The sequence below is a fragment of the Lactuca saligna genome, chromosome 6, assembly GCF_052625555.1.
Source record: "Lactuca saligna cultivar CGN05327 chromosome 6, ASM5262555v1, whole genome shotgun sequence".
Taxonomy (NCBI): Eukaryota; Viridiplantae; Streptophyta; class Magnoliopsida; order Asterales; family Asteraceae; genus Lactuca; species Lactuca saligna.
In genome coordinates, this window is record NC_136422.1 from 50,307,702 (window position 1) to 50,379,790 (window position 72,089).

General features: G+C 35.1%; 3 protein-coding genes and 1 long non-coding RNA gene across 6 annotated transcripts; 2 read left to right on the forward strand and 2 right to left on the reverse strand.

The window, feature by feature from the left end:
- Nucleotides 1-12,884: 12,884 nt before the first annotated feature.
- LOC145000642 (ABC transporter G family member 28-like) lies at nucleotides 12,885-20,106 on the reverse strand. Its single transcript, XM_078959903.1, has 14 exons — nucleotides 19,874-20,106; nucleotides 19,520-19,596; nucleotides 19,171-19,455; nucleotides 19,009-19,072; nucleotides 18,784-18,930; nucleotides 18,655-18,689; nucleotides 18,369-18,442; nucleotides 17,446-18,281; nucleotides 16,224-16,520; nucleotides 15,696-16,157; nucleotides 14,887-15,035; nucleotides 14,500-14,789; nucleotides 14,274-14,410; nucleotides 12,885-13,417 (listed from the first exon to the last, which is right to left on the reverse strand). Exons 1-14 carry the CDS (start codon nucleotides 20,104-20,106, stop codon nucleotides 13,261-13,263), a joined length of 3,243 nt encoding a protein of 1,080 aa, XP_078816029.1. The 3' UTR covers nucleotides 12,885-13,260.
- On the forward strand, nucleotides 17,962-20,445 carry LOC145000643 (uncharacterized). Of its 2 annotated transcripts, none has more exons than XR_013661324.1 (3): nucleotides 17,962-18,102; nucleotides 18,188-19,305; nucleotides 19,889-20,445. It is a non-coding gene; the product is annotated as an uncharacterized LOC145000643 (long non-coding RNA). The 2 variants fall into 2 exon arrangements; XR_013661325.1 differs by having other exon boundaries at nucleotides 17,962-18,087.
- A 2,536-nt stretch (nucleotides 20,446-22,981) lies between these two features.
- On the reverse strand, nucleotides 22,982-43,288 carry LOC145000079 (lysM domain receptor-like kinase 3). Of its 2 annotated transcripts, XR_013661107.1 has the most exons (4): nucleotides 41,788-43,288; nucleotides 23,287-23,376; nucleotides 23,149-23,183; nucleotides 22,982-23,041 (listed from the first exon to the last, which is right to left on the reverse strand). XR_013661107.1 is itself a non-coding variant. In XM_078959227.1 (2 exons), the coding sequence occupies exon 1, from the start codon at nucleotides 43,157-43,159 to the stop codon at nucleotides 41,792-41,794; it is 1,368 nt and encodes a 455-aa protein (XP_078815353.1). In that variant the 5' UTR covers nucleotides 43,160-43,288; the 3' UTR covers nucleotides 39,795-39,877; nucleotides 41,788-41,791. The 2 variants fall into 2 exon arrangements, 1 of the variants encoding a protein (XP_078815353.1); XM_078959227.1 differs by lacking the exons at nucleotides 22,982-23,041; nucleotides 23,149-23,183; nucleotides 23,287-23,376 and adding an exon at nucleotides 39,795-39,877.
- LOC145000080 (uncharacterized) lies at nucleotides 39,681-41,678 on the forward strand. Its single transcript, XM_078959228.1, has 5 exons — nucleotides 39,681-39,841; nucleotides 39,930-40,077; nucleotides 40,174-40,679; nucleotides 40,749-40,805; nucleotides 41,320-41,678. The coding sequence occupies exons 1-5, from the start codon at nucleotides 39,704-39,706 to the stop codon at nucleotides 41,437-41,439; spliced, it is 969 nt and encodes a 322-aa protein (XP_078815354.1). The 5' UTR covers nucleotides 39,681-39,703; the 3' UTR covers nucleotides 41,440-41,678.
- Nucleotides 43,289-72,089: the final 28,801 nt, after the last annotated feature.

Here is a 72,089-nt window from a genome sequence, read left to right on the forward strand (position 1 = left end):
TATGTGCTATATGTGTTATATGTGTAAAGTTAATTGTTACGCGTGCTGTGTATGTTTATATGGGCCGGAAGGCAATATGTTATGGGCCGGAAGGCAATGTGCTATGGGCCGGAAGGCAACACGTTATGGGCCGGAAGGCGATTATCTCATGGGCCGGAAGGCATTGTGCTGTGGACCGGAAGGTCGGGGCCTGGAAAGGCGTATCTGCGTAAGGTGTATATTGGGGAACTCACTAAGCTTCGTGCTTACAGTGTTTTATGTTATGTTGTTTCAGGTTCTTTCAGTAACACGGGATGGCACCGGCTCGATTGTACACACCAAAGAAAGAGTTGTACTTGGAGGATCCTGGTTTTCTATTCAAGTGAAAATGGAACTATGTTTTGTAATTCAATTATGAATGAGATTTTAAACAAGCGTTTTAGTATTAAATTGATTATTTAAATGAAAATTTTGCCTTGAAAATCACGGTGTTACACGAGATTCAAAAGCTCGAACAGGAACTGTGGGACCTTACGATGGTAGGCTCGGACATCGCAGGCTATACCAATAGATTCAACAATTTGGTAATACTCTGCCCAGGAATGATGATCCTGGAAAGCCAAAAGGTGGAAAGGTATATTTGGGGACTATCACCCCAACTTCGAGGGAGTGGGTTAGCCTCCAAACCCAAGACATTCGACAGCGCCAAGGAACTGGCACAATCTCTCGTCAATCATGGTGTCTATCAGAGTGTCACGACCGTCGTCGCCGAACCAACCAAAGGAAGCAACAACAATGTCAACAACAACAGTAAGAAGAAGTTCTGGAACAAGAGGAAAGGTCAAACTTCACAAGAACCTTCAAAGAAACAAATGGTGGTGGTTCATGCCGCTACTACCCCCACTGCAACCCATGCTACCCCTACGCCAGCAAAGCAATATGTTGGGAACCTGACAAAGTGCAACAAATGCAATTACCACCACCACAATAATTGCTGTGAAATGCACTGTAAAAATTGCGACAGGAAAGGGCACACTGCCCGTTTCTGTAAGGCACCGGTGCGACCAATCACTCAAGTTCCTGGTACTGGAGTAAGGCAGGCATGTTATGGGTGTGGAGAAACTGGGCACTTCAAGAGGGATTACCCCAGGGTAAGGAACGCTGGCGGTGTTGGAAGAGTGTTGGTAATAGGACAAAATGAAGCAATAACGGACCCCACGTTAGTTACGGGTACGTTTCTCCTCGACAACATTTATGCATGCATACTCTTTGACTGCGGTGCGGAGAGAAGTTTTGTGAGTCATAAATTTAAACACCTACTTAATCAAAAATCCCAACCACTCAATAAAATATTCACTGTAGAAATGGAAAATGGTAAAACGGAAAGCGCAACGATATGTACGTAGGATGCACATTAAATTTAAACGAGCACTTATTTCAAATTGAACTTATTCCCATTTCAATAAGAAGTTTCGATGTCATCATCGGTATGGACTGATTAAGTCTTCACCATGCCGATATACTTTGTCACGAAAGGGTCGTTCGCCTTAATCTACCAAACGGCGAAACTCTTGTCATTTATGGTGACAAACCTAGTTCAAATTTACAAATCATCTCCTGTGTTAAAGCATGAAAATATCTTCGCAAAGAATATCATGCCTTTCTAGCCCACGTAGTAGACAAGAAACGAGAATCGAAGAACATTAAAGACATTCCAGAAGTCTGCAACTTCCCAGACATCTTTCCAGAAGATCTTCCAAGAATCCCACCAGAACGCCAAGTCGAGTTCAGAATCGACTTAATTCCCGAAGCTACTCCAGTAGCAAAATCGCTGTACCGTCTAGCCCCGGCCGAAATGCAGGAACTGTCCAGCCAACTAAACGAGCTGCTGAGCAAAGGCTTCATCAGACCAAGCTTCTTACCCTGGGGACCACCAGTCCTATTCGTGAAAAAGAATGACGGATCCTTTCGCATGTACATCGATTACCGAGAACTGAACAAACTCACGATCAAGAATCGATATCCCCTACCGCGCATAGACGATTTGTTCGATCAACTACAAGGAGCAAGCTACTTCTCAAAGATCGACCTAAGATATGATTATCACCAACTTCGACTACTAGAAGCAGACATCCCCAAAACGGCATTCCGAACACGCTATGGTCACTACGAGTTTGTAGTGATGCCCTTCGGATTGACAAATGCACCAGCGGTGTTCATGGACTTGATGAACCGAGTATGTCGTCCCTTCCTGGATAAATTTGTAATTGTATTCATAGATGATATACTTATCTATTCAAGAAGTCAGGAAGAACACAGCCAACACCTCCGCTAAGTTTTGGAAACATAGAGTACAGAGAAGCTATACGCAAAATTTTCAAAATGCGAGTTTTAGATTCGGGAAGTAGATTTACTAGGTCACGTTGTAAGCAAAGAGGGAATACACATGGACCCTTCCAAGATCAAGGCAATTGAGAGTTGGACGACTCTAAGAACCAAAACAGAAATCCGACAATTTTTGGGACTCATCGGATATTACCGAAGGTTCATATAAAACTTTTCGAAGATTGCCAAGCCACTTACCACCCTAACTCAGAAGAGTGTGACCTTTGACTGGGGAGAAAAACAAGACATCTCGTTTTAGACACTAAAGCGAGCCTTATGTAGTGCGCCCATCCTAACCTTGCCAGAAGGAACATAGGACTTCGTAGTCTATTGTGATGGGTCAAACCAAGGACTTGGGTGTGTCCTGATGTAACGAGGGAAGGTCATCGCCTATGCCTCAAGGTAACTAAAGACGCACGAAGTAAACTACACGACGCACGATCTTGAACTAGGAGTGGTCATTTTCGCTCTAAAGATATGGAGGCACTATCTCTACGGCACGAAATGTTCAATCTTCACCGATCATAAAAGCCTCCAGCATATCCTCAACCAAAAAGAACTTAACATGAGACAGATACGATGGGTAGAACTAGTAAGTGATTACGAATGCGAAATTCGGTATCATCCCGGAAAGGCTAACGTAGTGGCTAATGCACTCAGTTGAAAGGAATACTCGGACCGCAGAGTGAAGTCTCTAACTATGACAATCCATTCACACCTGTCCACGCAAATCAAGGAAGCCCAAATAGAATCCCTAAAATCTGAAAATGTGACAGGAGAAGCCTTAAGGGGAATGGATAAGAAGCTTGAAGTCAAGAATGATGGAGTTCGTTACTTCATGGATCGGATCTGGACACCGAAGTTTGGTGGATTCAGAGAAGTCGTCATGAACGAAGCCCATAAGACACGATACTCCATACATCCCGGCTCTGATAAGATGTATTTGGACCTCAAGAAATTGTACTGGTGGCCGAACATGAAAGCCGAAATTGCTACCTACGTGAGCAAATGTTTGACGTGCGCCAAAGTCAAGGTGGAATACCAAAAGCCCTCGGGATTGTTACAACAACCAGAAATACCTGAATGGAAGTGGGATCGGATAACCATGGATTTCATAACCAAATTACCCAAAACGGCAAGTGGAATGGACACCATCTGGGTGATTGTCGACAGGTTAACTAAATCCGCGCACTTCCTACCGATCAAAGAAACGGATAAAATTGGAGAAACTAACTAGATCATACCTCAAAGAGATTGTACGATTGCATGGTGTACCAATATCCATTATCTCGGACCGAGACAACAGATTAACCTCAAGGTTCTGGCAGTCGCTACAAAGATCCCTATGCACGAGACTTGACATGAGTACTGCGTATCACCCACAAACCGACGGCAAAAGTGAGAAAACCATACAAGACCTAGAAGATATGCTGAGAGCTTGCGTCATCGATTTTGGAAAGGCATGGGACACCCATTTACCCCTGGTCGAGTTTTCATACCACAATAGCTACCACACTAGCATCAAGGTTGCCCTATTCGAAGTCCTCTATGGCCGTAAGTGCAGATCACCTCTGTGCTGGGCTAAAGTAGGTGACACTCAGCTAGCAAGAGGACAAGCAACAGACAACACGCTCACTGGGCCAGAAATCATAAGGGAAACTACGGAGAAGATTGTTCAGATCCGAGGACAACTGAAAGCATCAAGGGACAGACAAAAGAGTTACACGGATAAAAGACGGAAACCCTTGGAATTCCAGATTGGAGACCGTATCCTACTAAAAGTCTCGCCCTGGAAAGGATTAATACATTTTGGAAAGCATGGGAAACTGAACCCAAGGTACATCTGACCATTCAAGATCCTTGCCAGGATCGGTACGGTGGCTTACAAACTTCGATTACCTCAGGAACTCCACAACGTACACCCTACCTTCCATGTGTCAAACCTAAAGAAGTGCTTGTCCGATGAGACCCTCGTCGTCCCTTTCGACGAAATTGCAATAAATGAAAATCTCCAATTCTTAGAAGAACCAGTAGAGATCATGGATCGGGAAATCAAAAGAACCAAACAAAGCCGCATACCTATTGTGAAGGTCCACTGGAATGCCAAGCGGGGACCTGAATACACCTGAGAACGCGAGGATCAGATGAAACAAAAGTACCTTCATCTTTTTCCTAACCTGTAAACTCTATCTTAGATTAAATTTCTAGATGAAATTCCCTCTAACGGGGGATGATTTGGCAACTCGATATTCTTCCAAAGCAATGAAACACTTAAAAGTCTAATACAACGAAACTATTTGGAATTAACGGGATTAGCCTCAAAAATAAAATGTTCAAAATCTAAAGTTGGGATGCATCAAAGGATAGATATCGTGCCAAGGTTTCCAAAAACATAAAGATCATTCAAAACCGAGTTGTAATGAAAAGATTTCGACTACTCAAATATTCACGACACACCAGGTGAAACATTTTTAAAACGTAAAATAAGAAATTTAAATAAAATGCATTTTAGCCTTAAGTATCTAGACGAAAGTCGTAGATTTCGTTAAAAGGTGAATGTGCATAAAAATATCGCTCAAATTGGACCTCGTATGAAGAAGTTACAAATTTTCAAAGTTTCATAACGGTAGTAGAGATCTAAAAACGCGAATTGAAGATCGAACAATATTTAGCTAACGCAACCTAAACGAGAGTTGAAGGTCTCCACAATAGGAGTAAGATGACAAAAAGACAAACGAAAACAGACGTCGGATAAAGAAACTACAAATTTTTAACGGACTTTAGCAGTCCCGGCCTATTAAAAACATAATATTAAAAATAAATTCAAAACTAGCCGACGGAGTCTAAACGAAAGTTGTAGAGCATAGTCTCACCTACGCGTGGATATAAAGAACGCGAAAAACGGAGCTCGTACGCAAAAGTTACGGAATTTAGAAGATTGAAGCTGGCATTACGCCCAACGTAATTCAGGGGTACGCCCAACGTACTCAAGTGCAGGGTCGAGTCCCATTGGCTGCAGCTCTACGCCTAGTTAGACTCGAGTCGTAAGCCATGACGGAAAGTTACGCCCAACGTAACCGAAGTACGCCCAGCGTAACGCGTACGCCAAGCGTACCCCGGTGGTACGTCCAGCGTACTCGCATTTTCAACCCTATAAATAGAGGGCATAAGCTCCGGATTGTAGCACACATTTCTCAAACTCACACTTACTCTCACACACTTTCAAGCACCAGAGGCCGTCCCGACACCCTCGATTACCGCACCCGAGCCCCGACGAAGGTTCTACACTACCGAGATCCCCGAGAAGCTCGAAGATGCAACTTTCCGCAGTCGAAGTTCTTCCCGACTCTAGCCCCACTCTCTCCAAACTGAACAAGTGAGTTCATACCCCTACTTTTCAAGTCTTTTCATGTTTTAGGGGGGGAAATACAAGTACAATACAAGAAAACATATAGATATAAATACAACATCTATCCTACTTTACGTATAAAGTTTAGTATTTTACCAAGTTATTTTCATCAAATGGAACATACTTTCTGAAAACTATAATGGGTATAGTTTGCAAGTTACTCATACATTCTTACGTATACATATTGAAAAACGAAATACTTTCATCTAAAGTAAAACAAAGACTTTCTTATCGTGAATCTGTTTATACTAAGTGATGTGAGATATTCAACTTCAACGTGCTTTCTAGTATGCACTTCAAGTCATGTATTATAAACCATAATCTTTTGGAGGGAGAGTGTGATACTTGTGTATGGATCTATACGGGATTGACAATCCCGCACCTAAACTGTTAGCTACAGTTAGACCAACAGGTCTGGGGTGACAAATGTCATAACACTACAACACCTGAAGAATGTTGTTACAGGCAGTCAGTGTCGATAGTATGGTTATAAAACTCACACGAAAGTATAAAAACAAACTTGATTTACGAGACTCATAAATGCATTCAGTATTTACTTTATTTTGAGAATAAGATTTATCTTTATCATTTAAGTGTGAAAGATACTAACGCCCTCCAACTTCTGGAACTATTCGAGAACTATATGTGGAAAATATTGGATTTTCTGGAAACTACATTCATCTACTTTCTTCCAAAATGACATACTTTTCTATACAAAAACTCTTATGAACTCACCAACTTTATTTTTGACATTTTTTCGAAACCACTTGTATTTCTCAGGGAATCGGTAATACAGGTAACGACCAGCTTTTGAAGAAAGGAACGCTACGGCATTTATTATCAAACATTTTAAACCATCTTATTGTAATATTCTTTTGGAAACATGTATAACGCAACAACGAACGTTTTTATTATATATATGATGGTTGTGTTACTTTCTTTACGATATTCAATTGTTATGGTACTACATGAAGTCATCCACCCCGACTGTTTCTGCCATTCTGGTTTGGGGGTGTGACATATAGGGGTGCTTACTGATGGACTCGCCGAGTAGGAGGACCTACTCACCGAGTTAGGGCATGTGGCAGCCTTCTGGTGGTGCCACGTGTCCAATTCTGGTGGTGTCACGTCACCCCCTATCGCGTATCAGCCTTCAAACTTAGAAAAATCATAACTCTCGCATATGAGCTCCGTTTTCGACGTTATTTTTCTCAACGTGTAGGTAAAATCAAGATCTACAACTTTAATTTAGACTCCATCGGCTAATTCTCAACCGATCTTAAATTTAATAGTAGGAGACGTTTAGACTGTTAAATGACTGCGAAGAATTCGTAACTTCTTCATACGGACTCCGTTTTCGTCTATCTTTTTACCATTGAGTTCCTATTAATGAGATCTTCAACTATCATTTAGGTCGCATAAGCCAAAAACCGCTTGAACTAAAATTCGAGTTTCGGGTCGTGCACTGCTAAGCCAAATCTTAGAAAATTCATAACTTCCTCATACGAAGTCAGATTTGGGTGTTCTTTTTTTGTATGTTCTCGGTTTAACATATACTACAACTTTCGTTTAGATTGCTAAGGCTAAAAGTTGCTCCATTGTAAATTTACAATTTACGCTTCCCGGTGTCGTGCCGGTTTTGCCGTAAAACTTCGACGGGCTATAACTTCTTCATTATAACTCGGATTTTGGCGTTCTTTATGTGTACGGAAATTTTGAGATATATTCTACAACTTGGTTAAGATTATTTATTCTAAATAATATTTTGTCGAAAAGTCGTTTTCGACCGCTATTCTCCCTAAATTAACTAGTCCGGATCTACGGGCGTTACAGCTCAAGAGGGATACAGACCTGTTGGATTAGTGTCTAAGTCCATAACTATTTTGGTATGTACTTGACCCGATGGTGCATGGTCCTTTTAGGTTGCCTTCACCAAAGCAACTTGATATGATAAATTATGGAGAGAAATGATTAAATATGATTTATTAATATATTATAAGAATAATATATTAAAGGAGAAATCATATTATTTAAATTAATATTAGTCAATAATTAATTGGTAATTAGTTTTGTGATTAAAAGAGATTAATTAAACTTAAGGGACTGGAATTGTAATTATAAGATAATTGCAATTTGGGCTATGGATTGCCTTATATTAAGGAGTGGACGAATTCTATGGGAAACCTCATGAGGAAATCGTCTAAGGCCTTAAGGAAAGGAATCTATGGGTTGATTAGGGCTTAGGCATCCAAATTAGGGTTTCCTTGTTAGATAACCCTAATAGCCTAACTATATATACATCCCTTATGACCTAAAAACGTGGCTAAGCATCCTTCTAGGGTTTCACACGTTTTAGGGCAGCCTCCATCCTCTCTCCTCTTCATCCTCTTGCTCTTGGTGTTTGTAAACCATTAGAGGAGTGACATTTGTGACTCTAAGCTTTCTAAAGTAAATACAAGGAGGAATTGAGATTGTTATTGCTACATAACAATCAAGGTATGATCTTAAACCTATTCTCATGTTAATATGATTACTTGAATGCTAGAATTAGGGTTTATAGTCTTGGATAACTTGCATGTACAATAGAGAAACCTAGATCCAAGCATTAGGGTTTGTATGAGCACATAGGATGTTCTTATGACCAAAACCCATCAAGACCAAGGTTTCGGAAAAGGTGATTGGTTGTTGTGAGGCCTAGGATTAGGCCGGGATCTGAGTAGATGGAATGGAGTTAGAGTTCAGAACCCCTAGAGGGCTAGGACAATATGTACGAGAAAGATTCCCATGAAGGATAGTTCGGGATGATGTATGATAGTTTGAGCGGTCCGGGGAGACTGAAGGCCGATAAGCGTACCAGTCATGCCGAAGGCTCGGAGAACGGTCCAGACAAGATGAAGGCCCTGGAGGGCGGTCCACACATGCTGAAGGTTCTGAGAGTGGTCCAGATTGGATGAAGGCCTGGTAAGGCGGTCCAGTCATGTTGAAGACTCTGTATGTGTTGATAGATCTATATGAGGAGATGGACTGAGTATGTTGCTATGCAATAGCAAATAGTAGGTCTGGCCCCGAGTATTGATCATGTTAGTGAAAGGTGGTGTATGGACTTCGATAGTCCTTATGATCCGATTCAGAGTATATGTGATGCATAAAATAGCAGTTACTCTACAAGGGATAGTGTAGAGTGGGGTGTGAGCACAGTAGCACTTGTTGATATGGCAAGGTTGTTGAGTAGGCTTCCTTGGATAAGGAAAAGGAAAGGTATGTAGCTCCGAGAAGGAGTGTTGGTTCACTGCAGTGAAAACAGTAGTGTGGATGGATGATTAAAAGTATTCCAATTATGGTTATTGAACATTGTGTTTCTGCCAGTGGTATGGAAGCACATCCGGGTTGGGTGTCCGTTAAGGTCGCGGAAGGATTTCTGGTGGTGTAGAACCAGAGGAGTTCGGAATGGATGCAAGGATGGAGTCTTGGATTTTCATTAGGGTTGTGATCAGGAGGTTATGTATGTAGTTGTAATTCATCCTGGGGATGTCTGGAGGTATCGTCAGTGTATCGGGTTTTTCCAGCCCGAGGATGTTGGATCAGGTTCAATATGTGTATATGTTTGTAGATGGGAGCTCATAGGAGTTGCTCAGGAGCTGTAGGATTTATCATCTTGTTAGCATGGAAAGAAAGAGTCGTTTCAAGAAGAAATCAGGATAAGTTCCCAGCAGTGCAATTCTATGGAAGTAGTGCTAGTTTGGGCAAGGGGTGACAGATTGGTACCGGGTCAGGACCGGTGGTTTGTAATGATATCTAGTTTCGCACGAGGCGAATGAGTGAGCAAATTCGGAAATAAGAATGTATCCTTTGGGTGATCCTGAGTTGATAAGTGTTGTTATCAGTAGGAGAAAGTCGGTAGCCGGCTTGGAGCAATTGTCAGAACTCTATAGAGAAAGAGTTGGATTCTATGGGATTTGATAGTAGTGTTTGGAGGAATCTGAGTCAGTTGAGATCCGAAGTTGCATTGTGGGATTATTATTTTGAATTTTGTGCTGCGGCAGGCTTCGAGGACGAAGCCTAATTTAAGTGGGGGAGAATTGTAACATCCCAAGTCAGAATCAAGAGTTCAAGGGACTAAAGTGTAAATTAAATCAGGGACTCGACGAGTAGGTCCTTTTACTCACCGAGTTGGAGCGGGATTTTGTCACGGGTTAAGTGGCCAACTCGCCGAGTCGGAAGATGGACTCGACGAGTTGGTGCTAAAGGGAGAAAACCCTAATCCCGGGAGTTGTGCCCTATATAAAGCACATTATAGCCACCCTCAGCCACTTTACTACCTATTTGAGTTCCAGAAACCCTAATTAGTGTGTATGAGCCTCCATTGTTAAAGTTTGAGCTTGAAAGAAGAATTTAAGAGGAGGAAGTTAGAAGATCAAGAGGCTAGCATCGGGAGATCATTGTAGATCTGGAATCTACTCCTTCTTGGGCACATTTATGAGGTAACAAGTCGTTACCTTGAGTTTTCTCCTTATAGATCCATTCTTGGTGGTTGTTTTGGGAATTTTAGCTTGATTGGAATCCATTTCGGGTTTATAGGTTAGATCTGAAGTAGCAACTTCAGATCTAGGTTAATAGTGAGCCATGGAAGCTTAAAGCATCAACCATGGGGCTTGATTTAGAGTATCTTTGTCCCAAAACCTTCTTATACCTTGGTTGGAGCTTGTTGAGCCTTGCATGCACGTAAAGTTGGAAACTTTACATGTGAATCTGGCCCTAGGAGTCCAGATCTATGTATTGGAAGCAATGATATGGCCTAAAATCGTCTGAATGAAGATGTCACGTTTGGACTCGGCGAGTTGGAAGAACAACTCGGCGAGTCTGTTGAAGATTGCCTTGGACTCGATGAGTCTGTTCTTGGACTCGGCGAGTCTGGTCGTGGAACCCTAACCTTTTCTTGTTAAGCCTCGAATCGGTGAGTCAAGGGACGACTCGGTAAGTTAAGCAGGATGGGACTCTGAGATTGTTGAACTCGACGAGTCTTGGGGAGACTCGGCGAGTTAAGTCGTATTATGGGAGTTTCTGAGTAAAGGAACTCGACGAGTCGACAGATTGACTCGGCGAGTAGGGTCAACCAGGAAGGTTGACTTTGACTGAGGACTTTGACTTTGACCAAGGGTTGACCAGTTTGACTTCCAAGGGTATTTTGGTAATAGTGGTATTTATTGGATTTGGTTATTGGTGGTGTTCAACAGTGGAGCTCGAGTCAGTTATCGGAGCAACGTGATCTTATCTGTTCAGTCAGCAGTTGCAGGTGAGTTATCCTCACTATATCAACATGGTCTAAGGCACCAAGGTTAGTCCTTTATCAGATGGAAATCCGGGTAGTTGTTGTTATGTTATTGCTTTTCTATGTCTGCATCCTGGTAGTTAGGATGGTATATGTTAGAGACCTGGTTAAGGTCGGCATCCTGGTATATAGGATGATGTTATGCTAGTGACCGGTTAGGTCAGTATCCTGGTTAGGATGTTGCTATGTTATGTGATATGCTGGATCAGTTTGATTAGTTGTGAGATGTTATATGATTATATGTTTATGTGCACATGGTTGTTGGAAAGGGGTTGGGTTGAGGCGGCTCCTGCTTTGTGCTATAGGCCAACATACCCAGGACGGACCGGTTAGACCGAAGGCCCATCGAGTGGTCCGGATAGGCTGAAGGCCCCAAGAGGGCGGACCAGACGTGCCGAGGCTCGGAGAGTGGACCAGACAGACTGAAGGCCGGTGCGGGCGGATCAGTCATACTGTAGACTCGGAGAGTGGACCAGGTGGACTAAAGGTCCGGTGCGGGCGGACCAGTCATATTGTAGACTCGGAGAGAGAGTGGACCGGGTGGACTGAAGGCCTGGTGTAGGCGGACCAGTTACACTCTAGACTCGATATGCATGGCTGTTCTGTTTATGATATGATATGATATGTGTATGGTATTGTGGTTGGTATTTTTGGGGTAACTCACTAAGCTTTCGGGCTTAGAGTTTCAGTGTATTGTTTCAGGTACTTCAGGAGATCGTGGCAAGGCGAAGGCGTGATCGTACCGCTCCTCATGTTTTATGATTTACTTGATATGGTTCTGGGGAACACTCTGATGTTTAAACTATTTTGAAAAACGAATGTATGAACTTAATGGTTTTTGAATGAATTAAAATGTTTTAATTTAGCTCGAATTTTAAGGTCATTACAGTTATATAAGAGTGTTTACATGAGTTTTTGGCTAGTTTTTCTAGTGAAATCTCCTCTTTCTCTTTATGGCCGAAACTCTCTTCCTCTACCTCTTCTTGTTGTCTTTTGAAGATTGTTTCAAGATTAAAAGTCATCTTTAATTGTCTCCTTTAGTGCTTATTTGAGTTAAGCACTTAAATGCTTAAGACACTCAGGAATACAAGAAGAAACTAGCATTCCAAGTGTCTTACTCTTAATGGTGAATACACATAGAGATAATAATACTCTTAGATTTTTTGTTATCTTCATCAACACTCCAAAACCAAGTGGATTCAAAGGCTTCAAAGGTTGTCAATCTAAATACTATTTGGTTGTTTTTATTTCCTTCTAACATCTATAAATGGATCATTGATGGTTTGATTTTGTTATAAACTAAAAATAAACTTCTTACTTTTTTAAGTCTTCTGTTGCGATTTTTATGAAAAACAAACTTATATTTTGTATCAAAACCCATCACGATTGTGAATAAAAAAAAGAAATTGCGTAGATGTGAACAAAACGATGCCTAGATATGAACAAAACCAATATTTCATTACCCTCGTGGATATTTATCTTTGTCACGTATATGACACGTATACATCACATAAGTTGTAACTTGCTATAACCCGTAATAATGGTCATATGTAAACATCATACATAAATACAAAAAAAATTACCTAAATATTAATATTACATGATAAGTCAATTTCCTTTTATTTTAAATTTTCCATTTTTCTTTTGAACCAAAAACCGAACAAAAAACAGTACATAAACTGAATTTGTACTTTTGATTTGATTTAATATCTAGTACTTATAGAACTAAAATGTTATATAACACCCATAGTTCTTATACAACAAAACTATAAGAACGCCCTGATAAAATTATTTACATGTAACTCACAATTTACAACTCATTTACACGATATGAGTTTTGCAATAAATACAACACAAATGACTTCTATATGTATATAAGTAATATACTCCTTACCATATTTTTTTCACATTATATACACAATCTATTCATGAATCCATCTTTGTACAAACAGTCTATTCACATTAAAATTTACAGATAGATACAATAATCACTTGTTGATCTTATCCATCCATCACTGCTTCATCGTATCACATGACTCTTGAGAAACTTGAAAAATGTCGAGCTGGCAAAGATCATTGTTCCAAGATTCTTGCATTTAAGGTTACCGTATTCTTATGATTTCATGTTTTTTTATTATTTTTGCCAGCCTGGATTTACTCACTTCTTCTGGAATGCTACTAATAAAAATAAAGCTAAAATACGAAAAGCTAAACCAGCCACCATTAATCGTATTAAGCAAAATTTCCAATCCCTCAGATCATAACCTCTCTTCGCAATTGCTGCACATCTTGTCAGCAACCACACTGCCCGATACCTAATTTAGCAATCACAAAGAAAAATATTTAATAAAATTTGTTTTTTTTTACTTAATGAACTTAATGAGTTAAGCACTTAATGTGGACAACTATATATCGTTATTTCTTTATTAACTTAATCTAGATAGAATGACTTGATGGTTTAAGCAAAATAATATAGCTTAGTGTGTCTAGACACCAACCCTTTTAACTATTTTTCTTTTTTTGAAAATGGTTTTTTGGAATGTAAGGATAAAATAGTCATTTAGTCTCGTTAAGATTGTGAAAAATGGTTTGTTGTAATGTAAAGGTAAAATAGTTTGTTGGAATGAAAATGGTGTTGGAATGTAAAGGTAAAATAGTTTGTTGGAATGAAAATGGTTTGTTGGAATGTAAAGTTAACATAATCATTTAGTCTTATTAAGATTGTGAAAATGGTTTGTTGGAATGTAAGGGTAAAATAATCATTTAGCCTTATTAAGATTGTGAAAATGGTTTGTTGGAATGTAAAGGGTATAATAGTTAGTTGAAAATGGTTTGTTGGAATATAAGGTAAAATAGCCATTAAGTCTCGTCAAGATTGTGAAAATGGTTTATTGGAACGTAAGGATAAAATAGTTTGTTAGAATGAAAATAGTTTGTTGGAATGTAAGGGTAAAATAATAATTTAGTCTCATTAAGATTGTTTAAGACGTAATGGAAAAAAGGGGAGTTCTAATTCGAATGTGGCCGTTTGGCTCTTATGTCAACCAGCTAGCAGACTGTTGTATACCTTATGATGCTAGAGAGTTGTAGTGGGTGTTGTGATTTTATTTTTACAATAAAAAAAAAAAGAAAAAAAGAATCAAAAAGGGTAAAAATAAAATGATGACAAACCTTTCGGCATTAGCTACCAAGAATGCTTCCAAAGCCCACGCAGGGTAACAAAACTTTTTTATAAAAGGTATAATCGATCCCTTCTCATCATCTTGAGTCGCAATAAGTGTCAACACAACAGGAAGCAACACCGACCACTATAAGCCCCCAAAAAAAAATTATTAAATCAATGTCACTGATATTTTCTAACAATCGGTAAAAGGGCAAACAAGTAATTTTGACTCACTAATTGGGCAGAACCAGCTTCGAGGTAGATGGCAAGGGCATAAGCGAACCCAGACACACAATACAACAAGCAAAGTAAGATGATGTAATTATCGACGATGGAGGATCTTGGAGGGTTAAAATAGTAAAATGTGCAAAGGTAAACCGCGGGCTTTATTACTGTGTTGAATTGGTCGATTGTATCTTTTGAAAAAAAGTATGCAAAGCAACTCATTCCAGAAGAGCGTTCTCTCCAGAATTGTAATTTATCTAATGTAAATGATCTCATAGCCGCAATCTTGCTGAGTAAAGCTGAAATTCAGCAAAAATATATATATACAAAATTAGATTTTTTTTTTTATAATTATAATAAGCTATTAAAAAAAAAACATTGAGTTTTTAAACTTACAAAAAGCAATGATGGTGTAAGTATATCCAACTGCCCCAAAGTTTTCATCACTCACTTTAGCGAGTGTTCCTAAAGAAATTCCAGCTATCAACAAAAGCAAATAATCCACAGCTTGTAGCCTAGCTTCTCGTATTCTTTGTTTCGCCACCCTGGAAAAAAAATATATATTTAAAATAAATGAGCCAAAAAAATGTAAAATAAAAAGATACCTTAATGCAAATTGAACAAACTTTTAAGCTAAAACTTTATCACATGCCAGTAGAATTTTAATTTGCATATGAAATCACCAGCATCTCCAACCAATAACAAATTTGGTGTTAAAAATTATTTGTACAATTTGGTCCTTTAACTTTAACAAAATTTTCTGTTGCAACCCTGATATGACAGTTTAAAGTGGCCGATATAAAAAAAAATTCATCAAACTTGGGTGGGTTTTATTGAACAAATTGAAATATAGTGGCTTTCCTGTGTTTTGCCCAAAATTAATGGTTAAACCACAAAAATTAACAAAATATATGGGCTTTTGTTATTTTGCCCTAAATTAAAGTGACATTAGTTTATGATAGACTATATGTTACACTTAATTTATACGTTTCAAACTTATTTAAAAAGATAATAAATACTCTTTAATATCTTAAAGCACACTACATATTTAAATAAAACACACGGAATTAATTCGAAAGAAATAAATTATCTAGAAATGCTTTATTTTGGCTATACGAGGCAAAAGGTTCAGACAAAACGAATATAGTACTTGGTATCAAAAACGGTGTAACGGATTAAAAAAAGACAAAGTATTTATAAATTACCTCCCTAGAAAATATCGATATTGTCGCAATACACCCGGGGTAACACGATTAGACAAATCCTTCCTCCTTTTAAAATAACTTAAAAAATCATCATTTTTCATTTGAAGAAAAAGCTTAAACTCCTGCCATAATTCAGCTGCATAAGATTGGTGGGCAGCTGAGGTGGATGAACCTCCAACAGAATCCTGACCGGATACGGATGAATCTGAATCTCTCATGTCTGGGGGTATAGGGTAACCGTTATGATGCATCCATTTGACCGGAAGCTCTTTGTAGTTGACCGAACATTTGACCATTCCTTCCAATATATCAATATAATGATCCGGTGGATTTACACGTTCTGGAACATCGATCCCAATTCCTGAAAAATATTCTTCCACTTTTTTTACAGGTCCAAGGTATGCAACAAGTCCACCTTTTGCTAGAAGGATTAAGTCATCAAACATCCTGAATAAGCTATAACTGAAATACATAGTGTTACATGTTAGTTTCTTATTTAATAATAATGATAATAATAATGAAGGTTACCTTGGTTGGTGTACAACCATGCATACATTGACAGCTTCAAGGGCTTCACGACGAAGGGCTTTAAGAAGTAATTGAGAAGAAGAACTGTCTAAACCGGAAGTGGGTTCATCAAGAATTAAAAGAGAAGGTTCCATAACCATTTCTAAACCCACGTTTACTCGCTTTCTTTGTCCCCCTGATATTCCTCGTTTTTCTACTGTTCCAACTAAAGAGTTTCTTATGTGTTGAAGACCTAAAGACTCGATCACTCTTTCTACAACAAGAACTTTATCGGCTCGAGAAAGATTCGCGGGAAGTCTGGAGATATCCAGAGACAAAATGTAAAGATTCAAGTTTAATTTTGGTTATGGTTGCATATATTTAATATATACATGAGGAGTTTGTATGTAGATGTTTTTGGGTTTTGTCAAATTAGATATGAAACCAATATTATTATTTTATGAAGAAAATATTTGATAAAACCTTAACTTTTTTTTTTTTTTTGCCGAAATGACCTTTAGCTATCAAATTAGATTATAGGTTTGACTTCAATTTTATTTTTTAATGAAATCAACTTTGCATTTTTTCAGTTTGTCAGAAAAAACCCTTTAACTTTTTGTTTTTTTTTCCGAAAAAACCCTCAAAAACTTAATTGTTTTCGGGAAAACCCTCGGACTTTTTTAGTTTTTTCGAAAAAAAAAACTCACGTTTTACATGTTTATTGGGTTAATCTCATTAAATATACGTTATATTTTGTGTTTTTTTCTGGATTAACCCTCATCTTTATTTTTTTCATGAAAAAGACCTTATATTTTTTTCATTTGTTCAATAAAAATCCTCAACTTTGTCTTTTTCCAAAAAAAAAACCTCAACCTTCTAAATGTCTCCAAATAAACGTCAAACTTTTTTAGTTATTCCCTAAAATACCCTTACATTTTACAACTTTTTTTAGAGAAAATGAAGAAAATGGTCGGATTGGAAAAAAAATACAAGTTCTTTTTCAGAAAAAAAAAAAAAAAAAAAAAAAAAAGTTGAGGGTTAATTTGAAAAAAACACAGTATACAAACTCTTTTACGAGATTAACCTTAAAAAAAAAAATAATAATAATAATTGATAATGCGTTGGTTTGTCACAGAAGTGCTTTCCTAATTATTAGTGTTTCCTAATTAAGTGAATTATATATATTTATATCGACTATTCAACTTTTTATATAACTAAGAATCACACACCAATAACAACATACCTACACTTAGCACTGAACCAAAGATTCTCCTCAACAGTCAAATCACCATGAACAATATCATCTTGAGGAACAAACCCAATAATTTTCTTATAAGAATTCATCGATTCATCTCTCCCATTTATAAGAATCGATCCATTCACAGTGCATCCACTCGCTTTTCCAGTCAAAGCAGATAAAAACGTTGTTTTTCCAGCTCCCGAAGGACCCATAACAGCTGACACGTGTCCAGGATAAATACTTCCACTCACACATCTCAACAAATGTTTCTTTTTCCCCTTCAAAGTCAAAGTCAAATCCTTAAAAGAAACCTCCATTCTAGGTCTAATCCTCATAGTCGTATCAGTCGCCATAGAAATAACCCCCGAAAACGTCAAATCCCCATTCTGTTGTTCCATTGCTTTTTCCTTTTCAATTTCCCCATACGCATATTGGAATATTTGACTTCGAGTGTGTAGCTTTTTAGGTTTCGATCCCTTCAAATGTTTATCTCCAATTTCAACGTTAAATCCATCGTGGCTTTCAGGATCATCTTCAAGATCATGAATCATCATTGTGAGATTGTTTTGATCTTCGTTTTCATCTCTAGACGAAGGAATCGGATCTTTTGACGCGTCTGAAATTGGGGGTTTTCTTCGTGAAAATGTTCGTGATAATGATGTTTGTATTCCAACTGCTTTTCTTTTTGCGTTTTCTTTTGCAGCTTTCCATCTTTCTTGTGCTAATTCTTTTGCACTTTGTGCAGCTGCTTCTCTTGATTTTTCTTTTCGTTTTTCTCTCGTGGATATTACTTGACCCGTGCAGTTGTAAAATATCAACAGCACAAGTGTCAATCCTCCCTGCCATTCCATAAATGAATATGGGTAAAATGGTCATTTCATTACTACAACACTTTATCCATATGATCGAGTAAGATACGCACTTACACAAGTTATTAAGCCATATGCAGTAATATTCTGATTTGAAGCCTCTTTATTACATCTAGCCAATTGTAAACACTCTGCAAAATCCTTCCACATTTAAGTAATCCAGATTTTTAACAACCGATAATAACATAAAAACCCTTACATTTGCAACTTTTTGTCTATTTTATCAAATTTGTAAAAAAAAATTTCAATTTTAACCCTTTAGTTTAGTCACTTTTACCACAATTAACAAAAACTATTTGCCTTTTTAACAAATGTGGCAAAAACTAAAAGGAGAAAATTTTACCTGTTTGAGATGTTGATCCAAGTCTGCAGTAATGTCTGACATAAAATAAACAACCATCAAGTAAATAATTATGCAACTTTTTTTATAATAATAATAATAAATAATAAATAATAAATTAATAATATATACCCAGATTGGCAAGAATATTTCTCAATAGAACTCGGGCAGAAGAAGCCAGCTGGACAAAAAACCTCACGGCTATTTACAACAGCTGCCCAGACATCTGCCCCACCACAACTATGGTTAGTGGCCCCTGGTGGTGGTTGGTATCGATATCTACATTTTGTAAATTTTTTTTTTAGGAATGTAAATTGTTTAAGTTTAACAAAGGGTAAAAACGGAAATTCAACTTACGGATCACACATATTAGTCTTCGGATTAAGCCGAGCCAGAGGACAATATGATCCGGAAGGACAAGCTTCAATTACAAAAACAAAAGACATGTCAATCTTCAGAAAAAACTGGTAGCTGGTAGCTTTTTGTTTATGATAATAAAAAGATGATGAAGAAACTTACGGATCATACAGGTGAGGCCAGTGGGGCAGAAGAAGCCTTCACAACAAGGTTGACAATCAGAAGTTCTAAAAGGGATTTCATCTTTGTTTTTTAGATCAACTTCAGTGTCTTTTTCAACAGAACAAGCCCAACCAGGTTCACATCCAGAAACCCAAGATTTAAGATTACAGTTCTTGTTACCTTTTATGTAATTAGTTATCTTAAATCCTTGTTTCTCAGCTTCTGAGAGAACAGTTACATAGAATTTTATATCTGCTGCAGTGCATAGTCGCTGAAGGATATTGCCTATAAATTCATATATGAATTATTCAACGTCAACTACAGAGTAGTAATTGATTTTAGTTTTTACCGTTGGTTTTTTGGATGCAATTAGACAAGAATTTTGTATCACCCGAGAAATCAAAAGCTTCGTTCCATTCAGCAGTTCTGGAAATTGATGATGAAATGATAAGGAGTGTTAAACTGGAGTGCTTTTAGTAAAATTGATAATACAGAGGCTGAATCCATTAAGATAAACACAACTGGATTGCTATTTGTTATGTAGGTTTTAGTTTGGATTTGCATTAGGAAAGAAGGAAAGTTTAAGAGAAATGTAGACGAATTAAGCAATGGTTATTTACGAATGTTTACTTGAATTGAAGTAAGATTAATGGCAAGATAATGAATTTAGGAAAACGGGTGGAGAAAAAACCCTAAAACTTACATGTTTTTCATGCAGAAGCCAAGATCATCCATGGCATCCTCATGGAAAAGTGAGGATATAGAATTGAATCGAGTATAGATTAATTTGGTGGCTTCGTCTAATTTGGCGGGATTTTTCTTTATGGTTTCGGGATCAGGGTACTGTTGGGCGGTGGCCAGGTAAGTTAAAGGCGCCGGTGATTTTATCCCCAATATTATCGCAATGAAGATGGTGAAAATCAGAATGTTGGTCATCCTGTTCCTTGGATCCTTTGAATCACCACCTGAAAATGCGATTTCTTGCCGGGATCTGATGGTTGTTCATTGGAGCGCGAATCGGAGCTGGCGTATGATTCGAATGAAGAAAATCTGTTAGGTTTTTGATTTTCCATTTTTGTTTCTTGTGTTTGGTGGATTTCTTCGGAGAAAGAAATGGCGGGGAGAGGATGTAGGAAGAGGAAGGAGGAAGGGAGAGTGATAGTGGTAGCTTGCAAGCCTGCAACCAGCTTTTGCTGAGTCATGGTCTTCGTGGCTTCTTTTCGCTCGTCAGATTCATATGTTATGAAACGGTTAATAGATAAGAAATTTATATGACGAGACTTCACTAAAATAGCCATGTTAAATAAGACCAGGGTTAATTATAGTAAGAATCTTAAGTGTTTTATTTATTTATTTATTTACTAGGTTATAACCCGTGGACACTACGGATTAGAAATGTAAAAATAATTTTAATTAAATTATAATGTGATTATTGATCAATAATAAAAAATAATTATAAATATAGATGTTTTGACAAGGCAAATATTATTCATTTGTCTTGATATATGAATCCTTAATAAACATAATAAAAATATAATAATGCTAATTTTAGTTCAAATTTTTAAATTTTAGTAGTAAGTTATGAAACTTAATTAAAAAATTAGTATAATAACATGTGTTTGTAATATAACAGTAGTAACACAGATGATGTTAAGCCGTATTTTTATTGTTGGACTCCCAACAACTTATTTTATAATTTAAATCAACTAATTTAGTAGCTAAAATTTCTTCTTAGGAATTGATACATCCTCTTCTCAGACTACATCTCCATCCTAATTTGGTAATTGTGGAACCAAGTACAATAGTTGAAAAGTGATGCAACAATAGTTAAAAAGGTTCAGTAAAAAAACAAAGAATCATTTCATGACATAGTTAATATACAAACTTAGAAACTAAATATTTGGTAAATAACAATATGTTATCTCTATAGTCCTTAATACTTAAAGTGGCAAAAAAATCATGGTTTTGAAAATGTAAAAAAACAATTAGAACTTAGGTGGATACTATTCAAACTCATAACCATCATCTACACCTTGAAAGGAAGGCCTACACACTCACACACAGTAAAATAACAAAATATATTCCTTTTTACAAAACATGTCATGTTTAAAAATAGAAACGAAAATGAAAATTATATATATATATATATATATATATATATATATATATATATATATATATATATATATATATATATATATTAGTGGTTTATTTATTTATTTTATTTTTTGGATTTTGGGTGTAGGGTTAGAATGGTCATTTTGGATTGAAATGATTTTTGAAATGATTTTAAGTTGTTCCCAACTCTCATGATTACAGTACATTAAGAAAAGATATTAAATTGTTCCTAATTCCCCTGTTTTTCCTACATTGCTTTCCATTAGTCGTCAAAATATAATATTTACCCAACTTAAAACATTAAAATCATATTTACCCTTTTTAATCATTTAAATTTCATATTTGCCCAAATATCTTTTTTTGGTATTTTTTATAATATTTTATAATTAGTTTTTCTGTTTTGGAATCATTAAAATTAAAAGAATAAGTAAATGAACCATTTTGCCCTTACCTTCTAAAGTGCAGGAACTAAATTACTCTTATGCCCTTACCTGCTGCAATGAACTCTTCTTAACCTCAATTTTTTTTTATAGCCTTCTCGACATTTTCTTGTTCCAATCAGCTGGTTTTTCTTTGTTTATTAAACATTATTTGTGAACTAAAGCTTCTTTTATTAGGGGAAGGATATCTTGTAGATGGTGTTAGACAATTTCACGAGCGATGAATCCTTCACCTGGTAATGTAGGTGTGTCTTGGGTTTGATAAGATTTTGCCATCTATAATCACTCCACCAACATCGATTTTGTTGACTGATCCTTCAAATCCCATTGTTATCATTCTTTTTATCTCTAAAAAAACATCATTCAATTCACAATTATGTTTGAACTAAGAACATATAATCAAAACAGAAAAAATTTCTAATGTAATTTAAATGTATTGATATTTGTGTTGCTCTTTGAGGAAATATATCATACTGTTAGTGATAATAAAACTCAACATCACTTCATATATGATGGCAGCCAAGGTTCTTCACAAACCTATAAGTAAATAAATTATTAACTTAGCATTTGGGCATAACCATTTAATTCCTGTAGTTGAGAGGCTAAGGGCAATATGGTCAATTAAAATTTTCAAATATAATTTTAATGATTTCAAAACAGATAAACTGATTATAAATATTAAAAGATACTAAAAATATATATATAGGCAAATATGACATTTTAAATGTTCTAACATCATTTTAATACTAAATATTGAACAAAACACATAATTGCAAGTTTTTTTTTGACATTTTTCAATGAAAACAACACAAAAGGTACATTTCTCACTCGAATTTCTATATCTCTTGTCAAATTTAAACCTACAAATGTATAGAAAACATTATATTTGAGAGATAACCATCATCACATAGGGGGAAAATGGTCCAAATAAAGGAAAAGATGACATTTGGCAAAAAAAATCTTAATTTATTAAGATACAATATAGCTCACCTGCGATGCCCCATTCTGCTCCTGTATAAGCTACTACTAATAACAAATTCGACATCCCCTTCATTAATTTTATACTCTGCAATCTCCATAGACACCACTATCCTTCATCAAAATTTGAAGTATAAGTACAAAATACTCCTTAAGTCAAAATTAATCATCTTGAACTTCATGTTGCAGTTTCAATGCTACATTTTTCTTGAATATAAACATGAGTACTTTATCTGATTTAGCAATTTATGGAACAAAAGATTATCTGATTTCTTGAATATTCCATTGGCTTCAATGAACAGTATAATTCCATGTCTATCGGAAGACTTCCATAGCTAAAGAATATAAAAAATGCAGTATAAAGAACAAATCAGAACTATTAGGGCTAAAATACACAAAATCAAAACATAATAAATTAATAAAAATGGTAGAAGCTTAAAACCTGTTATGCTCTTTGCAATTTCGATCATAAAAACACTACAATAAACAAAATGGTCTCACTTTATCAGCAAGTAAAAATGCTTAACCCAATGTTTCGAGAATAAAGATGCCAACATAAAAAGGCACAAAAACTACATACCAATTGCGAGATGATGAAGCAAAAACCAGTGTCCAGGGTTTTCTAGTTTTCGGAGTGAAGCAAGAAGATACGGTGTGTGAGACAGAGAAGCTTCCATAGATACGAAACATGCGAAAATCATAGGAAGATTTCATGAAAATAGTGGGTATATTTTTAGGGTTTTCAAACTTTGAATCAACAATCAAGTGAAGGAGTTGATTCATATACGCTTATCTCTAGTAATTTGCCGTGATTTTAGTGATTAAGTTCATCTCGATTGCTAATTTTATGGGATTGATAGGAAATACAAAATAAGAAGCCGATTCTAAAGATATGTTTGAGCGGGAAAACACAAAAGCGAGGGTGTAGAAAAATTACACGTGGCAAAGACATTACTTAAAAGAGGACACGTGTCCGTTTAAAATACTCTTTTATTAAGAATAGATTTATTTGTTATAGTAATAATCTTAAGTCTTTTATTTTTATAGTAATAATCTTAAGTGTTTTATTTATTTATTTATTTATTTATAAATATGGTAGTTATAATCGTTTAAAAAAATTAATAAGATTTTAATTTTGTCCGCATTATGTCTGTAATGTTTTTTTTTTTACATATTACATCAACATAATTGTTATAACCGTTTAAAAATGGGTAATAATATTTTAATTTTGTTCATATTAGGTCCTTATTTTTAATATTCTTATCATTTTATCTAACTCTTTTATAACTTATATTAGTATCTAGTTAGTCACCGATACACCATAACCACCGTTCCAATTGAAATATTACACAATAATTTTTTTGTCATTTTTAAAAAATAAATAAATAACTAATAGTATTTAAAGTCTTAGGTGTTGTTTGTTTTTTCTTATACAAAATATCTGCAGTCTGCGGACTACATCTGTAGACCTCTGCAGTAGAAGAGGTAGACCAAACGTATGCAGTCTGAAAAAAGAAGATTGTTTGTTTTTTAATATCTGCGAGCTACTAAAACAAATTGAAATATAAATAAACTGGTTTTTTTTATTTAAAAGTGAATTTTTAATATTTTATGACCTTTTATAAATAATTAACGAATCTAAATCAACTTTTATGTATTATTGTATAAAAATAAAAATAAAAATAAAAATAGTATGAATTAATGTATATATTTGATAAAAACCAACAACTTTGGTTGCAAAGTTATAACTAAACATTATAATTAGTGATCAAAGAATTTGATACATAAATGGACAGAAATAAACTTCAATTTTTTTTTCAATTAAATCCATTAAAAACGTACCATAAATATTTTCGAGAGAAATTGACGATATTGTATTAAATAATATTTTACAAAATGTGGCAGAAAAATATAAGATTATGTTATGATTTTTTCATATTTAAATAAACAACTTCAACGACTATTATTGTAATAAATATTTATTTACAAATTTGTCAAAAATATCATGTTTGTATCGTCGAACGTTTTTTTTTTTTTTTAAGTTTTGTATTTTTTTTCAAATTGTTTATCATTAATAAAGTTGGAAAAAATATAAATTAAAAAAAGAAAAAAAAAACTTTAAAAAAATAAAGATATATATGTTTTTTAGGCTACAAGATGACTGCAGATGTTAGAAGACTCTGGTCCACATCTGCGCCAAGAAGAGGGCGCGCAGACATTTTTAGGTCTGCAGTCTTCAAAGAAACAAACAGTCTACGAAGGTTAATGTCTACACGTGGTCTGCGCAGCGCAGACAGAAGAGGCTATGCAGATCTGCAGACAAAAAACAAATACTGCCTTAATGATTAAGGCTATGTTTGATGCGTCATAACTAGCTGAAGTGTGTGATTTTGTTTTTGTTTTTGTGGGACAGGTGGCGGCTCCCTATTAATCGCATTACTTTTTGGGGATACTTTGGTAATATATTATCTGCAAAAGTTGAAGCTAAACTTAATTAGCGGGTGATTCCCTAATGTTGATGCGCTGATCAACAAATAACGTACTGGTGATGATGCCCGAAACTCGAGTAGATCATAATTACTTGGTAAAGAAGTATTCTAAAGATCTTATGTGATACCAGATATGCATTTATATTAGAAGATTCAATCCCTAAAAGTTGAGAGTTGGTGATTTGTTAGGTTAAACTAGTCTTTATATTTGACACTCTTATAAGTTGAGAGTTGATGATTTGTATTGTGTTTTGTGTGATAAAGAGTGTTTGTAGAGAGATCTGAGAGTTCTTTGTGAGTTATTGGAGAGGATTCAAAGTATTTGTTATTTTTGAATCATTGTGCTTAAAGGAAAAACCCGAAAAATAAAATTGGTTTTTACTAGTCGAATACTTGTGTTGTTATTCTGCGTTTATATTCAGATTCATACATGAGTGTTCGTATTTCGGGACCAATAAGAGTCTTGTTTGAACTATATTGTTGTCTACATGGCAGCCCAATTTAAGAACATTGTGTCTTTTGACAGCTAGAAGACTAAGGAGGCGTTTGTTTTTTTTAAAAGCTCTTCAGTACCACTTTTGTCTGCGCCCCGCTGACAACGCACATACTTTTATCCTCGCAGAGTGTTTACTTTTTCGAAGGGATAAGATGTAAAAACGTTTGCACGAGGTCTTCACCATACATACATTGAATACCCACTTCTCACATCTGCGGGCTTTTAACTTAAAAAAAAAAAAAAAAAAAAAAAAAAAAAAAAAAAAAAAACGCCGCTACTTTGCTATTCCTTTGAAGACTTGAACTAAATCTACCCATCTTCACCATCGACGCCTCAACCCTCACTCCACCACCGATCTCCCTGCCTCACTCCACCAACGATCTCCGCTAACCAGAACGCCGACCATAACGCCGCCTTCCACCGCCGGTGTTCAGCGTTGCGCCACTTCTTGCTGTCGGCGTCGGACCTCCTAGCTGTCGCAGGTATGCTTATGTTTTTTTTTTTCAAATCTCACATGAAATTAGTGTTTAGTATTGGTACAAAATTCTATAATCTAGTCAAATTTATTGATTCCTTTTGCTGAAAATGATTTTTTTGTTCTTAAATTTGATGTTAGATGTTACAAATTCAACGAAAATTTCCTTTCTTGCTTAACTTTCTTGTTGAATGTTGCTGAAAATATATAATGTCAATGAAATCAAGCTTTTTTCTTGATTAAAATATGGAAATTTGTACTGAAAATATGAAATAATGTTGTCAATGTTTTGATTGTTGCTGAAATTACTCTTTATTGTTGAATGTGCTAAAAATTGTTACCTGGTTTTAGCATTACGAAATAATGATGTGAATGTTGTGATTCTTGTTGAAAATACTCTTTTTTGTCTCAAATTGTTGTTGAATGTGCTTAAAATTGAATGTGCTGAAAATCGTTATTTGGTTTTGGAAATATGAAATAATGATGTTAGTTGTTGATTTTTTTTTTTTTTGCATGTGTATGATATGTAATACCTTATGAAACCACATTTGTGAATGCTACATTACCTTATGAAATCTTATTTGTCTGTGATATATTGGTTATAAGAAATGGGAGAAAAACAACAATGGACCAATGAGCATTTAAAATGCTTATTGGATACTTGTATTGAAGAAGTAGAGAGTGTTGGTAGCAAATGATTGAGTTTGCAGAAATACTCATGGATAAGGCTTGAAAGAGTTCTTAAGAAAAAATTTGGCATTGATTTGAGTAAAAAAACAAATGAAAAATGCATATGACAACTGAAAGGCAAATACACAGGATAGGTATATTTAAAAAACAAAACTAGCATATACAATTCTCAAACAAACACTTTTAACTTAACAGCCGAGGAGTGGGATGATTTAAAGAAGGTATATATATATAACATTTACGTTTGAAGTTGCCAAAAATTCTTATATTATTTTTTGTTACATCTGGGTTTAGGGGCATCCGAAGGCTGCTTCATTAAGAACAATCACACTGAATTTCCCAAATCTTTGTGCACGTCTTTTTGATGGAAATAGTGCCACTAGTAATTTTAGGAGTTACTCAACCCAATCATCATCAGTAGCTGGAGCATCCTCTTGTCGTGTTCCACCACTTCAGATTACCGCCACCCATTTTCTTGCAATAAATGATGATGGTGATGGCATTTCCCATCATGCTAGTGAGCCACCACCTTCTACTGCTTCACCATATATTGCTTCACCATCCGGTAACCCCAACAAAAGGGCAAACCCTTAACTCATATAGCTCCAAGTGCCTCACCGTTTGCTTCTTCACCTGATGGAACTTCTATTACTGATAACAATTTAGCATTTGAAATGAAAAGGCTCTATAAAGTTTGACTAAAGGGTATGCAATTCCTCAATGTCTAGAGAAGTTAGAGGTGCTTCAGTTAGGCCCTACAGATCCTTTAAGCTTTGTTGCATATCATATTTTTGGAGGGACCATAAACTTGAAAGAGACGTGGATGCATTTGTCTGATGTTCCCGAGATATTACCAGGATGTTTTGAGATGACGGGTACAAGTTTAGGAGTTTTGAAGGACGGAAAGATTGTCAGATGATTTTTCTTGTGTTGAAACTATTTGTTACGTCTTTTTGCTTTTGTTGGAACTATTTTGTTAGGTCTTTTTACCTTTGTTGGAACTATTTTTTGTTATTTTGCTACTTGGAATATGGTTACTGTAGTGTTATTTTGCTACTTGAAATATGGTTTATGTAATGTTTTTTTGCTACTTGAAATATGATTAATGTAGTGTTATTTTGCTACTTGAAATATGGTTTATGTAATGTATTTTTGCTACTTGAAACATGATTAATGTAGTGTTAGTTTGTTAGTTGAAATATGGTTTATGTAATGTTTTTTTAAAATTTGAAATATGATTAATGTAATGTTTTTTAAAGTTCTACTTTGTTGATTTTAGGTTCATAATGGATCACGATCAAAAGATTCTTCTCCTAATTCTTATGTACCTATATATCCATTATTTTTGGAAGAGGAGGTGTGAAACGATTGCGGGATAATGATTTGGAAATGACGGGACATGAATGCACATTAGAGTTACCGTATCGTAATCGTTTACAATGTGTTGAAGTACTACACATGTCCGATGACTCTTTTGTACGGATATGTGCTCATTTTAGAGCAAATTACTCATTAAAGGACAACAAACATGTATCATTTGAGGAAAAGATGGCTATATTTTTTATGATGATCGGCCATAATCAACGTTACATGATTATCAAGCGGAGATTTCAACACTCGAAGCAAACAATTCATAAATTTTTTTATGAAGTGTTGGAAAAAAATGATGCTTTTCGCACAAGATGTTATAGTACCAACTTCTTTTAATCTGAATCCAAACATTACAGGACATAATAGGAGGCTACGATAAGTTTTCAAAGGGGGCGGTTGGTGCACTTGATGACACTTTGATACATGTTGTTGTCCCTGCTAAGAAACAATACTTATATGGAAGTAGGGGAAAGGGAGATTGCTACCAAAATGTATTGTCAATTTGTGACTTCAGTATGAGTTTTACATTTGTTGTGGCCGGGTGGGAAGAGATAGCGCATGACTTTAAAATATTATCAGAAGCGGTAGTCAATCCACAAGCATCATTCCCGTTTCAGCCACCAAGTAAGTTTTTATTTTCTTTAAATATTTTTATTTTAGTTTGAAAAGTGATCAGTGTTTTACATTTTTTACAAACAAATATTATCTTTGTGATGTCGCGTATGCACACACTCGAGGATTTATGGCCCTTTATCGTAATGTGAGGTATTGGCTTGAAGATTTTCATCAAAGACGTCCATTGATCAATAAAAAAAAAATTAACCATGGACATGCAAAACTACGGAATGTCATTGAGCGTGCTTTTGGTGTTTTGAAAGCACACTTCCCTATATTGAAGAGGATGACACCATTCCCATTTGTTACACAAAGAAACATTACCATGGCATATTTCACGCTTCATAATTTTATAAGGAGAGAAGTATTGAGTGATGAGTATTTCGCACGATACAATAAACCCACTGTCTCATTTTGAAATAACAATATGGTCGTTGATGATGATGAAGACGAGACTCCAACACATTGTACTGCAGCAGGCCGTGAATATATGACTCAATTACGGGATGAAATTGTTAAGCAGTTGATGCACAATATAGATTGAATTGTTTTAAATGAAATTGTTATTGTAAAACCAAATTTTTATATTGTATGACTAATTTAGTTGCATGAAATTTATTTTCAGTGTTGTAAGACTATTATTATTAAAATTTTGGTGCTGAAATATCATTTTAAGTTTGTAAAATCATTTTATTTAAAATTCAGCTTATTTTAGAAGCATGCAAACGTTAAAAAACAAATAGTCTTCATATTGCAGACTGCAGACGTTTGGTCCACCTCTTCTGCTGCATAGGCTTGCAGATGTAGTCCGCAGACTGCAGACATTTTGACTTTAGAAAAACAAACAACACCTAAGTATAGTTCTCAATGGAGGGTTCAAAGGGCAACACCTACCTATCCTATGCAAGATTCATCTGTTGGAAATTTTGTACTGAAACTTTATGTGCAGAGATCGATCTCCATTCATGTAGAGGGTTGTTGGAAATTACATAAAAATATATATTTTTATTAAAACTTTGAACACATTTAAATATAAATATATATTGTATATGTTTCTAATCCTCAGTGGGTTATGTTCTCATCTGTTAGAGCTTTGAAACGATATATGTTGTGTCCAAAAAGAATATGTGGCAACCTGATATTTTTCAAACCAATGTAACATTCAAAAAGTCAAATATACCAAAATATTTAGAATCAATGTCAAAAATGAAGTGTTCTAGAATCTAAATTGGGATGCATAAAGTGTTAGATATCATGCCAAGGTTTCCAAAAATATAAAGAACGTCCAAATCTGACTTCGTATGAAGAAGTTATGATCAATCGAAAATCCACGACACACCCGGTAAAACACTGATAAGCGTAAAAAAAGTGAAACTTCAATAAAATACTTTTTAGCCTTAGGCCTCTAAATAAAAGTCGTAGATATCTTTAAGCTGTAATTATGCATAAAAAGAACTATCAAATCTGACTTCATATGAGGAAATTATGATTTTTAGAAGTTTTACGATAGTAGTAGATAACTAAAAACTTGAAGTAGAGATTGAGCCATTTTTAGCCGACGCAATTTAAATGAAAGTTGAAGATCTCGGCAAGAGCATCGAAACGATAAAAAGACGGACGAAAACGTACATCGGATAGAGAAGTTATGGATTTTTAACGGACTTTAGCAGTTTCGACCTACTAAAAATATACTATTAAAAATAAAGTCAAAACTAGCCGACAGAGTCTAAATGAAAGTTGTAGAGTACAGTCTCACATACGCGTGGATATAAAGAACGTACGCAAAAGTTACGAAATTTAGAAGTTGGAAATCCAATTTACGCCCAGCGTAAATTGGGTTACGCCCAACGTACTTAGGCGCAGAGTCTCGTTCCATCAGCTAGCAGGCTAGCTAGGCTTGAGTCGTAAGCACTGACGACTCCTGAGCACACCCAGGATACCCAAGGAGTACGCCTAACGTCCGGGGGTGCTCCAGCACTATAAATAGAGTCCATGAGCTCTGGGTTTTTGGCACACATTCTCAAACTCCTCTCTCACTTTCACACTCTCTCGAGCTCCAGAAGCTATCCCGACACCCTCGATTCCATACTCGAGCCCCGACGGAAGTTTCACGCTACCGAGATCCCCGAGAAACCTGAAGATGCAGCTTTCCGCAGTCGAAGTTCTACTAGATTCTCGTCTCATTATCTTCAAACCAAACAAGTGAGTTCATACCCCCACTTTCTTTTCACGTCTTTTCATATTTTAGGGGGGGGGGGGGGGGGAATACAAGTGTAATACGAGAAAAACTCATCGTTTTATACAAATTCAAATACACCACCTACATTTTATAAAAATTAAACAACTTCGATATCTACGTATAAACTATATACAAAGTTAGTATTACATCGAGTTTTTATCAATGGTACACATTTTCGGAAAAACTATAATGGGTATAGTTTACAAGTTATTCATTACATCTTTACATAAACATTGTAAAAATGAAATACTTCCATCTACATGAAATATAGACTTTTCTTTTATAAATATATTGATACCAAGTGTTATGAGATATTCAACTTCAACGTACTCTCAAGTACGCATTTCAAGACCTATATTATAAACCATAATATCTTGGAGGGAGAGCATGATATTTGTGTATAGATCTATACGAAATTGACAATCCCGCACCTAAACTGTTAGCCACAGTTAGACCGTCAAGTCTGGGGTGACAAACATCATAACACTGCAACGCTTGAAGAACGTTGTTACAGGCAGTCTGGGTCAATAACATGGTTATAAAACTCACACGGAAGTATTAAATAAGTTTGATTTATGAGACTCTTGAATGCATTCAGTAAATACATATTTTGAGTATCAATTCACTTTCATCATTTGAGCACGAAAGATACTATTACACTCTAGCCTTTGGAACTTTTTCAAGCTATGGAAAGGAAATATTGGATTTTTTGGAAAACATATTCATTTATTTTTACTAAAATACATACAAATTTTAGTACAAAAACACTTATGAACTCACCAACTTAATTGTTGACACTTTTTCAAAACTACTTATATTTTTTAGGGAATCAGTAATACAGGTAACCATCAGCTTTTGGAGAATGAACGCAAAGGCGTCTATTATCAAAACATTTTAAATCATCATATTTGTAATATTCTTTTGAAACATGTATTACACACAAACAATGTAATTTTTGTTATATATATGATGATTGTGTTTACTTTCTTTACAATATTCAATTGTTATGATACTACGTGAAGTCATCCACCCTCGAATGTTTCCGCTATTCTGGTTTGGGGGTGTGACAGATTGGTATCAGAGCATTGTTTATAGTGAATTAAGTATATCGAACCACATAAGATATACAAACTATAAATGCAAAGGGACCAAAAACCCTCTGACAAAACGTTCTTTTTTTTTTATTTTTAATAAATTAAAAATGATATATATATATATACATATATATATATACATATATATATATATATATATATATATATATATATATATATATATATATATATATATAAAGTATAAGTACACGCATGCAAAGGTATAGTATCATAGCAAAGTTTTATAAAAAGTATTAAGGCAAGTTGCGACACTACGACTAGGCCTCGGGGTATGTAATCAAATCGAGAATAAATATAGCATAATCAACTATATTTATCCTGGATGTGACCAACGTATGTCGAGGAATGGTCGCAGTGGGCAACAAGTCAAAAACTTACCAAATAAAAATACTAGAACCAAACTTACAAATTTGAAATACTATAGGAGTGTTTTACACAAACTCCTCAACCATTCCCCTCCTCCCCATGATCCCTCTCTTCTCCTTCCAACTCATTTTCATTCCATTTTGTTATCTAAACTTAATATAAATTTAGCAATTTCGCCTTCCAACTATTACATTTCCTTTCTAACATATCCAAATTATAATCTTTCAACATGTTTAATATTTAAACCTCACATGCCACAACACATTTTAAGGTATACCCCTAACCCAAAATCTGACACGAACTCGACAAAAAAAATAAACGGATTGATACGACACGAAACGCTAATTAAATAGGTCGGATTAGGATCAAATTCTCTCAACTCGTTTACTATTTTGACACAACACGACACGTTTACCAAGACTACTTTTATCCAAGGAAAATTCTAAATTTCTAGAATTATAAATGTATTTGGTCTAACCTATTAACCAAACAGGAACATGAAATCGAATAACCCATAACCGATTTAAATGAACATATTATGATTAATAACATCCAATTAAATTGAATTGAATTAACTAAAACCTAATTAAACAGCATTGAATAAACATGAACACTCTAAATGCGTACGACCACAGGGTATATATGGGGAAAAAATTTCATATTTTGAGTGTCATATTAGCTTTTCCTCATCAAAAGGCAAGAAGTGGTCATCACCTTATACTTTTTTTATGGAATTAAAACCCATAAATTTTGATATATCTTTTTATAATTTCTTAGAAGATATATAATTTAATAAATATTAAAAAAATTAATAAAAAAAAACTAACCAATCACATCAGGAGAGAGAGTGAGGGATAGACTCACCTCATTCTTTTCCTGGACTCATCTTCCCTCACCCTCGGTATGGTGTTTCGAGGTGAGGTAAAGGGTGGAGGGAGTTCACCCCTTACAACCCACTCAACTCATTTGGTATAACAGCTCGACACCAACTTTTCTCTCTACTTTTTCTCCATCTTTTTCAACCACCAGCAAATGAAAACATTATCCTTTTCAACTAACTTAACACACTCAATTAAAAACATACAAAAACAACATACGGTACAAGTTCGTAAGCATGAAGTACAAAATAAGAGAGAGAGAGAGAGAGAGAGAGAGAGAGAGAGAGAAGCAGTGGGCCTGAAGAACCCACATGAGAATCTTCACAATACCCACCAAGGCACGGATTCGTTAACCTGACGGTACCAGCTGTACCGCCGCCTACCCACCGGAGCCCAAGCACGACTCCATACACTCTAAGAGGTGGGGATGAAACTTCAATCTCTTAAAGACCACATTAGAGACTCTTGAAAAGTAGAAATTTTAGAGTAAAATATCATAGTTGTATACTCTCTTCTCTTTTACTTCACCAATTTCATATTTAATGTACTGTATGTTAAAAAAAATCTAACCAAGATTTTATTATTGTATTTTAATTTTATAAATCCCAAACTTTTAATTTTGTGATGTTATAGAAAAAGAATTAACCTAGTTTCATGCAGTTAATTGTTTTAATATGTGATTTTTGTAGTATGTTGTTAAACTAGGTGTGACACCCATGTATTACATAAGTTTATTTAAAATAAAATTAAATATGAAATTTTAACAATTTGAAAAGTTTGAATTTATAAAAAAAATGAGAAAATTTTTGAATCATTAAAATTAATGAGGCTTTAATGTATTGAATACATTATACATATATATATATATATATATATATATATATATATATATATATATATATATATATATATATATATATATATATACACACACACACACACACACACATATATATATATATATATACAAATATTATACTTATTTTTTATGGAATTAAAACCCATAAATTTTGATATATTTTTTTTATAATTTCTTAGAAGATATATAATTTAATAAATATTAAAAAAAAATTAATAAAAAAACTAACCAGTCACATCAGGAGAGAGAGAGAGAGAGAGAGAGAGATAGACTCCCCTCATTCTTTTCCCGGACTCATCTTCCCTCACCCTTGGTATGGTGTTTCGAGGTGAGGTAAATGTTTCTTCGCTCCTTTCCCGCTCAATACCCTCTAGCCTAAAGGGTGGAGGGAGTTCACCCCTCACAACCTACTCAACTCATTTAGTATATCAGCTCGACACCAACTTTTCTCTCTACTTTCTCTCCATCTTTTTCAACCACCAGCAAATGAAAACATTATCCTTTTCAACTAACTTAACACACTCAATTAAAAACATACAAAAACAACATATGGTACAAGTTCGTAAGCATGAAGTACAAAATAAGAGAGAGAGAGAGAGAGACAGAGAGAAGCAGTGGGCCTGAAGAACCCACATAAGAATCTTCACAATACCCACCAAGGCACGGATTCGTTAACCTGACGGTACCAACTGTACCGCCGCCTACCCACCAGAGCCCAAGCCCGACTCCATACACCCTAAGAGGTGGGGATGAAACTTCAATCTCTTAAAGACCATATTAGACTTTTGAAAAGTTGAAATTTTAGAGTAAAATATCATAGTTGTATACTCTCTTCTCTTTTACTTCACCAATTTAATATTTAATGTACTGTAGGTTAAAAAAAATCTAACCAAGTATTTATTATTGTATTTTAATTTTATAAACCCCAAACTTTTAATTCTGTGATGTTATAGAAAAAGAATTAACCTAGTTTCATGCAGTTAATTGTTTTAATATGTGATTTTTGTAGTATGTTGTTAAACTAGGTGTGACATCCATGTATTATTACATGAGTTTATTTAAAATAAAATAAAATATGAAATTTTAACAATTTGAAAAGTTTGAATTTATAAAAAAAAATGAGAAATTTTTTGAATTATTAAAATTAATGAGGCTTTAATGTATTGAATACATTTTATATATATATATATATATATATATATATATATATATATATATATGTAAATCATTTCTAATAAATATCTTACATATATATTACCTTACATATTAAATATGATTTTAATTTAATAAAAATGGAAAATACAATAAAATAACAAGTGAAAAATAGAAAATTCAAAAATTTTAGAAAATATCATGTGTCCAAATGAAGAAGAAAATAACATTTAGCAAAAAGTTTTTTATTTATTAAGGAGGATTGATTTGCATTTTTGTGATTTCTTTTAAGTTAATTGTTTGTATGTTCTTATAAATCTAATTTGTTATTTTTTGTTCATACTAGTTTAGACTTTAGTGTTTAGGTCATCTCCACTACAAGTTAAAAAAACTGGGACTATTAGGCATTCACCTATTCTCTTTTGCTATTTTCTTCAACAACTAGTCTGCATAATTATGGGCCAGAAATTAATAAAGAAGTTTCTATAAAGAATGGTATTAAGGGAGGTTATATTCATATGTAGACTTTTCAGATATAACCTCAAATCCAAGTATAATATTGTTTCTAGGCCCACTCATTAAGATATTGGAAGCTTGATGTTGACATATATCAAGAAATATTATATATACTTTTAAGAGAAAACTATAATAAAGTCCCTATATATTGGTCTCATAATCGATTTAGCTATTATATATATATATATATATTTTATTCAATTAAGTTCCAAATACCGGTAGTCGTATTCAATTTAACCCTTTGACCTGATCAACAGGTCATCCAACTTTCAAAAATTACATTTTCGGCCCAAATTTCAAAATTTATTACAAATTTGGTCCAAATTTTACATTTTTGGCCCAGATTTTTTTTTTTTACAAATTTAGTCCAATATTTACACTTTTTGCCCAAATTTTAGAATTTTATTATGAATTCATCCTGACTTTAGTCTTTTTTACAACTTTTTTTTCTCAAAAGTTTGTTTCTAATATGTTTTTTCTTTATAACTCATATTTATACACCAAAAAAAAAAAAAACATATTTTCACATAAAAATCTTATTTTTTCTATATAAAAGCTTTTTTGTATATGAAATATCTAATTATAAAAATAGGTTTGGATTATTTGTGTGATTTCTCTTAAAAAATCAATTAAGAAATTAAAAGTAACCCTGAATTATACTATTAAATTATAGTTTGTCAAAAACTAGTTACACTAGTTACCCTAAATTAAAAGTAACCCTAAATTATACTATTAATATAGATATTTTAATATGTGTTCTATTTAGTGTGTATTCTTTTTTCTGTGAGATTTTAATATAGTTTATATGTATTTTTCAATCTGTTGCATCTTCGTAAATTAAATCATACCTTCGATCACACACACACACACACATATATATATATATATATATATATATATATATATATATATATATGACAAAAGGTATGTAAAGTTGTTCTAATCTCATATATGACAATCCATATTGATTTCAGTAGGAGTTGTAATTATCAACGTTTGTAATACTTTTTTACATTTGTTAAATGCCATTTTCTGCCAAAAACCTCCTTATCGACAAATGATAATTGCTCCATTCTAGATAGTTATTTTTTGTTATTACAACAAACAAAGTTGACACATGAATCCAATTTTACAAAGAAGTTTAAATAAATAAATCTAAAGTGATGATGAACTATATGTACGAACATGTATTCAACGATAAACAAAAAATATGAAGTTTTCAATATGTAGCATCTTTTATTATTAAATTTTTTCCTATAAATGTGATTAAAGAACAAATAAATAATATTAAAATGAGTGTAACTAGTTTTTGACAAACTATAATTTAATAGTATAATTTAGGGTTACTTTTAATTTCTTAATTGATTTTTTAAAAGAAATCACACAAATAATCCAAACCTATTTTTATAATTAGATTTTTCATATACAAAAAAGTTTTTTAAAATAGTTTTTATATAGAAAAAAAAAAAGATTTTTATGTGAAAATATGTTTTTTTTTTTTGTATAAATATGAGTTTTAAAGAAAAAACATATTAGAAACAAACTTTTGAGAAAAAAAGTTGTAAAGAAAACTAAAGTTATGATGAATTCATAATAAAAATTCTAAAATTTGGGAAAAAAAGGGTAAATTTTTGATCAAATTTGTAAAAAATTAAAAATGTGGGTCAAAAGTGTAAATTTTGGACCAAATTTGTAATAAAATTTGATATCTGGGCCGAAAATGTAATTTTTGAAAGTTGGATGACCTGTTGACCTGGTCAAAGGGTTAAATTGAATACGATTACCGGTATTAGGGACTTAATTGAATAAAAAAATATATAAAGACTAAATCAATTATGAGACCAATATGTAGGGACTTTATTACAGTTTTCCTTATTTTTAATGTTATTGTTATTATTTTTCAAAATATTGGTGTCATGTGATATTCAAGGCCAAATGAAGCTGTATTTCCTTATGCAATTCTAAAATCGCTACTATGAACTACAATGATATGTTGCACATAAGCTTAAAATGCAACCTGCTTTAGATGATATTTTCTCGGTCTCATAATTATTGTTTATTTTTTATTTTTAAAGTTTTTATTCATCAATTTTAACATTAAATATTTTTATTAGTGTTATATATTATTTTATAAAACTTTTAACAATAAAAAGAGATTTAAAACACAATTCATTCATATATTTTACATTAAACATTATATATCTAAAATAAAAATATCTAAAGACAAAATTGAACAATAATTTTTTTATCTAAATCCAAATTCATTGACACATTTGAAATACCATAAAATAATAATAATAATAATAATAATAATAACAATAATAATAATAATTAACAATGCAAATTCCTTCTAAAAAGATCAACAATATGAAAACTTTATCATAAAGTTCTTCCGTATTTCATCATCACCACATCACCAAATAAAAAACTATACAAATACAAATTATATATATATATATATATATATGTTAATGTGAGACGGTCTAATTTTGTGAGACCATGAGACACATTTTTTTATTTTTTTTAGTTAATTCAAGTTCCGAAAATAATATTTAAAAAAAGAATTTTTAGATTTTTCAATTTATTTTGCATTTTAAAATTATTTTTTAGAATATGTTAGTATAATATTCTATTAGAGTATTTCACGTATTTTTTAAAAAAAATGGAATTTATTTTTATTTATTTTTAATTTTTTTAGTTAATTCAAGTTTCGAAAATAATATTTAAAAAAAGAATTTTTAGATTTTTCCATTTATTCTGCATTTTAAAATTATTTTTTAGAATATGTCAGTGTAATATTCCAATTAGAATATTTCACTTATTTTAAAAAAACGGAATTTTTTTATATTTTTTTTAGTTAATTCAAGTTCCGAAAATAATATTTAAAAAAAGTGTTTTTGGATTTTTCCATTTATTTTGTATTTTAAAATTATTTTTAGATTTGATCTTATAAAATTAGAATGGTTTCAAATGAATCTGAATATATATATATATATATATATATATATATATATATATATATATATATATATATATATTTGTGAAAATAAAAGAAAAAAAACTCTAACCATGAATGAAAAAACTTTGTTTGATTTGAAAAAATCATTGGAAAAGCTTTCAAATATATATTCTTTTTGGAAAATTAAATTGATTTTTACTTTATTCTCCTACCACTTTATTTATTGCCAATTATTTCTTATGATACTTATCGTAATCCAATGAGTAAGAAGAAAAAAAAAAAAAAAAAAGATGTATTATTTCTTTAGGTTTTCATATTATTTCAAAAGTCGTATCTTTTGTTTTTCTTGTTACAGTCATCTTTGTTCTTTTTAGTTATTTTTATAGTATTCGTTTCTACAATACAAAAAAATATTTATCTCACTTATAATATTTGTTACCACGTAAATTAATACAAACAATTTCTCTTTTGTGAAAAACTCATTTTTCCAGTTTTTTTAACCCATATCCAAACAATCCCATAATTTGATATTTCCATTTTCATTTTTAAAACATTTTCTCGATCCTCACAAAGTAAAAGAACAAGACAATATGTATATGTTTTATGGAAATTTGCAAAGGGAGAGAGACTGAGAGAGGGAAGCAAGTCGGAAACAGAATTCTGCTCTGCATGGTTAGGGGTGTGGTGGACTGGTGGTGGGGTCACCTACACGTCAAACAACCGGACGCCAATTATACTATTTTAAATTTTAAAACAATCTCATGTCCGTCTACGTCTATGCCCCACACTCCACAATCCTCACACCCTTTTCTCCATCATCATCTTCTTCTTCACATCCTGCAATTCCTTCGTGTTTATGCTACAGAAGCTCTGATAACACCAACAATGGAGTACTCAGAATCCTCAAACGACTATGTAAGCATTCATCTTCTTCTTCTTTCATCCATATATCTATTAACAATCTTACACATTAATTTAATCCTCGTATTACGACTATGTTCAGATTGAAGAATACGAATCGATTTTCACAGCGCTAGAAACCGAGTTACCGAAAGTAGATCGTTTGCCTAATTTCAGCGACGTGATTGACGGAGTTCTTAGCTCCGATGCTGTCACTTTACACAAATGTGTTTATGATTCTTCTACTCATGGTAACTCAATCTTAACATTTTTCTTGTTTGTATTGTTGTATTTGAATCGATGAGTTAGTCTATTCTAGTTCTAATTGAACATTGTAATTTAATTAGCTGATGTGGTAGATAGTATTAGTCTTCCAGACGTATTCGAATTCGACGATTACCTTTTGGATTTTGTTAATAACGATGAACCAAGCATGCCGGAGAAGATGGAGTCGAAGACTAGTACCACCACCACCAACAACAACACCGCCGGAGAAGTTAATCCGTTGGCTAGGATTTTTAGATTTAAAACGAAACCGAGAGGTAGGAATGTGAAGAGAGGGAAACCTGCAACTTATGATTATTTGAAATCGTTTTGGTATGGATATGGAAATGATGAATCGTTGAAGTATAGAAGCTTTGTAGCTGTTTATGATGAAGATAATGATGATTTGAATAGTGGGAAAAAGAGTGAAAAGTGTAATATCGTGAGAAGAAAGAGGCATAAGTCGTGGTCGGTGCATGAGGTTTTGAAGCTGTGTGACGGAGTTTCTCAACTTGGTGTTGGGAAATGGACGGAGATTAAACGGTTGTTTTTCTCATCGATTCATCACCGATCATCGGTGGATTTGAAGGTAGCTTTTGGTTTTGTGAAAATATGGTTCATGTTCTAATTTGGATTTTTTTTTTTGGTTATATTTTAGGATAAATGGAGAAATCTTTTGAGAGCAAGCTGCAAATCACCATCTGTTAAACTAAAGGTATGCTGAAATTCTAGTGTGGATTAGACTCATACATCTATCACCTAAAAGCCTGTTGTGTATATCGTGTTATGTGTGAAAGTTTTAATTCCAATATGGATTGACTTGCCAACTTTGTTGTTGTCACTGTCTCTGTCAGTTGTTGTCACTGTCTCTGTCAGTTGTTGTCATTGTCTCTATCTGTCAGTCTCGATTGTGAATGATTCTGAACCAATATGTATAAAAGTTTTAATTTCAATGTGGATTGACTTGGGAACTTGGTCCTACTGTCACTCATGTCTGTCTGTCGGTCTAGTGTTGTCACTCATGTCTGTCTGTCGGTCTAGTGTGGATGATTTCAGACTGATGTGTACGTCCAATGTGGATTGACATAAGAAATGTCCTTTTTGTTGGTCTGCATATGAAAAGTTAACTCCAATGTAGATCAACTTGGGAGATGTCCTTTTTGTCTGTGTATGTCTGACAGACTGATTGTTGTGTATCTGATTTATATCGATTTTAACGGTTTGTGTAGGGTGAATGGGTACAAGGTAATGCTTCCCCGACGATACCAAATCATATCCTACGACGAGTTAAGGAGCTTTCAGTGACACATCCATATCCAAGGAAACGACAATCGAAGATCAAATTGTAGAAGTAGAATTGTAGTACAAACCTAACTTGTTCCTTTTTGTTGAAGGCTTAGAAAATACTAGTATTAGATGTCTTATTAGTTATTAGAGTCCAAGATTACTACCTTTTTGACAATGCAATGTGATGAAGGGTGGTTTTTTTTTTTTAATAGTAAAGTTAGGTTTTGTTTGACATGGTTATGAAATGGTAGGTTTTGTTTGACATGGTTATGAAATGGTATATATTAATTTTATATCTCTATTACATTTCTTATAATGAATTCTAATAAATTAGAAGACTATAATCGAATTATTTCTAAAGTTAACAAACTTAAAATCAAATTGAATTTGAAAGAAGTTAAAGCTCTTACCAAATCACCTCGGGGCAAATGAAGATGTAAAATCGGTGGGAACCTGAATAGTATCCGCCCATTTTCTCGAATCCAAATACAGTTTTGAGATTTTACCCGCCACGCGACTCATGTTAGGCCTTTTGTTCGGATCCTCATCCACACAATCCAACGCTATTCGGGTCAACTTCTCAACCACCGTCACCGGAAACGAATCCTTCAGCCGCCTATCAACCCACCGTCTGAGTCTCCATTCAACTTCCGAATCATCTCCTCCGTCGCCTTCCACCGCAAATTTCGCGGTATCCACAATCGAAGTCTTAACGTGGTTCCCTTTCTCCTTATCGAACTTATACTTTACCGGTTCTTCACCTGATAACAACTCCAAAATCACAACGCCGAATGCGTATATGTCGGATTTCTGTGTTGCGAGACCACGAAACTCCGGCGCCATGTATCCTTTAACTCCTTCAAATTGCAAGGCTCGACTGTTAGATCTCGTTAAATTCGTCGGCGGCGAAGATTCCGGCGAAACAACCTCCTGGATCTCGCCGCTTCTTTTGTCATCTTTTACGATTTTTGGCTCGATCACCGTCTCTCCGCACAACTCCGCCGTGCCAAAGTGACAGATCTTAGCGTTGAACGATGGCTCGGTGACAATTACGCTACTGGACTTTACATATTTATGAACTAAATTGATTTTCAAACCGGCATTATTGTGAATATAATCCAAACCAGAGGATAAATCCGTCGCGATTTGCATCCGTGACATCCATGTAGACAACACCGTAAACTCAGGATTTCTCTTATTACGCAAACAATCCGCTAGGTTGCCGCCGGGCATGAAATCGTAAGCTAGGTAAATATAATCACCTGAAATCGACGCTCCAAGCAGCTTAATTATGCTCATGTGATGGCTTCTGTAAATAACAGATAATTTCTCTCGCAATTCTGATTCCTGTATCGAACGGCGAAACTTCCGTTGAAAAACAACCACTTCCTTGCCGCGAAGAGAACACCGCCACGACGGCGACGAAGACGAAGAAGAAAAACGTTTTGCTAGAAAGTTATTGGTAGCGGAACGAATCTCCGAGAAATCGTAGATGTGAGTGTTTTCCGGCAACGAATTACGGAGGCTGGAAAGCGATGTTCTGGAGGAAACGGAAGCTTCTGCGGTTGCAATTGAGCTGCCGAGTCTGTAACTTGAACTGGTGCCACCTCCATAGCTGTAGCTACTGCTTGTAACATTACTCGTTGATGGATGAAGACGTGTTTCAGATTTACTCGATGATCGAGTCGGAGTTTCCGGCGTGGTTGTTTGCGCCCTTCTAGAGCTCCTCCTCCTTGTTATATTGGGATCAGCTGCGTCCACCGCCATTTTTGTTCTACACATATGATGATCAGCAACCGATTTAGAGAATCAAAACCCTAATTGATTGGTTGAAGGATTCATCAGAGCGTAATCGTGTTTGAGAATGGGTGGAATCGGGAAATGTAGTCAAGTCGTGAGGAAGGTGGGGGTATAAATTGTGGGGGGTTGGGGATTAGTTTGTTAATTGTTATATCTGTAAAGTAGAATGGGCCCAACTTTAGAAGTGACAACGAGTCAACGAAGTTAAATAATTGGATTAACTGTAATAAATTGTTTTTGTTTTTTTTTTTTTAAAAAAAAAAAACGGTTTTTGTAAAAAAGAAGAGTCAACCTTAGCAAGAAGCTAAGAGAACGCAAAGTAGAGATCAAAAGGAAAGTGTAATAGAACATTTAAACAAGAATTACAAAATATAAGAAAACGAACAAATCCGGTCAATCCAATTCGCGTAGCTCATATTGCTTTTGTATTTGCACCAAGTAAACACAAGGGAGATAATGTTATCAACAACCTTGGTGGAAGAACATCTATATTTTAATTACAGTTACACATCAGAGTTAAAGTAGATTATAGTTTGAAGAATTATATACAAAGATGTTTAATGTATAGTTCATTATGATTATGAGTAATCACATTATGTTAGTATTAGTATATAAGTCATATTCAAGCATCTAATACATTCTCAATAGTTTTCTTTATATGTGAGTTATATATATAAAACCGAAAATGTTTGTATTCGTAAAGTTTATACAAATCAAGTTTGTCAAATCTACTTAACAAAGATCATTCATTAGCTAAAGCATGAAATCCAAGTTAGTGCTATAGGCCTTGTTGATATAAGTAGATGTATTTGATTGAAATTTAGTATATGGATATTGGAACAATAAAAGCAACATATATTGTAATGAGTTGAGATATTGGATATGAATCATTCATTAAATAATTGTTGTGTTCTATATTAGCATGTTTAAATCCTTGAATAACTAGGTTATTCTAAATGTCCATAATCGTTCATAGTTGTTGGAGCATCTATGAGGTAAGACTAATATGAGTAGATTGATTGATTTTCATGGAGATGAAAATAGCAAGAGCTACTACCAACTTCATAGGGACTTGATTTGGAGACTAAGTATTGTACTTGACCCGCATCAAAATCACTTTATGAATCATAGACAAGAGTGATGTTTTGATCAAGGTTGTATCTTTATATTTTTAGACCTGAGATACATATTTGGGAATTGAAGTATAGGAAATGTTGTTCTTTGACATGGTTTAATGTTGTTCCGTAAAAGGCAGTCATAAGGGCCGTCGTTGGGTATGACATGAACTATATTAATGGGTGTATGTGGTCAAGATGAGATTTGTCTCTCTTATTCGTTGAGAGTTAGACATATAAGGCCTTACTAAAAATTGAACACTAAATGAGATTGATGGCAATCCATTTCTCATGTTCAACATGATGTCTGAGACAAATGAATAATTGATACCACACATTTAGTAACAATTGTAACTTAGAGCTCCTGGAATTGGCTGTTGATGAGATGACACCCTTCATATATTGTTAAAGGCAGCAGCCCGTTGCTAGACGTCATCTATTGTCTATGTCATTCTATAATGCATCTTGTGCAAGTGGGAGATTGTTGAATCTATATGTTTAAGAATCATTATTGAGTGTCATTGCTAATAATATATGATCGTATATGGTCACACATTTATCAAGTTGATACATTTTGTATATTTATTATTAATATGAGTATTAATAAATAATATCAATTCTTGTATTTTAATTATGGAATAATTTTTGTTTTTGTAAAAATAATAATTATAAGAGAATTTTATTAGTTATTATTTCATATGATATGAATTAATAAGTCATACACAGTCTTTTGGACTAGTTGGATTATTTTGTTTTTTACATATAGACAAAGTTTCTATTTTATAAACTTAAAGTTTATAAAAATTAAAAAATCCTCATCTTTTCAAGAGGTATGGCAGAATTATTAATCAAATGTGGAGGTTGTTTGTCAACCTCCATGCTTTGTCTCCCCCATGCTTCTAAAGGCTAGAAATACTTTAGGGTATTTTAATATAAATCCCTTACTTTGCATCGACTATATAGGAGTGCTTCTTGCATGAGTTGTATGCTAGTGGTTTTAAGTCTTGTACTATTTCTCTCAAAAGAAGCGTATGGCCGAAACTTTCTTAACCCTCATCCTCTCTATCTCTCTTGAAGATAGTTTGGTGGTTTAAAAGCTTCCTTGAGTTGTCTCCTACTTAAAGGCTTAAGACACTCAAAAATACAAAAAGGAACTAACATTCCAAGTGCCTTACTCTTGATGTTGGATACACATAGAGAAATAATATTCTTTGATTTTTGCTTTCTTCATCAACACCCCAAAACCAAGTGGGTTCAAAGGCTTCAAAGGTTGTCATTCTATACACTTTTTGGTTGTGTTTTTATTTCATTATAACCTCTATAAACAGGTCCTTGATGGTTTGTCTTTGTTATAAACTAAAAATAAATTTGTTATTTTTAACGACTTCCATTGCCGTTTTTTGTGAAAAACAAACTTATATTTTATATCAAAACTCACTATGGAGCAAGATCCTCAAATTTGAAAGCTGCATCACAATAAATAAAATAAGAAAGTAAATCTTAGGATCCTTAAAGAATAACAAAAAATCCTACCCTTTTTAACCTATCTCTGTGGCAAGGAACTTCCATTTGAAATGGAATCGCGTTTCACAACAAAAAACCTATCCTTCCAAGCGTCTTCGTTATGATTGGATTTTAGAACAAGAAGTGGTTTGTTTGGTTTGACCTTGGACAAAAAACGAGACGAACCAAAGGTGGAAAGATCACAAATAGAAGCCAACTCAGGTAAACCAATATCCAAATTCTCGGACCGATTTAGGTGATCGACCCAATAAAGGATCCTCCAAACCCTTGGCATAACCTGGATGTAGGAGAGTTGGGTGACCTCAAAGAATTCAGAGAGGATACCAAAGAAAGGATAAGTTAAACCTAGAGAAAAAGGGTATTCCAGGAAGCAAACCCAGGTAGGTGAGACAAAATCAAGTTAGATCGAAGCATCGAAGGGTTTGAAAACAACACCATTAGGAAAAAGCACCTTTAGTCTTCAAAGATTGAATATCCTCATTGTCGAAAGAGCATGACTCATCATGGGCCATGATCTTTTGATCGGTGAAGTCATCATCGGAAGGAGGAAGTATGCTAGCACGAGAACAATCAATTTTCTTGCCCATTATTGGAAAAGGGGGAAACGTAAGGAAAAAAAGGGAAGAGAAATTACCTTTGAAAGTGACCAGAGGTGATCAAGAGAAAAGCTAGGGAAGGTAAAGAAAATCTTGAACCAATTACCCATATTTATGCTAGTGACAGACGAGAGAGAAGATGATTTGAATGCGCAATGATGCCCATGGAACGTATAAATTTTACCCGTTAGGGTTTGAAATTCAAATTCCTTATCTTTATTTACTTAAAATTATACCTTTAATATTTAAGATTAACCTAAATATTATGCATGCATCATTGGGGGCCACTTGTTAGGCGAAGGATCCCAGAACCATATTCAAGATCCATGATGGTAAAGAAGCCTCACTATCCTTAAACATACCTTAGGATCCTGGTCATTATCATTATAATTTTCTAACCGTTTTAATGATAATATTACTATTTCTTTTTCTCACATGTGTAGAAATAGTCAATACAAGACTCGTTTTCAATGAGGAATCACTTCAACCAGGCTTAAAACCCGGAAATACCAAGTCAAACAACGTGGATATGGTTATTTAAGAGAATCCGGAAATATCAAACTTATTTTTATTTAGTCTAGACTATAAATACACTTGTAATACACACACTACGGACACAATTAGCTTACTACTACATTTGTATTTGTATTATAATCACCATTTCTTTAATCCCACATTTAAATCAATAAAAACAACAAGGAATGTGATCATTATCACCTCCCACGGTTTTATGGCGGAGATCTTATAAAAGGTCAAATACTTTCCTTGTAAATCACTTGTCTCACTTTGATCATTATTTGATACTTGGATCACCTTAAACACCATATACTCTCATGCAATTTGGTTGGATAATACCTCATCAAATTTTGACCAAAACAAGCATGTAAGCATAAGCTTTTAATATGAACGTTACACAACAAAGTTTGATTGACAACACTGATGCACCGAACAAAATCAAGCATCTGGCACAATTTATTCTTTTTTAATGCAATGAATACATCAACAAAACCACCAAAACAACCACAAACATTCCATAATTCGCGAACCGTAAAGTGAGATGGGAAATTAGAAACATATAACGAAATCGAAATCTTCTCCAATTGGGATTCCTTTGAAACAAGATTCTTGAATTGCCATATTCTTTGAAAGACAGATATATATTTTCTTCCCTGAACTCCAATCCAATCCTCAATAACAATTATATAAACCCGAAGCAATCCAAAAGAAGAGATGATAAATCCAAGCCACCGACATTTGAACCCACTAAAATCAACAATCACTAGTCAAACTCTTAAATCGTCGGAGTTAGAAAGTGTTCAAGTTTTTGTTATTATTATTTTCCATTTTTACTTCTCATTAAAAAAATACTTTTTTTATGTGTGTATAAGTAAATGCCTATAACATTAACCTAAAAACTTTTTTGTCTTGCAATACCATTTATTGTTACGTAATGTTACAGTGTCAATTGTGTGTAAATAATCCCTTAAATAATTTATCAAAAAAACATGGATGTTGAGAAAAATCCATTCAAACACCTAAGTAAATAATATTTCAAATCATCTGGTTTTGTGAAAGTCCACAATTGACACTAATAATAAACAATTAACAATAGGGTTGTTTGAGAGTGATTTTTAAACCGACTATTAGAGAAGAGAAATAGATAAAGACAGGAGTCACCTGCCACCAATTGAACAATTAAAATAAAAGCATACACACCCGTGTAGAATATGATGTCTGGTTTTGGTACATGGGGTCTACTTGATTATAAATTTCTTAGATACTCCTTTTATTAACTTTAAATTCGACTTAGATAATTTAAAGTAGGTGACAGTGTGACATGCGATACATGGGATACGGCTGGCGGCGGCCATTCTAAAATTTGGATTTGATATTAGTTTTATAATAAATATATAACAAGTATAATATAGTTTTAGTTAGTTTTCATCGTAAAAAGTAAGACAAATGTGTTTGTTACACGTAAACGTGTTTATTAAACAATGCTACCGATATTTTATGTGTATTTTAAAAGTTTATATGAAATTCAATTTTCGAACTAGGCTTTGTTAATAATATAAATCATGAATTTTCAAAATTAGGTTTTTGTTGGGATTAAAATTTAAAAATATGACAAAAGCAAATATCATTTGACTACTTGCATATAACCAACCGCAATGTCCCATGTTAGTTTTCATTAATATTAGGGTTCGATATGAAAAGTAATAACATATCTAATTGATTTGCTTGTTATATCATTTTTTAGAAATTTCAATTTGTATTCTATTTTAATATAGCAATATAACTCACATAAAAAATAATCCGTTTACTTTCATAATTGGTTAGAACTTTAATGTATAATGTTCTAATAAAAAAACAATATTAAAAAAAATATGTTATTATATTTAATAGATTTGTTCAAAATACAGTGTTTAGTAGTTTTCTTTTAATATAATACACAATTATAAGGTATTTTTTATGTGTAAGCTAAACACCACTTCATTTTTCAAGGGTCTTATTTCATTCTTCAAAATACAATTTTTATAGTCTATTTAAATTTATGTTACACGTAAGATTTTATCAAATATTTAAACATATAAAACGTAGATAGATATTCATAACAATGTATATATTAAATTTAATTAATTATTATAAACTTACAAATAAAAATCTATCTTTGTAAATTAATACTTTTTTTTTTTTGCAAATTTGTGAATAGTTGTTACAATTTGAAATTATGAATAATGTCTTTATTTTTTGAACTGTGGTTCTCATGGATTTTAAACCTAGTAAACAATATATAAGAGTATTAGAAAGCTTAAAAGCATGGGGACCATAGCCCCGTGTTGGCCTCTATTGAGGTCCGCCACTGATGTGGCTTTTGACATCTTTTAATGGACGAGAAATTGTTAATATGTTAAGTCATTGACTCATTGTTTACTCATTTTTACTAAATCTTAACTTAACAAAAATCGACAGCGTTATGAAGATTCAAAACCACATATTTTTTTTGATTAGTAAAACGCATCTATTGCAACACATCCATCAAAAGCAAGAGTTTCTACATCTCGGTGCTCCCCTTAGTTTCGACGCCATTTCCAAATCTAACAATAAGGTAGCTAAACAGCGGATTAAGGTCAAATGATTTAATCAGTATAGACATAGATTAATAAGGGTTAATCGTTGACCCTAAGTTATTAAAGTATTTATTTTACGAAAATAAATATTCTGATTATTTTGTTAATTTTGTCTGATTAATGACTGGTAAGCATGATTCGTTTTTGTTAACTTATTTTGATGTTTTTCTTTTTTGACCAATTAATTGGTCAAAATGGCACAAAATATTAAAAAAAAGGGGAGGGGGGGGGGTTATAATTTTCGAACTTGATGTGGTCTTGCTTACGTGCGCTTGGTCTATTCGGTCATTCTGAAATGCTTCCACGTTTCAAACCACAAAACCAAGAAGAAACACTTATTTAATACCATTGTTTCTTAATCCTTTCCATGGTATTAAGTAAGTGTCATAGAAAATATATGGATTAAATTAAGTATTGGATGAAAGATCCATATTATGTTTTGATTCTTTATAACTTTGTTGCATCTGCCTTTGCATCTGGTTAGTCTTCTGCATAAATTCATCTCAAATTAAAAATTTTATTAAGTATTTGATTAAATATTTAAAATTTCATTAATATACGAATAACAAGAGCTTGTAGATGAAAAAAATTTCATGAAGAACTTGAAATGATTTCATTTATAGAGAAAAAATATTTTAAATTGAATACTACATAAAATATAAATAATATATTTTTTCTTCATTAGGTAAATCTTTACTAAAAGTACTTACATTCCCATCTCATTTACGATTTAGATCATGTTTTTACTTTTTTTTTTTTAAATAATAAAGCCCAAAAACTTGCAATTGTATTTGAATTTGAGTAATTACTCGTTTAACTAGTGGACGCACAATTATCCTACTTATATGGCAACGTTTAAAAAAAAAAAATTAAAATACCTATATTCCGATCTTAATTACGATTAAGGCCTTGTTATTTTTTTGAATAATATATCCCCAAAGACTTCTAAGTGTATTTAATATTGGGAAATTACATTGTTATCTCGTATCTTTCCGATGACATTGTTGAGGTAGAGTCTAGGTGGACAAGTTACATTTTTAATTGGCGTATGGGGACCTTAATATAAAATAATAGTAGGTTGTACTTCTAAATCCTTATTTTGAAATCAATGATTTCGTCTTCTTTAACCACCCCGAAGTATATGTAGCCTTCCTGAATCAGCTTCACGAGGTGTTAGGGTTAGGTGCGATGGTGAAGCTGATATTTTGGAATCAGCTTCATAGGGTGTTAGGGTTAGATGCGTTGTGTATGAATCAGTTCCCTTTTTAAAAACGTTAAATCCTTGTAACTATTTTCCAGCACATGTCTAGCCTTTTTTAATTTGATTTTCTCGTAGTTCCATAGAAAGGTATAAATCAAATCTATTTTTTCAAACATAATTTAAGGTTCCTGTATTTAAATATTAATCAACAAAATCCAAAAGGATTTTAGAAAACAATTTTCCACTGGTTTTTTTTTCATCGATATATTATGTTTGACCTTTCCTTTGCAGCGGCCAACTTTTACGTCATTGACCGTATGTCTCTATTCGCCCATCTTTAATAATGTTTGACTTCAAAATATAATCCGCATTATGTCTGACTCTAAAAAGTCAAACTCAAAATATTAAAACGAATACAATATACGATTTGCTACTAAAATATGCCGTCAAGATATTTTGGTCTACATTCTACAACTTGCGGGGTTTTAAAGCATCCACAATACAACAACACCTTTCCATTAAGCTTTTTGATGCTAGTCCACCAAATAAAAACGCTCATTTTTTTTCCCATTAACATTAATGGTTAAATTCACACTAGCAGTATTTTGTGACACCGTTTAGTCATGAAATTTCAACCGTGTTAAGCTAGAATTTTTAAAAATTTCATATATATTTTTTGGAATGACAAGAAATATATTAAAACAGACAAGAAGCTAAATAAATAAAAAAATAAATAAATAAATAAATAAATAAATAAATAAAAACTAGGTTTTGGAACCAAATAATCCAATTTAGATTTGCTTCCCCACACTTATAAAATATCCTAGCAATTGGCACCTACTATAGCAAATTTTTACACATGCTTAGGGCCGGAACTCGATCACTAATTCTAAAAGGGTCTTCAAACTTAAATTTTAAAACTAAAGAATGTTAACCGGTGTATTTTGGTTTAAGTTATAGATTTTTTTTTTAATATGTACCTACCATAGAGGTGTGTTTGATTTATCTTTTGAGAGGTCAAAAATTCATTTTAAAAAAAAAATAAAAGGTAAAAGAGGTTTGGTAAAAACATTTTAAATATACTTTTGGATTTTGGATATAAAAAAAATTAACTTTTTGGTAAAAGCATTTTAAAACTTATTTTTGGATTTGGGATATAAGAAAAATTGATTTTTTAGAAAAATCAGAAAAACCTGATTTTTTGCAACTTTTGCTAAAATAACTTTTGTCTTTCAAAAAAATAAACTAAACACCCCCATAATATATTAAAAATTCAAAAACAGTCAAATTAATTAACAAACAATTAGCAAAAAATAAAATTAACTATCATTTAAAAAATAGCAATAAACCAATAGATACTGACATAATAACTTGGTTGAATATGCACACTTGAACCAATATGCACACTCGAACCATGATGGTGATTCAATGAAAATAAGATCACTTATGTGTTATATCTTCATTTTATTTGGATGCTTTATTAGTTGGAAGTCAACGTTATATGACATTGTTTCCTTCTCTACAATTAAAACTGAATCCATGTCAATGATGGGAGATATAAATGTGTGTATATGATTACATGGTTTAGTTGAGAGTCTTGGGTTGAAGGTAGAGAAGCATGTCTTATAGTGTTATAGTAAGAGTGTTTCATGTCTTGCAAATAATCTAATTTATCATGAGAATCTGAAGCAAATTGATGTCAACTCAAATTTCAATGGTGACATTCTAGAAGAAGAAATGCTATCTATCCTGAAAAGTGATTTCAAGTAGAATCCGTCACACATTTTAAAAAAATCATTGCCCATGGATAAGTTCAAGCTTTTCTTGAACTTAATAGATGTTGAGTGTAACTTCTCGTTTTCATTTTTCTAGACAAGAATAATTCTAAATAATTTAATATTCGGATTAAGTAGCTTTGAGATTTTAAGAATTATTAAATAAATAGAAATATAGATTTATTAGCCTTTCATACAAAAAGAATTTTTAATGAAATTAACTGGTTTTATAACCTAATAAATAAAATAAATAAATATTAATAATTAAGTAATTTAAAAAGAAATATACATATCATATATAGCCTTGAATGTTAGTATTATAAGTCTAGGGGCTATAAGGAGGTCAATTCATTAACTTTAAATGTTAAGATTCTGAATGGAGGGACCATTAGTGTCAAATTCGTAAAATGAACATAGTGTTTGATCTCATGTGTGCGTATGGTTCATCTAGCCTTGTCCTTCTTTTTCTTACATGCCGTTCAACCCAAACGGAGTCCCTGTGATTGTTATATTCGTTTTGTGGAATAGAGCGAGAGAGGAAGGATGGTAGCCAAGATTTCCAAGAGAAAGGGAGGTCGAGAGAGGAAGGGAAAGTCTCCATCACCAACGCCAAAGTTGCCATCGTCGGAGCTTCTAACCTCCAACTAAGAGGGAGAAAATTGGGCTTCTTTTGAGCTCCAAGAGAGTAGGTGATCCTTGTAGCAACAACCGAGAAAGAAGAAAGCTCCTCCGGAATCACTGTTGCTTGTCGGAATTGGCCGTCGGAATCCACCATTGTTGTTGTCTTCAGATGTAGGGAAGATGAAGGGAGAGTTTGTTACGTTATTTAAATCCTGAGTGGTATAATGTTTTAATCCTTTAGCATTTTCTTTCTTTTTGTTATTTAAACACCACACAACCACCAGCCACCACTACATGTTGTGGTGGTAGCAGTCGCCAGAAATCGTCCCTATTACCACCTTAAGTTCAATGGGTGGTGGTGCTTTCTTGAATGGGTACATATCCATGGCTATAGTGCTAGAGCTTTGAAATCACCATAATTTCCTCTTGTTTTTCATTTGAATGGTGTGAGGATTTTCTCCACCTTAGGACCACCATGACTCTGCCATGTGACCACCACTTCATGGTGGTTTAATGGTGTTGTGTTTTTCAGAATAATATGTTGTGTGTTCAACACTTAATGGGTGTGTTGTTTGAAAACCAAACCCATAAATCTCTTCTTATGAGCTTATTGTGAAGAAGAGTTATGTTTTTTGAGTCAATTTGTAAATTCTCTTAATCCATTGAGTTAATTACTATTTGGTATTGAAAATATTTGGTTTGAGATCACTATTAATTATTTTGGTTGTATTTGGACTTAACCATTAAAGACTTAATGAGTTAAGTTATAACATCCCATTTTCCAGGCCAAAATTTTCATTTTTGATATAACGTTTTAGAAAAACATTTATAAGGAAACATCATCAAGTCATATCATTTCATAAAACCATAATCACATGTTTCACAAGATCGCATAAAATAGTAATAATGTCAGAGTACAATCCCAAGAATCTCATAATGCGGAAATCCTGCATGTGTGTGATGCGCTGCTACCGTGCCAGCTCCGTCCCCTTCGATGAAGAGGTACCTGAAAACAAAACTGAAAAATATAAGCACAAAGCTTAGTGAGTTTCCCCATCATACCACATACCATACATAACACATACTGCATAACATAACTGGGTACTAACTACCCCTTCGGTCCTGTCGACCGGTACTTTGCCTAACATATCTGGGTGTTGGCCTCCCCTTCGGTCCTATCGACTGGTATATTGCCTAGTATATCAAGGTGCTGGCCTATCCCTTCGGTCCTATCGACCGGTAACCTTGCCTAGCATATCAGGGTGTTGGCTTACCCTTTCGGTACTTTCGACCGGTAGTGGGGACTATTTTACCTCCTACTCTACCACATAGCATCCTAGTACATAATCATACAAGTCATATACTGCCTAACTTATCTGGGTGCTGGCATACCCCTTCGGCCCTATCGACCGGTACTGGGGTGTATCCTACCCCTTCTATCATATATTACATAACAGCATAGCATACTTGTAACTGTTGGGTTTTGAGCAATCTAACACTTCCTAAGTGTGCATGCAACCCTAATAAACCTTGGATCTATGTTTGTCTAAATACATGCAAAATAATAATTTTCCAAGGTTTATAACCTATCTAACATGACATGGGGAACATTTCAACATAAGAGAGTTAGAAGAGATTACATACCTTTTGGTGAGTTTGGTTCTAAGGAGTTTGAGGGCCAAGCACCAATAGTGTGAATGCCTCAAATGGAATCACAAACACCACAAACTCTTGGAAAACTTTGAGAGAGTATACACCCTTGTATAAAATCGGCCACACACATGCACACACACACTAGTTCACTAGTTTTCTCTTAGGCTCCATTTCATGCTCCATAAGCATGCTTATATAGTGTGCATGGTTAGGGTGAAACCCTAATAACCCATGTCTTTTCCTTTCCAAGGATCCATGGGTTAAATGCTCCATGGATCATCCATGGACTTCCACATAAGCCTAGCCCATTAACAAATGAGTATTAGCCCACACTATATAAAACAAATAGCCCATAATCTAATTAGTCTTCCTTTTAATCTCTAAATTAATTCATAATTAATTTAAGACTAAAACTAATTAAATAACATAACTTCATATTAATATATTATAACTCGTAATATATTAATAAACATATGTGTATAACTCTCATAAAATTATCCATAATAGTTTGGATGAGATGCAACCCAAATGGACCATGCCGGTCGGGTCAAGTATATACCAAATAAGTTATGGACTTAGACACCTTGTCCAACAATAACATCCTGATTTCCCGACATCAGTTTAAGCTCCAAGAGTCATGTTTCAGAGGGGACTCGACGAGTTGATAGGACAACTCGTCGACTAGTGACCAAATCAGCCGCGTGGGTTTTAGACCCTACTCGATGAGTTGGAGGACCCGAATCGACGAGTAGGTGTTGGAAAGTGAAATCCCTAATTTTTATGGTTTGCATCCTATTTAGAGGTCCTAAACTTTCCTCCTTAGCCTCCCCTGTCACCTTCACGTCTAGAGAAACTCTAATAGCTAGCTAGTCTCTATTCTTGAGTGTGTGGGACCAAAAGAGAGTGTATTAGAGCATTTCTTGAGGAGTTAAGAGCTTGGATCAAGGAAGAGCTTGTAGATCCAGCCTTTCCAGTGTTGTGACAACATGATTGAGGTATAAATCTACCCCCTTTACATTTCATTGCTTAGATCTCCCTTTTTTGGTAAAAGAAATGGTCATTTCTAGGGCGTGATGGGGTCACACTCGGATTTGATCTTGTCACAAGGGCATAGTTTCAGATCTTGACTTCCCAAGGCCTTATGGACATAAAGCCTTAAGATTTATGAATCCCTAGCCCTCATTCATGTCTAAAACCTTCCCCTAATGCTAGTTATGAGTGTTTTAGCTTCATAAAACCTTGCATGCACGTAAAGTTAGCAATTCTACATGATAACAACACCCTAGGAGAATAGATCTACTGTTTGGAGCTTTGGAGCAGCTTAAAATCGTCTGAATGAGTGCTGGACTGAATGGGACTCGACAAGTTGCATGGTTGACTCGACGAGTCGGTTGAAGATTGCCCATATTGGTTTTGCATGGACTCGGCGAGTCAGTAAGAAGACTCGACAAGTTAGTTAGGGTTCTTCCCGACATTTAGACACACGTGGACTCGACGAGTTGGTGGGGAAACTCGACAAGTTGACTCATGGATTTCATAGTTTTCTCAATTTTGGAGGAAGTCAACGAGTCAGTAGTTGGACTTGACGAGTTGGGTCAACGTGGACTGTTGACCTTGACTGTTGACTTGGACTTTGACCAGGGTTGACCATGTTTGACTTTTGAGGGTATTTGGTAAATGGGTATTTATGGAAATGGATTATTGGTGGATATAGGTGTTGGAGTTTGGGGTAGTATTTCGCGAGTGTGATTTTGTGGTCCAGTTTGGCATTTGCAAGGGTAGTTATCCTCACTATATCAACAAGGTCTAAAGCACCAAGGTCGACCATTTATCTTATTTGTATCCGGGTATTTTCTTGATATGTTTATTGATATGCTAGATCTGCATCCTAGTAGTTAGGATGGTATTATGTTTAGTGACCTAGTTTAGGCCGGTATCCTGGTATATAGGATAATGTTATGTTAGTGACCGGTTAGGTCGGTATCCTGGCTATAGGATGGTTGTTGTGTTAGAGATTTGTTAGATCGGTATGATTATCCGTTATACACATGCTAGCGTATGATATTTATGTGCACATGATTGTTTGATTGGTATGGGGGTTGGGTTGTGGCGGGTCTTGCATCCTGTTGTAGGACAACATACCCAGGGCAGACCGGATAGACTGCAAGCCCAGGAGGGCACATAGTCATGACGAAGTCCCAGCGAGCGGTCCAGATAGGCTGAAGGCCCTGAGATGGTGGTTCGGACATGCCAAGGCCCGGATAGTGGGCCAGATAGACTGAAGGCCCTATACAGGCGGTCCAGTCATACTGTAGACTCAAAAGGTGGACCAGGTGGACTGAAGGCCCGGTGCTGGCGGACCAGTCACACTGTAGACTTGGGATGCATGGTTGTTTTGTGTTTACTTTACGATATGTTTATGGTTGTATGAGGTTGATATTGGGTAACTCACTAAGCTTTCGAGTTTACTGGAACGCCCGCATATTTGGGCTAGTCAACTTGGAGACGATAAGCGTCAAAAATGACTTTTTTGATAGAGTACTATTTAGAATAAATAATCTCAACTAATTTGTAGTATATGTCACAAGGTTTCCGTACATATAAAGAACGCTGAAATCCGAGTTATAACGAAGAAGTTATGACTTGTCGAAGTTTCGCGACAAAACCGGCACGACACCGGGAATCATAAGAAGTGAGTTTATGATAAAATACTTTTTAGCCTTAGTGGTCTAAATGAAAGTTTTATAGTACATCTCCACCTATGTGTGGATATAAAGAACGTCAAAAACAGATTTCGTGTGCAAAAGTTATGACCTTCCGAAGATACAGCTGTCTAAGAGCATGACACCCTAATCTGACTGGACTCACGACGTGAGCCTCTTTTCTCACGACGTGAGGAGTCAAAACGCCACATTTTGAAGCTAGAAGTCTACGGAAATGATAACTCAAAAGCTCACGATGTGATTAATGAATTCTCACGACGTGAGGAGTCAAACAGACACTATTCAAGCCTAGAACGCAGATGTCGAAGCTACGAGGTGATTCAGCCATGGCTCACGATGTGAGCAATGAATTCTCATGATGTTAATGGGCCGAAATCAGCCTATAAATATCAATTTCGACCTCATTCACTTCTTACACCATTTTCTCTCTCTCTCTCTCTCTCTCTCTCTCTCTCTCTCGTTTGCTGAAGGCGTTTCGCATACCGAGCCCGACAATCACGAACCGCTATCCGTTTTTAGTTAGATTCTATCAACTCACGCTTATAAGTGAGTGCATATTATTTTCATCTTACACATTGATATGAAGTATCTTATATAAATTACAGGCTATGTGTGCATATTATTTGCATACTTGCTATCTATGATGGATGAACAATTTTATACAAGTTTTAATTGATTTAAACTGTATATGTATTTTATATCTACAAATATGTTGGGTAAAATACGGGTAGATGAATTAGATGATGTGTGATGAAATAAAAATTGATGAGAGGTATCGATGTTTAAGATGATCTAGTCATCTAGCAGAGTATAGACATAGTTATTTGTTATTAAGCCAGGAGTATGGATTAGGTATTTTTGAACTATGTGTTCATCCGATAAGTATTATGTACAAAGTTCTTATTTTTGACACTATTGTGTGTTGGGATACGGGAGCATACGGGAGTACTTTATTAGCATTTTCCCCATACTTTTTATTTTGAAAGAGCTTTGGAGTCATCGTTTCTTTCTTTTATGAAGTGATCGGACGAGCTTCATATGTCAGTGTTTCTTTTCACGAAGTAATTAAGGGAACTTCGTAGACTGCCTAATAAAGTGTGTCGGTAATAGACCACTAATAGGTATGTCTAGTGTTATATTGCTGGATAGGGTGAGTCTGGGGGTAAAATACCTCGCGATATTCAGACCACTGCTAGGCAAAGTTCGATGCTGGATAGGGTGAGTATGGGGGTAAAATACCTCTCGATATTCGGACCACGACTAGGATTTTTATCTAGATAACTACCCTTGACTTAATTGTCTTGTGGTTCTTTATTTTACAAACAAAGGTTCATGGTGAAACTTATTCCATTCCCCTCATTTGATGTGTTTATCGATCCTCGTTTGCTGCTAGGGAATTTCTGAAGTAGCTTCGTCAGTTTGTTGTTCATATCGATCTTTAGGCTAGATCTTGTAAGATCATTGTATAAGATCAGTACGTGGGGATCGAAGTTCATTAGTGCTTGTAGTATAAACCTCGGGGAGCAATGGACTTTGTGCGTATTTCTTAGGATAATCCTTAGGAATGAATGATAGATGATTCTTAGGGTAGATCCTTAAGATTAAAGAAGATAATGGGGATGGATAATTGGGTTGATTATTTGATGATTAAATATAATAATTATATTATTGTGGGTTGAAAGCCCTATGTACTCACCAGGTTTCCCAACTTGACCCACTCTAGTTTATTTGTATCACAGGTGTCGATAAGAAGCTACTTTACACTTAGAGATTTAAAGGAGATGTAGATCACTAGTGTAAATAAATGTAAGGTCTGTTTATGCTTATGTTTCAGTATTGATGATGACATCCCAAGGTTTTAATATGAACAAAATACATTTCTTCGGAAATGCTTTGATAATATATTTATCATGTTTTTTTGGGAACAAATTCCACAATATATTTATTTAAAAATATACTCTGATTTTCAAATAAAGCATAAACAAATTTGGTCTTTTCAAGTCGTGAAATTGGGGATGTCACACTTAAATTTATCGATTATTGTTTCAGGTACAGCGGATGACCGCGGGAAGGCGAATATGTGACCGTACACTTCCGCATATTTTGTTTTGGATTTCTAGGATACTTCGATATGAAACTATTTTGGAAACCTTTTTGTAATAACTGTTGGTATTGAAATGTTTTTAAAAGTTTAAATTTGGCATGATTTTGATGGGTGTTACAATATTAGCACATAGTCATAACAGATAACAATATACAAGGTAATTATCTCAACGACAATTATCTCTACTATAACCCTTACTAGTGGGCCGACCTTGGTGCTTTTGACCCACTTCTATTGGAAGGTAACTCACCTCAAGGTTGTGAAATGTCTTAACTGTCCTCGATGTAGGGATCAAATCCTCTAAGCTCCTACACATATTAACTTTCCTTAATTACCATTTCATACTCTTAACCCTTTCAAGGTCAACTCAGGTCAAGGTCAAAGTCAAGGTTAACTCCCTGGTCAAAGTCAACTTTTGGTCAAAGTCAACATCTAGTTGACTCAACTCGCCGAGTTAATCCATCAACTTGTCGAGTTCCATAATCCTCAAAGTGCTGGACTTCGATCCTACTCGTCGAGTTTTTCAAGAACTCACCGAGTTCTTCTTCATACAGAATCAAGACCTTTTGCTCATGAGTCGCCGAGTCCTTCTTCAAACAAGTTGAAGTGTTCTAGTCCTTTACTCGCCGAGTTCTTCCTTGAACTCGTCGAGTTCATCTTCATATAGTGGGGACATTGCCTTGAACTCACTGAGTTCCATGATCTTCAAGTCCATAAACGAGCCCAACTTGCTGAGTCCTCTTCCAAAACTCAACAAGTTTCTAAATATTAGAAAAGATTGGGTTTTGAGAAAACTAACACTCCTAAGGTGTTCATGCAACCCTAGAACCTTGGATCTATGTTTGACTATAGTACATGCAAAATAATTTTTCCAAGGTTCATAACCTATCTAGCATGGTATGGGGTACTTATAAACATAAAAGAACAAGACGAATTACATACCTTTGATTGTGAGTTGATTCATTTGGAGTTTGAGAGCCAAGCACCAATAATGTGAATGCCTCAAATGGAAATCAAAAAACACCACAAACTTGGAAAACTTTATGAGAGAGTATGTATTTGCTTCTAGGAATCGACCACTCTTATGCACACACACACCTAGTTCAATTCCAAGCATCATAAGCCTCTTTATATAGTGTAGATGATTAGGGTAAACCCTAATAACCCATGTCTTTTCCTCTTCCAAGGATCCATGGGTTAAAAGCTCCATGGATCATCCATGGACTCCCATTTAAGCTTAGCCCATTTCGATAATGAGTGTTAGCCCACACTATATAAATATTATAGTCGATGTTTAATTAGTACTTTTTTATCACTAAATTAATTCAAGATCAATACTAATTAAATAATATGATTTCTTATTAATATATTATAACTTATAATATATTAATAAATCATAAACATACTATTTTCATAAATATTATCCAGAGAAATAGTTCGGGTGAAGTGCAACCCAAATGAACCATACCGGGTCGGGTTAGGTATATACCAAATAAGTTATGGACTTAGACACCTTATCCAACAAAAGGGTTGAGGCAGGTCCTGCTGTGTGCAGTAGGCCAAGACACCCTGGGCGGACCGAGTCGACTACAGGCCGGGGCCCTTTAAATATAGTTAGGCCGAAGGCCCAACGAGCAGTCCGGATAGGCTGAAGGCCCCGAGAGGGCGGTCCAGATGTGCCGAGGGCTCGAAGAGCGGTCCAGATAGACTGATGACCAGGAGTCGGTCAAGTCAGACTGATGGCTCATTATGCATGTTGTATTGTATTTGTTATATGATATGGTTATATTTGTATGGTGTTGGTATTTTGGGGAAACTCACTAAGCTTCCGGCTTACAGTTGTGGATTTTGTTTCAGGTACTTTGGATGATTGCGGGAAGGTGAAGGCATGATCGTACCACGCCTCATGTTTTATGATTTTGATGATTTGATATTGGGATACTCTGATATTAATGATTTTGAAAACAAACTTTGTAATGTAAAATGGTTTAAAATGTTTTTGAAAAGTTTAAATTTGGCATGATTTTTATGGGTGTTTCAAAAGATTATTTAAGTTTCATTTCATGTAAATGTATTTATGAAGTAGTCAGTTGACATTTGTAAGAGTTCTTCAGTAGCTGATAGCAGGGGAATGTGGGGATCCTAGGAGAGCCTAGGAAGTGGCTTAGAGGAATTGGTGCACTGATTAGCGAGATATTTGTTTCAGAGTAGGGCATATGTGATTGGATCAGTTGGTAGTGGATATGAGTAGTTACTTAGAGGACCCATCACGATTCTTGAGGAAAGTACAAATAGGTGTGGAAGGTAGTATTGGGCTCGTACTACTGGAAGCACAGGATCCGTAGTCGAATCGAGAGAAAATTTAAGGGTTTCTAAGGAGCTAATTGAGGGTAGATGGTATGGTTTGGCACCATGATTTATCGCAATGTGTTTTTGTCTTATTTAGTTTATCGGTTATGGTTGTTTAGGATGAGGATTGGTTTGGTGATTGTTTAGGCCTTAGTTGACATGTCAGTTTGGGTTCGAATGGTGCAAACCTAGGTAAGTTAGTTAATTTGGAGATCTTGAAGGCCTTGCTCGAGGAAGTGCCAGTCAAGTTGCATGACTCGAGAAGAAAGGAATTATGAGGATCAACTCAAGGATTGCAGTCGAATGTTGAATAATTTATATATGGATTGGGATGTCACTATCTACGATGGAGGTTATGTTCTTCTAGATTTTCGTGTTTGGAGGGGGGAGGAAGGAAAGAGAGATAGAGAGTGAGAGAGAGAGAGAGTGAGAGAGTGAGTGACTGAGTGATATATATATATATATATATATATATATATATATATATATATATATATATATATAGAGAGAGAGAGAGAGAGAGAGAGCAGACATGTGATTTTCAGAGTTAGGATGTACACCCAACACGGGGCTAGATAGTTGTAGTTTTTGGCGACTAAATGTTGGTGTGGGAATGCAAAAGAGGATTTTTGGTGGTATGGTTGCTTCGAAATGAGATCAAAGGTCTATTTTCTTTGAATTTAGTTAGGTTAGGTGCTTGTTGATTGTTTCAGGTGATCAAGGGAGTTGAAAAGGGAATGACAACTTTTGTTGTATCTGATGTGTCCTGACTAAGAGAATTATGCTTGTATTTTTCTTAATGATTCTCGTGGCGAATTAATGGTTGAGGATTTATAGGAAAGGTGTATGGTAGTCCATTGTTTCTAGAGAGAGAATTGATGTTATGAATGGAATGTCAGAATTATTGCTCGTGCATTTGCATGGGATTCTTAATGTTACATCTAATTATGATTTGGAAGTTTTCTAGGTCTCCATCTGAGATTCGGAATCTCTTTGAGTCTGCATGGTCTTTATCTAGAAGATCATCTTGTGTTGTGTTGTACATTCCAAGGGCCAAGGATGTTACGTATCTATTTGAGTCGGTTCGATTTTTGTTCTGTTTATAATGCCAGTTGGTGGTAGTTTGAACCATAATTGGGCGAGAGATGGATATTCTGCTTGGAGGATCATCGATCTGTTAGAGTTTATAGTTTCAAAAGAACGAGTTATAGGAATCTACATTTTAAGTATGCGAGCTTTTGGTTTAGGTTTTTTTACTGCATAATTGAAGGAATATACTACCATTGAAGTGCTCGTGGTTGGGAAATTTCCTCGTACGCTCTCAAGGATCTGCTGGAGTCCTTCAAGATCCGAAGGAATTAAAAAAATTGGCCATATCTGCGGGGGGGGGGGGGGGTGCAGAGCAAGTTACCATCAAATTTATGTCTCCTAGAATGCTTGGGTTGTCATCATAGTCAGAAGTAGTTGGGTAGTTGTCTATTAATGATCAATTTTACAAGTGGGTATATGTATTTTTTTCATCACATGTTTTATCAAATATCATCATACGTGTAGGAGTAATTGAGTTTTTAAGGACAATTTTTATGTTGGAAGTAGCCGTAAGGGTATATAGTGGTGCAATTTTAGGTTTTCTAGTGCACCACCAGTAATTATGAGGTATATGGATCGAGATTGTTAGGACAATGGTGGATTGGTCAGATTTAGTGATTATCATAGACATCTGCAGTTATTTGAAGGGCCTGGCATGAGGTACTAGAAGTTCAAATGTCAGGAATGACATTTTCGTCAATTCTCCATGTATGGCTTTGAGTTTACATGAAGTTTAGTTATAGGATGTTATGTATGTGTGGATGGTAATTAGATCGATCCATCCACGGTTCAGTAAGAATTATTATGGGTGATTCTAGAATCTCCGCATGATTGAGAGTTTCTATGAGTTAGTGGGGTTTTATCGTAGGATCGTTCAAATTTTTTCCAAGTTCTAGAATCTTATTCCAATTGTTTAGTCAAATAATGTTGCTAGTGAGTTGGTGTGCTTCAGTCGATTTGACCTGGGGATAAAACCGGTGAGGTTGTCGGTTTACAAGGTCCTTCACTCTTAGAATTGAATTGTAAAATAGAATAAATGTAGTGGATCGAAGGTAGCTTGTATGCCCTCTTCGTTGTTATGTGAGTCGTGTTAGCAGATTTAAGGCAACTAGTGTGTTGCCTCTGTGGGTTTTTTTTGGTAATATTAATGGTTGCTCTTGTGCTAGAGATGGAATTGGTATTAAAGGTTATGGTCATACCGTAATAGTTATATGAATAGTATGGATTGATATTAGCACACGCAAGTATGCGACTCAGTCCAACAATAAATCACTCGCACATTTATGGAAATGTAACCGAATGTCTCAAGGAGCATATGGTAAGCTTGTGTCAAGGACCTTAGTGTAATGTCCTGAAAATAATAGGATAAAAATATCATTTAAAAAAACAATCCAAACATCCATTTATTATTTAAATAAATACTTGAAGATATTTTATAATGAAAATAGTTATCAGAGTACAATCCCAAAATCTCAAAGTTGCAGAAAATATAAGTGTATGCGCTAAGATCAAGCCGGGCCCTTCCCTTTCGAAGTGGAAGTACCAGAAACCATAAACAAAAACTGTAAGCACAAAGCTTAATGAGTTCTCCAAATTACCACATATCAAACATAACATATGGTCCATACTTCTCATATATGCGATAGAAGGTGCTATGTGCCAACCATGGTCTTTCCATTATGCCGCGAGCCGTATCATGGTCTTCCTTGCCAAGCCTGGGGCCAAAACCCTAGTACTTACAGACAAGTTTCAGGAGCCACCTCATGGTCTTTCTTGCAAGCATCACAAAAACAATTAGTATACAATCTACAACTACTTATCTACTTAACTGCCAGAGTCCACACTTTGGTCTTGCATACAAATTTTCCAGGAGCCACTTCCGGGTCTTTAATACAAATGCCAAGGGCCACCCGCTAGTCTTCATACAATACATAAACCAATAGGACCGGAATTGGTGCCTTCGACCCTTAGAAGAGTGAGGAGACTCACCTCGTACTACTGAATCACATTGATAATCCCTGACAGATGGTCCGACAATCCCCCGAACTATTAATAAGAAACAATACCCAATTAACAATTGGAATCGAATTTATATCCTTAATCCATACTTAGGATAAAATACCATTATACCCCTTATCTATCTTGGCCTAAGACTGAGGCCCAAACATACAATCCAAAAGGCCCCAACATGGCCCAACATATCCCATGGTCAACCCTGATCAAACTTCTGGTCAAAGTAAATGTCAACATCCCATGTTGACCAAACATGCTGTTTTTCCCCTTGGACACGCCGTATTCAACCATCATCCAGATAATCGGGAAAATCCCAGCCAACACGCCGTGTTTGCCCGGGATTCAACAGCTTAATACAATAAGTTGTTTTCTCCGATTCTAAGTGTAGAAGGTATTTAATCGAGTAATGAAATGAAATGAGAGTTGTAATGAGTTATGAACACCAAGAGTAAATAAGATCTTGTTCAGCTCTATTATGACTTCAAATACAAAGAGTGTTTTAGATAGAATACAATGGGAAAGTTCTTATCTAACTCTAAGTATCAACTCCCGATTAAAGGAGAAACAGAAAGCATACAAAAAGTACAAAGGACTAAGCATTACAATTTCGAAACTAAAATTCCTTTGTAAATAACATTACATCACATTTTGAACAATACAAAACTTTCGACACCTTACAACACATTTCGACTCCTACAATCTCCCCCTTTGTAAGCAATGTCGAAATCGGTTTATCAAAACTTGAGCAGCCACATGTAATGTTCTTCATATCTCCGCATACCAGTTCATCACCTTCTTCAATTCAGCCTTATCCCCTTCATTGTTCTTCTTGCAATTATTCATCCACATAATCAAGTTTATATAATGAGAAGATGTGTATTTTTCAACATCAGTGAATTGAAATAAGAACTTGATTTGTTTTCCCTTCTTGTTCTTCCCTACAAAAACAATTCTGAATGGCTTCAAATATATCTCTCCATCAACATAGGTCTTCAAATCAGGTTGACTCTTTAATACTGATTGAGAAACAGAGACTTCTTTCTCATTGACAATGCTAACTCAACATTCTTCAATGCTAGACAATCATAGTATTTGTCTATGAAAATCTTGATATGGCCCAATCCCAGATGTAGTACATATTTACTAGTTACTTGGAGTTTCAAAGCATCCATGTCTTTGAGTGTCATTGCAAGTTGAATAAGATCATTTACGTTCATCAGAGGAAAATCAGCAATTGTGAAGTCAACAACAACATTGTTTGCCCTTACAACATGGTATCGAAAATTTTGTAACGTGTTCTCAACATCACATCCTTCGTTATGATTATCAGTTGAACAGTCTTCACTAGTGAACATACCCCATCCTGTTCTTTTCCCAACATAACATGCAACCTCAGCTTCATATGGATAAAATCATCATTATCCCTGAATTTATCAATAATCTTGTACTGAGCTGTGAGACACATCATTTCATTGATAGGAAAATCAAGTTGATTCATATTAGTATTCTCGGTTGCATAAATCTTCCTTGGCTTCTTTTCGAAATCATGCATTTCATTGTAAGCAACTCTCGCTTCGATTTTTTCATAACTGTAAAACTTCCTTAGATCTCCTTTGTTCAAGTTAGGAGGATCATTTTTTTGAAGCCTCATCAGACTCTGAATTTGACGTTGTTTTTCCATTCCTGCTTCTACCTCAGCTTTCCTCTCTTCCTTTAATTTCTCCACAACAATACCTTTTCCTCTATCTTGATTCGTTGTAGTTTGCATGGGTTTCAAAGAACTTCCCTCACCTGTTGATCCAATTACAATACCTTTAGAAATAGGCCTTGTAGTTGTGATAGTTGCTATTACTGGACCAGCCTTCTAAATTGTTGGTTTTGATGAAGGAACATGAGTTGTGAAAACCTTTCCAACAACCTTTGCTTCAAATTTTGTTTCCCAGAAGTACCTTCTCCTTTACCAACAGGTCTTCTTTCTCCCCTTTGCACCCCCGTGACAGCAGGTGGGGCATTTGTTGGTAAAAGACTGATCAGTTGAGACAACATGGCTAATTCCTTCTGAATAGTAGTTTCAAAAAAACTAAACTTCTGAGTGAAGAACTCATGAGTTATAAGAGATGAGGAACCCGAATTTGAAATCAACTATTTTAGTTCTCCTAACAATTGAGTTATGTTCGAAAAACTCTTAACATCATCCACATACACTTGCTCAAATTTCAGACCAAGGTCTTCATATATTTTAACAAACTTGGTAACCACATCAGCTATAATATCAACCTTCTAATGAAGAGAGGCATAATCTTTTTGAACAACAACAATTTCGTTGTTCATATCCTCCCTAAGTTCTTGAATTTTTAAATTGACATCCTCTCGAACTTTCTTGACATCTTGAATAAACAAGACGTGTCATTCCTTCGCTACATCCTTCAAGTCCTTTAGATCAGAAGCAAAATTTGATAAATGATTCTTCACCCTTTTCTCATTGTAGCGATCAACATCTTGAATAACATCATAAAGACGATTTTCTTGATGTTTGAGCAACAAATCAACTTCCAGACTAGATACTGAATGTTTACCAACATCAGCTTGAACTTGTAAAAGGAATTGAGTTTTCGATTAAGGATTTTGAACTGTTTTCCTGTAAGAAGCATATTATCTGGAATATCCTCCTCCTCTTGATTAAACTGAATGTGAGCAAATGTTCCATCGAATAGATCCTCATCATCACCAGTTGGGGTTTGAACTTTATCATGAGTAACAGGTGGATCAATAGATTGTGAAGAAAATAAGGAAGTAATAGGTTTATTGATAATATTATCGAATGTGGGTGAGCGGGTAACAATTAGTGTAGAATCAAATGGAGGTAAGAAAGTGTAAGTGTCTATGGTGGAAGTATTGAAGGTAGAAGAAACAAAAATAGATGTACCTTGAGCATGGGAAGTTTCAAAAGTGGATACCAGAGGTAGAGAAACAACAATTGGCTCTGGTGTAGAAACTTACGAAGAAACGATAGATGTGATTACATGAACAGTCATTTCGACATTGGATTTCATTAGAGAGTTTGGCACAGGTGAATTCCAAATTACTTTCTCTTCGGGAGACTCATCAATAATTAGCAACTTGCGAAGTTTCTTTTTCTGCTTCTTCGAAATATGTTTAGCCATATCTTCTACCTTTTGTTTCTTTGTAGATGGAGAAACTGGTACAGGAACTTCTCAAATAATAAGTGTAACATACACGTTTTGAAATCGTGTTTCGTAATGAATAAAATTGTGAAATACTATGAGAAATTGAGTGTTGAGTTCTAACAGATGGTTTTTACTAGAAATGAAGAAAAACTATGTTTAGATTCACTTAGAAAATATTGGAAGTCTTAAGAGATTCTAAATAAAAGCCAAATAGTGAAATTTAGCGAAAATATAAAATTTTAAATAAATAAAATTTTATTATTTGATGTTGTAGAAAATCTCGTTAGAAACTTGTAGGCGAAAACCTCGTCGAAATCCGAGTTATAACGAAGAAGTTATGACCAACCGAAGATCCGCGACAAAACCGGCACGACGCCGAATGACGTAAAAAGTGAGTTTTTGATAAAATACTTTTTTTAGCCTTAGTAATCTAAATGAAAGTGTTAGTATTCGTTAAACTGAGAAATTCGATAAAAAGAACGCCAAAATCTGACTTCGTATGAGGAACTTATGATTTTTCGAAGTTTCAACTTAACAGTAGACAGCTAGAAACTCGAATTTTAGATCGAGCGATATTTGGCCGATACATCCTAAACGAGAATCGAAAGTCTCATCATTTGTAGTACAACGGTAAAAATCCTGACGAAAACGGATGTCGGATGAAGAAGTTATGAATTTCTAACGGATTTTCCTGTCTCACTCTGTTAAAAATAATAATATTAAAAATAAATTCAAAATTAGTCAACGAAGTCTAAACGAAAGTTGTAGAATGTAACTTTATCTACGCGTGCATATAAAAAACATCAAAAACGGAGCTTGTATGCGAAAGTTATGGATTTCAGATGTTCTGGGCTCAAAATCCGAGAATTTCGCATGAACAGTACCTCGCATGAAGCAGCAACGTCACCAGAGACGTGGCCCAAACCAAAACCGATGCATGTCGCTTACTAATTCGACCGATGTGCGAACCAATGAACTTCCGACGCGCCTCGCTGCGGTGTCCGAACCTCGCTCCTCTACGTCTCCTCACGTCCGAGCCTCGCAGCGGCCTCGTGGCCTCGCCTCGCCTCGCCACCTGCTTCGCCCTTTTTTTGCTGCATGCCCCTTCGCTGCTGACTCCCGTTCTCGGACCGACCTTCGCATTCTCGCCTATAAATAAGGAGGCTGCGAACCTCCTATGGTAATTTTTAGAATTTTGCCATTTTCACCCCTAAATCCATATTTTCACTATTTTGACTTTTCCCGAAGCCCCTTTGACTTTTCCCGAAGCCCCGGTATCAATTTTAGCACCCGAAACACGCCCCGAGGCCCCCGAGAAGCCCGCAAATTTTATCTTTTCGGTTTTGAAGCCCTACCTTCGCAGATCCCGGTTTTCAATTAAGCTCCAGGTTTTCAACATAGAAAGTCATATTTAAAGTCGAAGTGTTGTAACGACCAAAAATTTCAACAAAATTTAACTTTTCAAAAACAACCCATTTTAATCACGTTCTTACAAAAAGGTTTTTAGTACATTTATTATCAGAGTATTCCCAGGTCCATATCATAAAACATAAACACGAGGAGCGGTACGATCACGCCTTTGCCTTGCCACAGTCTCCTGAAGAACCTGAAAAACATTAAACCACAACTGTAAGCCTGAAAGCTTAGTGAGATACCCGCAAAATACCAACCCCATATACCACACTCATACCATGCTATATCATATCGAATCACAGAACAACCATGCATATCGGGTCTACAGTGTGACTGGTCCGCCGTGTCGGGCCTTCAGTCTACCTGATCCACCCTCCAAGTCCAGTCATGTCCCTCGAGTCTGCAGTGTGGTTGGTCCGCCTGCACCGGGCCTTCAACCCACCTGGTCCACCTTGAGTCTACAGTATGACTGGTCCGCCCGCATCGGGCCTTCAGTCGGCCTGGTCCACTCTCCGAGCCTCGGCATGTCTGCTCCGCCCTCGTGGGGCCTACAGCCTATCCGGACCGCTTGTTGGGCCTTCGGAACAACCAGTCCACCCTGGGTATCTTGGCCTATAGCACAAAGTAGGACCCGCCTCAACCCAACTCCAGTCCAAACAACCATGTGCATATAAACATACAATCATATAAGAGTTCACAGTCAACAAGCCGATCAAACAGATCACATAACATATCATCATCCTAACCAGGATACCGACCTAATCGGTCACTAGCATAGCATCACCCTACATATCAGGAAACCGACCTTAACCAGGTCTCTAACATATATCATCCTAGCTACCAGGATGCAGACATATCAAAACAATAATATAACAACAAATACCCGGATCTCAATCCGATAAAGGGCCGACCTTGGTGCCTTAGACCCTGTCGATATAGTGAGGATAACTCACCTCGCAACTGCTAACTGAAAAGGATAAGATCATGCTACTGCAACCTCCAACCCGAACTCCACCACTGTCAATACCCAAAAGACTGAATTCAATAAATACCAATAATTACCAAATTACCCCTGGAAGTCAACTGGTCAACCCTTGGTCAAAGTCAAAGTCAAAGTCAACCTCCTGACTGACTCTACTCATCGAGTCAACCCAATGACTCGTCGAGTCCCCATGCTTAGAACTTCCCCAATCCGCGACTCAACTCGTTGAGTCACCCCGAGACTCGCCGAGTCTCATAACTCTGAGTCCCCTCGCACTCAACTCACCGAGTCCTCCCTTGACTCGCCGATTCATGACTCAAACAGAAGAATATTAGGACCTCACGACCAGGCTCGCCGAGTCCAAGAACAATCTCGCCGAGTCCGAGGCTATCTTCAACCTACTCGCCGAGTTGTTCTTCTAACTCGCCGAGTTCCAGTCCATCTTCAAGCAACTCGCCGAGTACACCTTTGTGACTCGCCGAGTACCACTAGATCTTAACCCATGCAGAAGCTTTTCAGGCCATGCAGATGATCCAAAACATAGATCTACCCTTATACAACCCATTCATCACGTAAAGCGGCAAACTTTACGTGAATCCAAAGAGATCTAGGCATTTACACTCTGGGGCTAGGGTTTGGGACAAGATGGCTTCACCAATCACTCATTAACAGGGACTTTAATGCACTCTAGACCTTCTCCCATCCAGATCTGAGGTAGCAACCTCAGATCTAACCTTCAAACTCCATGTACCACAAGCCAAACTCCCCATACAACCCAAAATGATGAATCTAAAAGAATAGCAGCCCAAAGAGCGAGATATTACCTCAAAATGAAGCCCCCAACAGCAAGGAATCCGAATCTAAGCAAATCCCCGTGCTCCAAGCCTCCTAATTCTCCAAGATCTTCTTCCAACTTCCTTCTCCAAGGCTTAAATGCACTCAAAACCTTCACAAACGCGTATCTAGGGTTTCTAGACTTCAAGGGAAGGTAAGGAGGCTGGGGAGAGGGTATGATGTCCTTTATATAGGGCTCATTCCCCGAAATTAGGGTTTTCTTCACACAGCGCGTACTCGCTGAGTCCAGCTTTGGACTCGCCGAGTTGGCCACTTAACACGCGACCTGAGTCGCGACCCTACTCGCCGAGTCCACCCATGGACTCGCCGAGTTTCCCTTTAAAATTACCCCGAACTTGCACTCCTGGACTCGGGATGTTACAAGTGCTGTCCAAATTACTATTTTAACCCCCAGTTAACTTAAGGTGAGTTCAATATATAGGAACAATTGTATGTTATGTGTTATATGTGCTATGTGCTTTTCAGTGTTATTATTCCGGGTTATTTTCCCGTGTTATTTTATTCGCTATGTTTATAGCAATTGCAATACCTTTGACCGTGTGATCAGTGAAAGGACTTAGATTCACATTGGTACTAGTAC

Bases quoted from the DNA above. Each gene is read 5' to 3' on its own strand.
- LOC145000642 (XM_078959903.1), bottom strand. From the start codon at position 20,106: ATGACCAACATTCTGATTTTCACCATCTTCATTGCGATAATATTGGGG. The intron at 19,456-19,519 runs GTAAAAACTAAA...ATGAATTTATAG, and splicing joins TTGCATCCAAAAAACCAACG to GCAATATCCTTCAGCGACTA. The intron at 18,690-18,783 runs GTATATATTATT...ATTTTATGTCAG, and splicing joins AAATATTCTTGCCAATCTGG to ACATTACTGCAGACTTGGAT.
- LOC145000079 (XM_078959227.1), bottom strand. From the start codon at position 43,159: ATGTGTAGAACAAAAATGGCGGTGGACGCAGCTGATCCCAATATAACA.
- LOC145000080 (XM_078959228.1), top strand. From the start codon at position 39,704: ATGCCCCACACTCCACAATCCTCACACCCTTTTCTCCATCATCATCTT. The intron at 40,078-40,173 runs GTAACTCAATCT...TAATTTAATTAG, and splicing joins TTATGATTCTTCTACTCATG to CTGATGTGGTAGATAGTATT. The intron at 40,806-41,319 runs GTATGCTGAAAT...CGGTTTGTGTAG, and splicing joins CACCATCTGTTAAACTAAAG to GGTGAATGGGTACAAGGTAA.